Below are 72,089 nucleotides of genomic sequence, written 5' to 3'. Positions count from 1 at the left end.
CTAACCATTTTAATTAAAGGATGTATTTAAGGACTTTGCTAAACTTTCACACAGTGGAAAATGGAATAACTTATCTATAGCTACCTAACCAAATAATACAACCAGATTCACACACTGAACTAAGTCATAATGGTTTTGGTCTAGCATGCAATGTTGACAGGCAAATGTATTTTATTCAGTAAGCCATAGTAAGATAAACGTATGAATCCTATCATCCAGTTCAATGAAAATAGAAAGTTAATGTGGATCAAGAATCTATGGTTATAAATGAGACTGCTTATTAACCTTCTTCTGAAAGCCATATAAAATGTGAGAGGTCCCTGAATGAAGTTCTATTCCCTATCATTACATGGATGCATATCACGGGTGGGTTGCTCCCGGCATTACTGCTGGTTCGGTGCATGCAAAAAGAGGTGGGTGCATGCGCAAAATGTTTAAAAAGGAAAAGTTTAAATGTGTGCAATTACAATTGTTCTGCGCATGCGCAGAACCAAAATTCAACATGGCGGCTCCAGAGGAGAATCAGTTCGGGGGCGACCCAGGCTGCCAAACCACTACCGATTCAACAATAGATATGCTCAAATGCATTTGCCATTATCCCCTGCCAGCTGACATGTAGGAAATGTAATTTAATATATCTTGAGAGTATTAGCTTGGAGAGGAGTATCCAAAAGATCACCATTTAGGTTTATTATTCAGTTCATTGATATCCCAATTCTTCATCATCAGATTTAAAGGGGGAAATAGTGCTTCTTTTTAATAATGGTATATGACATGGTTTGGTGAATACAAATACATATTTTCAATAATACATTTTAATGGGTACCTTTCTCATTACATTTCTCCGGAACTTTCACTGGAACTTTCCACATTGATATTTTGATTTTCTCTGATAATACGATTTTCCATGTGTGAAAATAACATAGAAGATCAGGAATCAAAACAATATTGCTGTAAGCTCGTAGGAATGTATGCACCCTGTCCAATTTCCTTTGCAATCTGAGAGGAATATTTACGGTAAGTCACTGAGTTATATTTGATGCCCTTTAGTTTTTAATCAAAGTTTGCAAGGCTTCTGAAAAAGGAATTAATCTTGATGGTGAATAGTTGGGTTGGATTTTTCTTTCCAAACTGAAATGTAAGATGTGTGAATTTTAAAGATAAAATATTTTTATATTCATTAATAATGTGTGACTAAGTCAAACTATGACATGACTGTCATCTGCTCTATGCAACTTTGAAACATATAGTAATCTACACAGAACTGAAAACTAAAAACCTATATACCATGGAACCATTTCTGAAGTTTTACATAATTTGCACAAATATAGTTTACAAGATTATATTTTACAGGATTTGGGGGGGGGATGTATCTTTGGGACAACCATATGCTGGATGATTGAAAATCTCCATATCCAGCAAAACATAAATAAGAAGTTTTCATTAAGGAAAGCTTCTTATCCAGTATGCATATCTAACCTGAATTTCACAGGTGCAGATATATAGGATTTACTGCATTCAGACAATTATATGGAAAGTAGAGTTACTTTCAAAATATACTTTCGGTCCTTTAAACTGATTCAATAACTTGTCTTCTCCAATGATAGCATAACTTAATATCACCATGTGGGTAAAATGGAAAATAAAGGCTTTTGTTATAGGTGGCACAAAAAGAGGAACAAAGGACCTACAGCTTATATCTAAAGATCTCATTCATGTCTGATCATCTTAACTCCACTGTTGAGTGTAATCCTAAAGTTTTGGAAGAACCCTTAACAGCAGTACATGACAGAGTTCCAGGGCAGACATGAACTTGGCCAGTGGAGTATTGATTCCTGTGGTGACCCCAATATTTTGTTAAATATTTGTTTAAATCTTCAATTCATGGGATTAATTTAAAATGGCAAGCAGTGGAGAAGGAAGCAAGAGCCTCTCGGACTCTTAGTAACTGGGGCAGTTATCAATGTGGTCAAATGAGTAGCTCAGTGAGATTCTAGGCTGCTGCATAGAATTATAAGTAAATTGCCTGGGAAAAAAACAATGGTTGGGATGTTGCTATTGTACAAACTGGACCTTCAGGTTAGAAGTCTGAGCAGTGCAGGGTCTTTAATTAGACTAGATGACACTCAACATCCCAACATTGGCCTTGAGCAAATCTGATGAGAGTTGTAATCTGAAGGTACTAATTTGTGTGACCTGGGCATCTATGTTTAGTCTTATTTAAAAGAAAACTAGTTCAATGTAGTGGTTAACTGTGGCAACTTGAAGATGTGTGGACTTCAACTGGCCAGCAAGCAGAATTCTCAGAATTCTAGAAGTTGACGTCCACACATCCTAGCTGACAAAGTTGAGACAAGGTTGAGAAACACTGGGTTAAAGGTATGGGATGAAAAACTGGAGAAATGTAAATTCTAGTCCTGCCTTAGGCCCAGAAATGAGCTGCATGACTTTGAGCCAATTATTTTCTCTCGGGCATAGCCTAACCATTTGTAAAACATGTTGCTCAAAACCCTGCAGACACCTTGTCCATGAATAACAAAATAACAGAATAAGATAGTTGGAAGGGATGTTCGAGGTCTTCTAGTCCAACCCCCTGCTTAGGCAGGAAACCCTATACCAGAGTTTCTCAACCTTGGTGACTTTAAGTCTTCTGGACTTCAACTCACAGAATTTCCCAGCCAACTGTGCTGGCTGGGGGATTCTGGGAGTTGAAATCCACAGGACTTAAAGTCACCAAGGTTGAGAAATACTGCCCTATATCATTTCAGACAAATAGTTATCCAATCTCTTTTTTAAAATCTCCAATGTTGGAACACCCAACAACTTATGGAGGCAAGCTATTCCACTGGTTCTCGCTGTCAAGAAATGTCTCCTTAGTTCTAGGTCAGTTTTCTCCTTGATTAGTTTCCATCCATTCCTGTCCTGCCTTCGGGTGCTTTGGAGAACAGGTTGACTCCCTCTTCTTTGTGGCAATCCCTGAAATATCAGAACACTGCTATCATGTCACTCCTAGTCCTTCTTTTCATTAAACTTTACATAGTCAATTCTGGCAACTGTTCTTTATGCATTTTAGCCTCCAATCTCCTAATCATCTTTGATACTCTTGTCTGGACTCTTTCTATGGTCTCAACATCTTGTTTATATCGGGGCAACCAAAAACAGTTGCAGTATTCTAACTGTGGTCTTACCAAGGCATTATAAAGTAGCATTAACATTTCACATGATCTTGATTTCATCCCTCAGTGAAACCTAAGACTGTTGCTTATGTTTTTGGCAGCTGCAGCATACTGCTGGTTCATATTTAAGTGGTTGTCTACTAGGACTCCAAGATCCCTCTTGTAGTTACTATTATTGAGCCAGGTACCACCATTTGCATTTGGTTTTTTTTCTTGTATAAATATAGAACTTTACTTTTCTCACCATTGGATTCCATTTTGTTAGATAGTACCCAGTGTTCAAGTCGGTCAAGTCCCTTCTGTATCTTGAGCCTATTTTCTGGAGTGTTTATTATTCCTGCCAGCTTGGTGTCATCTGCAAATTTGATGAGTTCCCCTTCTATCCCCTCGTCTAAATCATTGATGAAGATATTGAAGAGCACTGGGACTAAGATTGTCAAGATTGACTCAAAAGGGTCCCATTTGAAAAAACAAAACATAATAGCCTGGACTTATAGTGTCATCTAAACCCCTTTTCGGCTGCAGACTCAATGAAATATTTTTTAATCAAATTATAAGTCAGTAAGAAATGAGTTTCTTGAGCCATGGATTTTGAAAACTTTGCACACACATGTTTATTTTTAACCAATATAAAGTATGTTTCCCCAGTATAGCTAACCTTTGACATTTCCCATGGAATGAACTAATATCATATTGTAGTTTTGGGTGAAAATCTATTGTTCCCCCAAACTATTTACTATTTGAATCATATTTCATACCTGTAATAATTGGAACTTGTCCATTCCTTTTCACTGGGTGTGGCACTGGGCCCTTTTAAAAACTTTTGTTTTAAGTCCAGTCCATTTATTCTAGGGGGCAGGGCTCAGCTCTGTTTCCAAGTCGAGGGTACCAGAATTGTCCAAAGATGCTTCCATGGTCATGTGGCCAGCATCACTATATCCCAAGTCTCACAGAACACTGTTACCTTCCCACTGAAGTGGTACCTATCTACTTCCATTTGCATGCATTTGAACTGCTAGGTTGGCAGGAGCTGGGACAAGAATGGGAGCTCACCTCATCATATGATCTTATGTCTTGAACTGCCAACCTTCCAGTCAACAAACCCAGCATCTTAACCACTAGACTATCATACCGTATCTCTTATCACTTTGCATACCTTCAATTAGGTTAGTGGTTTTTAAATGAAGCAATTTTAAGATGTATGGACTTCAACTCCCAAAACTCTCCACTCAACATGCTTTGAAGAGGAAGTCAAACTATTCCCCAAGGCACCTGAAGGTAGAACAAGAAGCAATGGGTGGAAACTAATCAAGGAGAAAAGCAACTTAGAACTGAGGAGAAATTTCCTGACAGTTAGAACAATTAATTAGTGGAACAGCTTGCCTCCAGAAGTTGTGAATGCCCCAATGCTGGAAGTCTAAAGAAGATGTTGGATAGCCATTTGTCTGGAAGGTTATAAGGTTTCCTGCGTAGGCAGGGGGTTGGACTAGAAGACCTCCAATGTCCCTTCCAACTCTGCTATTGTATTGTATTGTATTGAAGTCCACACATCTTAAAAATTACCAAGGTTGAAAAATACTGAACTCAATCCTACCACCCTTTCAAAAGGTTCTGAAGATCTGCCTATGCCCTTGAGTATTGGGCAAGACAGTTGATGAACCAACCCTTAGTTTTGTATTGTATATTTTTACGTCACTCCAAACACATTGTGAATGTTTTTAATTTCCTTTTAAATTGCTTCAATTTGTCTTTGTTTAATTCCAATTGTTAGCCAACTAAAGTCATATATCAAGTAGGGGGCTACATAATTTAAATACCAAATAAAGCAATAAAAATAATTAATGGAAGTCTTATGGTCAAAGCCAAAAATTCATGTTCCAAGGCACAGATCATTTTGCTGATTTGTATGCTTTTCATAATTTTTTTAGAAAACTATTGTGCGGATATTGCAATTATGCACAATAGAAATCTCTGCCAATGTTGAGGGGAGGGGGAGGCTTCTTCAATATTGCCAGGAACAGAAAAGTCACATTTAGATATGATAACAGCTTTAACCTGCTCCCCAGGTGAGTGACAGTGAAACCAGTTAATAGCTCAAAATTTTCTGGAGCTCAGCAGGCAGATTGGATAATCCCAATCTTACATCATATTTTCTAGCTATATACTTGTTCCTAAACTTATCAAAATACTTGTGGAGTTAACTTTATCATTATTAGAATAGCTTATTATTAGAATATAACTCAACATTTTTGTCTCAGAAATAATTGGGTTTATTTCCCTGGTAAGTAAGATTGAATCCTGAATTAGTTTAGACTGGACAGCCAAAGACCCAATCTCTCTGTAATACACATACACAAGATTTCAGATTGAGTTTGAAGTCCTGACCCTGCATTGTGTTGCTGAGATATAGTTAACAATGCTACTCACCCAAATGGTTGCGCAACCCGATATCTAGGAAGACCTGCAAAAACTATTTTTCTTCTTGCATTCACACTGTCATTGGACACATTCTGATCAGCAGACTAGTCAGCATGTTGTGGCTATTATTATCATTATCATTATTATCCTGAAACATCACACTTATCTTCTTGATGCTATTGTTGAGTTTATTGTTGAATTTCAGCAGCCATATTAGTTATGCCAATGTTTATATCTTATTTTGTATTTATGGAGAAGACTATTAATCCACAAGAAGAAAATGAAGTAAGGAACTGGACGTCAGAATTGGTGGTACCTTCTGCATGCTAGGAAAGGTGTTATGTCTTCACTGTCATGCTCACAATATTTACTGGTTACCTAAATCCCTTGTATGCACATAGCCATATATTTTGTGCTGGTGCCATAATTAGGCTTGTCTTAGAGGAAACCTCTGAAGTTCAGTGAGATCTAAGTAACTCTGTCAAATACTGTGGATATTAATGTCATGTTTAGAGCATACTAAATCTAAACTCTGATTATTATTATTATTATTATTATTATTATTATTTAATGTAAAACTGAAGTCTCAAAGGTGCTTTTTCAAGAGACAACTGGACTTTCTGGGTTTTCTTTGAAGACGTTTCTCTTCTCATCCAAGAAGCTTTTTCAGCTCTGAATGGATGGTGGAGAATGGAAGGATTTTTATTCCTTGCAGACAGCTGGTCATTTGCATCCTTTTAGAGGGTCATTGAAGCACTTGGAGGTTTATCTGTATCCTCAGGGTCCACTGAGGAGTGCTCCTGGTTCCTGTAGTCTGTAAGTTTTCCTCTGGGAATCCATTTGTATAGCCTTTTAGCTATACAATTTGGATGAACATCATTTGAATGGTGCAGGAGTAGGAATGGATTTCCAGAGGGAAAAAAATTGCAGACTACAGGCACCAGGACCACTACTCAGGTGACCCTGAGGATGCAGATAAACCTTCCAAGACCCCTAAAAGGATGCAAATGACCAGCTGTCTACAAGGAATAAAAAGTCTGCCATTCCTCACTATCCTGTCAGAGCTGAAGAAATTTCTTGGATGAGAAGCGAAACGTCTTCAAAAGAAAAAAAAACAGAGTTCAGTTGCCTCCTGAAAAAGCATCTTTGGGACAACCATGACTTGGATGACTGAGAATCCCCATAGATGTAAAACTGAAGTGTTCTGCACATTAAAGAACACCATCATACTATGCAGAAAATGCTAGTGGTATGCTGAGTTGTTGCAACCATTAACATTTTGGCCTTATGCAGCTTCACTTCATCACATTTACTTAAGAGTATGTCCCAATGTCTGTATTCCCATGATATGATTCAATAGGTTAATTAAAAGACCTAAAGGTTGCATTACCATGCAACATGTTAAGCTTGGTTAACTGAATTTTCTGAACCCAAGCATTGTGTTCATTGGAATATTATCCACCAGTTTCCTCAGGAGAAAAAATAGTATAAAAATAAAATTTAAAAAAATTCTAATTGACATTTAAGCAGAGCAGGACTGAGGTTGACTCATTCTTCCATCCTTCCAAGGTGTGTAAAATGAGGACCCAGTTTGTTGGGGGCAATATGCTGACTCTGCAAACCACTTAGAGAGGGCTATAAAGCACTATGAAGCAGTATATAAGTGCTATAGTGCTACAGCTATTTACCAGTTAATGGAATCTATTCAAGAGAAATATGCATAAGATTGCATTATGCCTTCCTAAATTGGAGAGCTCCAGTTTTCAAATTGAACACTTTTACAGAAATGTCAGATGTAATTTTCATGTATCTGCTAACTTTTCATTTCTGTTTTTGTTTCACATTTTAAAGCTGAACAGATTTTTCCCTTTCCTTAAAAAAAACCCCCAGATTATATGTACTGCTAGGGTATTTAACACAGAGAGACATATTGTGTTTTGACCAACCAAGGATTAATTTATATGCAATTCTTTTTAAAAAAAATATAAGCCACTAAAAATCAAATGAAGAAAGAAAAAAAGATCTAACCACTCTCCTAATGAACAACATCTGATGAAATGCTTTGAAAAAGAGAGAAAAACATCCTTTTGAAACATAGAACATTTTCAAGCACAGTCTTTCCAGAAGGCTGAAGAAAAAGCTTACTAGTTTAGGTAGATAGTATCATTTTACTAAGTAAATAAATAAGACATACCAAATTCTGCTACCGCAAACCAGACAGGAATTCATATTTGAAATGGGGCCAGTTTCATCTTTGAAGTAAATCCCATTGATTATATTGGGCTACTCTCTTAGGGACAAATGCCAAAGCAAGGTTCTGCAGTTTTGCTCCAAAAAAATAACTTCTGTGTCCTCACACACCACAGCTTTTACAAGACTATATACAGATCTGGCGATCCCTGCAGGGGATGGAGGCCTAAATTTGAAAGATAATTTGTTTTGCTAGCCTTAAACATTCATTTTCAGGGGGAAAGTCACAATAACTCAAGGGGTTTGGAGCCAGTCTTAAATGACTTCTTGGAAAAATGGAACATTCTACAGAATATTTTTCTCTCCATTCCCATTTTCTGCTATACACGATTCATTTCTAGTAGGAATTTCACTCAATCACAGAAAATTCTTTTTTCCCCCCCTTTTCATTCAAGACTGCCTACAAAGTCCCTGCCATTTTTCTGGCAAGACTTTTCAGAAAAGAGAGAAAGTGACTGGCTCAAAGTCACAGATCTTGGGGGCGGGTGGAGGGGGCGGACTAGAACTCACAGTATCCCAAATTGTAGCCTGATGCCTTAATCACTACACCAGACTAGCTTTCTCTGCAATTTAGCCCCAGCTTTACTTTTTTTAAAAACTAACTTATTGAAGCAGCTGATTTCAAGTTGGACTTAGCCCAATTTAGCCCTGGGATTCTCACCTAAAACACATAGACTTTCTTCCTTTGAACATATGCAGCTTGGAATAGAATAGAATAACAGAGTTGGAAGGCACCTTGGAGGTCTTCTAGTCCACCCCACTGCTTAGGCAGGGAACCCTACACCACTTCAGACAAATGGTTATCTCTTCTTAAAAACTTCCAGTGTTGGAGCATTCACAACTTCTGGAGGCAAGTTGTTCCACTGATTAATAGTTCTAACTGTTAGGAAATTTCTCCACAGTTCTAAGTTGCTTCTCTCCTTGATTAGTTTCCACCCATTGCTTCTTGTCCTGACCTCAAGGGCTTTGGAGAATAGTTTGACTCCCTCTTCTTTGTGGCAACCCCTGAGATATTGGAACACTGTTATCATGTCTCCCCTAGTCCTTCTTTTCATTAAACTAGACATACCCAGTTCCTGCAACCGTTCTTCATATGTTTTATCCTCCAGTCCCCTAATCATCTTTGTTGCTCTTCTCTGCACTCTTCCTAGGGTCTCAGCATGGGGGTGGGGGTGGTATTCTACCTAACCTTGTTAAATTGTTTCATTCTTGGTACAATTTTAAACAAATGTTTTTAATACTAATGCATAAAGCAGAGAAACCAAATATCATCTCAAAGGGGCATCACTGACAACTTGGCATGTGGATACCTGTTGCAAATTTATAGCTACTTTGTAAATATACACTATGCATGTTTAAATGAAATTGGGGTGATATTTTAAGTCTTAGGTGTAAGCAACTGAACACTTTGATGAAAATTGAACCATTAATCAATGGTTAACATTCTCTGGGGATGGCTTCCATAATAAATTGATGTATTAGAATAATTAGAATTAGCTAAATCTTTTTTTAAAAAAAAACTACATATAAGCAAATGTCTTTTCAAAGTTTGCTCACCTCCTTTGCCAAGTCTTGCACAAAAGATATAGACATTATGTAGGAAATATAATATGTTGATTAACTTTGCTCATCTCCCAGGACTATGTGGAAGAACAAAGAACTGATTTTATTTTATTTTATTCAATTAAGGAATTATAACAAACTCTGGCCTGATACTTATAGTTCTTTAATTGATTCTGCATGCATAAAAACTTAGAGAACATGTTGAAAGTCATTGGTTATTTATGCAAACATTACTGCATGCACCAACAATTATGGTATGTATTTTGAAGGTATACATTCAATAAATGTAAAGAATAAACCTTGATACACCTGTTTAGACCTTGTCATGCTTAAGAGCACTGCAGTGAAGCATCTTAATTGAAGTAAAAGAAAAATGTACAGCCACAAGAGACAGCTGTAAAAAACATTTCACATTCCAGAGCAGCACTGAGCAAATCCAAAGTCTTCGATATTAAAAACAGAAAAAAGGTACCATGACTGTTGCATTTCTATAAACTCAAGTTTATTATAACTGTAATAGGAAATGTTTTGATTTCATACTATAAAGCAAAAAGTATGTCTTATGATATTTTCACTATTCTGTGTTTCTGCCACAAATGAATTTAGAATGTCAAGAAAAATGTAGAGATTATTTTTTAGGTTCCCCTGACATTCCGTATCAGTCATTTGTGGGTATCAGGAACTCAAAAATTACAAACGGTGAGAGAAGAGAAAAAAATATCTCAAATTGTAATTCTATCTTTTCTCTATCTAGAAAAATCCAGTTATTTAAATTATTGGTGTTGTTCTGAACTAATGATTAAGAAAGGGGGAAAACATAATCAATTGATTACATCTTAAATTCATACACCTGATTTCTCTCTTCTCTAGTGGCAACTCATCTTTACAACTCTTAAGATAGCTTGATGAGTAGCAACTGAGTGGTGGAAGTGGAGTGATTAGATCCAGATTCCAATTCTTACTAAGCCACAAGGCTCACAATGAGGCCAATCACCATCTCTTAAGATAAAACTGGCTGGAAACCATAAATCTTCAGTAGCATGGATCATAGGCTATGAAAGAAATACTTAATAAATGGGTAGGTCTGTGCTAAACAATAAGAAAAAGTGGAGTTCTGCTTTTGAAAGTCTATGAAGGCCAATTGGATATTGGATGGTTTTCTTTTTACAAGTGGGTTTGTCTATTATATACAATATCCCTAATCAGCAAGATAAGCAGGAATATTGGACAGGATAGTCCAATATATCTAGAGTACTATTTTGAGAAAGATATGCTTCTATAATGTGGGGGGGGGGGGCTGTATGTCTATATCCATTTTACTTAGATCATTTGTCAATAGTAAATATATTATTTGACTGAGTGTTGCCCTGACATATTGTGAAAGCAATAAATATAAGAGAATCATTGTATGTGCCAAGCATCTGCATTTGAGAATTAAATATCTAATATCTCAGGGCATGCATGTTGCCTTCTTGCTACCTCTGGCCAGTGTATGCTTCAGCCACTTGCTGGCTTTGACCTACAGATGTGCCTCAAATGAAAGCTTCAACAAGTTATCTGCAATTCTAACTAAGTCTCCCTTGATATCACTGGAGGTTCTTAATCTGGCGGAGGAGCAATAATCTGGCTCAGAATAAGACACTATCTCCCCTCCTCACAAATGAGTTGCCTAATTTGTCTCCCTAGGGTGAAACGTCAGGTTGACAAACGTCAGTCAGCAGGTTGGTGGGAACAGGATTGTTCCCTCTGGTTCCCCATTATCTCCCTCCACTTTCTGCCAAGAGAAATACTGATGTCAGAAGGATTGCCATCCTGGGATTTTAAGGGCAAGAGACTTTAACTGGGAGGATGGTAGAGATTTTATAAGGAAAGGGAATAGTAAATCAAGTGAGGGGAAAAATAGAGTATGAATAAAAGTAAATGGTTGGTCATACATACTACATTATGCTCAACAGTAGAAAAGAAAGATTTTATATCTACTTCCTAGTGAGAATCAAGCCAATAAATAGTCCATGAAGATTCTCAATCATCCAAAAATTGTCCCAAAGGTGCTTTTTTCAAGAGGCAACTGGACTTTCTTATTTTTTTTCTTTGAAGACGTTTTACTTCTCATCCAAGAAGCTTCTTCAGTTCTGACTGGATGATGGCTAATGGAAGAATAAATCAGGATCAGGATATGGATATGGATAAATTATCCAGTCAGGGATGAAGTGGCTTCTTGGATGGGAAACGAAACATCTTCAAAGAAAAAACAAGAGAGTCCTGTTGCCTCCGGAAAAAGCACCTTTGGGACAATTAAACCATACAAAAATTGCCTTCATACATTTAACCAAGTACCATAAAAATAAGTTGCACTACTGCTTAACAAACTGTCAGTGGAAATGTAAGAAACTAATAAGTTCAAAGCTACCTTGGCTATTTGGAGAACTGCTTGTTTCTTTTCAATATTTTGCAATCTTTTCCCAAAGGGCTTTCAGGAGAAATTAAAATGCCACAAATGCCTTATTTTCTACAGCCTTGTGGTGGTATCTGATGGTAAATGAAGTCAGATTTGTGAGTGAGGGAAAAGCTCTATTCTCACACTCAAATGTGAATAGATCTTTGCAGCTCCACGCGACTTATGCCCCTTCTTAGCCTTCCAGGCTTTCTCAAAGCAGCGGCCAAGAGAATCCTTGGGCTTTGCACTTTGCACGTGGCTAGGCTGTTCCTGGGGAAATCACCTTTGGAGATGATGGAGATCAATGGCGAGCCTTGCCCCGGCGGCCGAGCTCAACGTCGTGCTTTCGTCTTGCAGGTGCCCGACTGTCCCCGGAACCCCTCACTCACCTGGGCCGGCAGGAAAGCTCGGCAGGAGAAACAGCGAGAACAGCGGAGGCTGGGAGGACAACTTTCCCGCGGTCTTGGTCCAGGTAAAGCGGGAGGGAATAGCGGAGCCGTCGGTTGGGAGCTCCGCTCAAGCACTCGCGCTACAGCCGCTACTCGGACTGAAAGGAGCCAGAGAGGAGAGCGCTGTCTTTAACCGAGAAGCTGGAAAGGAGAGGCGGGAAGGGGTGGGGGTGGGGGAAGGCTGACCCCTTCCTCTGTGGGGCTAAAGAGCGGGGCTGTCTCTGCGGGGAGCGGGGCTGCTCTGCCTCGGGCCCCACCCAGCTACCCACCTCCGCGGGCAGGATGGGTGGCGCCGCGCGCGCGGTCCCCCCACTCCACACTGCCAAGCACCAACCCCCTCTGCCACGAAGATCTCCTTGGACCCTGTCTCCGGAGGGGTGATGGTGATGGGCTTAGCTGGGCGCCTTTGAGACAAGGTCAAGGGCAAGAAGTCCTAATAGTAGGGTCTCTAGCAATGTGTCTGCGTCCCTGCACAATCGCTGACATCTGGAAGATAAGCGAAGTCCAACTTTAGTGCAAATGAAAATCGGGCACATCTCCTGAATGGACGAATGCAGAGTAACTCTCCTCTCCGTTTCTTCTGCACATTAAGCCTCCCTAGCTTTACAGCAAGCCAAACACAGGAGTGCTACAGTAGTGCAACTCCCAAGGTGCTTTTTCAAAAGGCAACTGGACTTTCTGATTTTTCTTTGAAGACGTGTTGCTTCTCATCCAAGAAGCTTCTTCAGTTCTGTCAGAAGGGAAAGGTCTTCAAGGAAAAACAAAGTCCAGTTGCTTTTTGAAAAAGCATCTCTGGGGACAACCATGACCTGGATGAATGAGAATCTTCACCGACATAACGTAGTGCAAACATTCAGAGATTTTCCTTAGAGACCGTTTTAAAGACTTTAAAGACAGTTTTAAAAACTTTGCACCAGTATTTTACTTTAAAATGTGCAAATGCGATCCATTTATTAAAATGTGGATGATACAGATTTATTTGGTGTTGTGGGTCATACAAGGAGACAACTGGAGCAATTGCAATTCCCTGTTGTCTAAGACTTCTGTAATGGGGCTAATTGTGAGTATCACACACCATAGTCTGATTAAAGAGCAATCAGAAGGGTAATCTCTGTGGAGAAATGCAATATGAATTGCATTCAGTACACTGCTTTTAACACAATAAAAATGTTTAAAAGAATGTTAATGTAAAAATCCAGATCCCTAGTAGCATCATTGCTAGAGAAATTAGATCTCTGACTCATATTTCCGTTGCTGCTGGAGAGATTTTTTTTTTCTCCAACTGGCACAAGAAAAAAATCGCCAACTCTTAATGCTTGCAAATCACATCCTTTCCATCATTCTCAGCCTAAGTTTAACATTTCTACTTAACCAATGAAGATGGAATCCTAAGTCTTATACCTCCATAAAGCTGAGGGAGACATTAGTCATTTTCGGGTATATAGAAGGAAGCTACAAAAAAGAAAGCTGAGAACTAATTTATCTGGCCACAGAAATTTGGACCGGAAACAATTATTGCTATCTAAAATTTGTTTAAGTCTAAGGAAAGCCTTTTTGACATACGATGTGTACAGCAATGGACCAGTCTTCCTATGAAGGTTGGAGATCCATTCATTCTGAAGTCCCAAAGGTGCTTTTTTCAAGAAGCAACTGGACTTTCTGGTTTTTCTTTGAAGATGTTTCACTTCTCATCCAAGAAGCTTCTTCAGCTTCAACTAATTGTTTTCAGGATGCTGAAATGAGTAAGAGTGGTCAAGCCACATTCTGAAAATAATGCTGCATCTGGAAGTTGCAGTTCTGGACATCATTTCATAACTGCACAATTATGCCCTAGTTTCTTCTACTACACTACTGCTAAAATCGTAGTGGTGTGACCATGCCTTCTTTCCCAAATAGAATTGTGATACTCTGCTCTCCTCTGCAGTCCCTTGTTGGAAGCCTGAAGAGAAATTGGTATCAAGAAAAGAGACGGGAAAACTGAAAGGCATGAAAGAACTCAGGAAGCATCATGTTGGTGGAGATGGCAAATGCTGGTAGAAAAATGGCTAAAATACAGTAGGTGTATGAGGAGTGATTACAGCAGTTTGCCATCTGATAAATGTGACCATGCCTACTGCCCTAAATATTGTGTAAATGCTGAGACTTCTTCTATAAAAGGGGTGTCACTCAATTTCATTGATGGCCGCATCAGGGTTGTGTGTGACTTCGGGGAATTGGGGTGGGTGTGGCCAGGATGGGTGCAGCCAGTTCAACATCACTTGTGTTGGGAGCGCCTGTGGTAGCCCAAGCACTCTGCCAATGGAAACAGGCTCCCAAGCTCCATTTTTGACTGCAGTGGCCTCCTTCACATGGCCCTTCCGAGCTCCATTTTTGCTGACAGAGGCATCACAGGCCAGTCCTTTGATGTTTCTAGGGTGGCCCCTCAGGCCAGATCTAAGCATCTTGTGGACCAGCTCCACAACAGCTCCTGAGCCTTGAGTATGACACCCCTGTTCTATTTCATGAGAATTCACTTTTTATCAGAATACACTTTTTGTATTGTCAAAACTGACTCCAAAAGATTACCTTGTCCTAGTCTACATAATCCAATTCTCCACTATGATGGGCTTTTACAATGGCCATTGTTAAGGTTCGGTTGTACTGTCTTTAAAGTTCCTAGCAATCCAGTTTCATTGGTGTGATGCTTTTGGTTGTCTTTAAATTTCAGTTATTGAACTAACAATAAACAGGAAAAAATCATGCATAGAAACATGAAGCGGCTGAGACTCAAATTTGCAAAATACACATGATTCCTAAAAATATAAACAATCATCTTGGAACACATTATTATTGTACCTCATCTTGGATGCATTTGAGTTGTCTGTACAGCAACTCAAATCACATTCCATTGCTGTCTGTCCTGATATGTTTAATTGCATAAAATGTTCTTGGCACACAAGAATTGTTCACCCTTTAATTTGCCTTGATTTTCTGTCTTCATGCTTGTGCAGAAGCAAGTGGTATTGAAGACTGGTCAACTGGAAATATCAATGATAAAACATGTTCATCAAATTTTGAGTTGGTATAATTGAAAATTTATTTACATTTTCCTAGATTTTTATGCATACTAACTATGGTAATGTCTGGAGAGAAATTGTTTTTCTCCTTTATTATTAGAAACATTAATAGTGATAGTATATACTAAAGAGAGGAGAAGAATGAGAGGGTTTATTCAAATGCATTAGAAGCATAACCAATAAGGCTATTATTTGCTGCCCAACAGATGTTAGATAGTTGAAGTTCTCAATTACTATTTTGTGCCTCTCTGAAAGATCTGCAATTTGATCTGGGAAAGCATATTGCACCTTTTTTCTTGGTTGAGCAGGTGATAATAGATACTAATAATGAAATTACTTTTATTTGTTCATCTACTTACATTCATGCAGATGCTTTCTACTTTATCCCCAAATTGATTCACTTGGGTTTCTGAATAAGCATGCGTACTTTTACGTATATAACACTTCCTCCCTATTGACTCTAGAAAAATTGTCTAGAATTTATAAAGGTACCGTACTTCAAATTTATGTTGCAAAGATGGACAACATAAAGGGACATTTTATCATGTCTGTGAACTTATACAAAAGCCAGACATTTTAGTGTTCAAATACACATAATGATACAAAGAAGTTTAAAGATTAAGTAACATTCAACTGAAACCAGGACTTTTCTCGCTGGGATTAGTGGACAGCCAATTGAAAAAAAAAACCATGAAAAATTATATTTAGATATGATTAGTGCTGTAACCCTAACTTTTTTTTAAATAAAGTTTTTTATTTTTCCATTTTCATAACATACAACCACATGTATACTATTACATAGCTAACATCGTATTGTATTATTAAATGTTTACATCAATTCGTCTTGCCATCAACTCCCAAAAACAATTATTGGCTCTTCTGCTCTCCATACACCATATTTGTACCTTATCCATCACTTTCTTCTCCCTCTCCCCCCTCGCTACCTCCTTTCTTCCCTCTGTCATCTTTCTTTTCTCTCTCTTCCTCTCTCCTTCTCCTTTCTCCTCTTTCCACTCCTTCTTTCTCTCCTCCTCTTCCCCCCTTCTCTCCTATCCCTCTCTTCTTCCCTTACCTCTCCCCTCTACTTCACACTCTTCATCTCATTTTACTTAGTGTATTTCAGCTTCTGAGTGAGCTCCTTTTTATGTTGATGGTATTTATAATTCCTTTTCAATACACATATTTAATTTTAGCATATATCTTCTTCCTTCTTTTTTTTAAAGAGATAAAACAAAGTATACATATAAAGTCATTATTCTTTTAAACACCACACCCTCAGCCACATTTTGGGCAAGATGTAGACCTGGTGTTGTAACCCTAATTTATAACTACAACTGGGACCAGAATTTCCATTACTCAATGAATGGTTGTAAGTTGGGAGTCCCTGTGAACTTTATTCCACTAGTTGGAATTTTTCCAACTATAGGGGGAGCGGTTGCTCAATTTTGTTTCAAGACCATTGAGCCAGCACTATCTGAAGACATTTCCATGGGCATGTGACTAGCATGACATCATTGAATGTTAATTCCTTCCCACCAAAGTGGTACCTATTTATCTACTTGCATTCACATGCTTTCAAATTGCTAGTTTGGCAGGAGCTGGGGCAAGGACAGGAGCTCCCCGCATCACATAGCCCTCAGGTCTCAAACCTGGGCTGCTGTCTTCCCAGCCAACAAGCCCACCAAGCTAACTATTGAGCCACTGCACTGCCCCTTGGTCTAAATTGAGGACTACCTATATTATATGGCCCAAGATGGAAAGACTCTGAAATACCCACATCAGCAGATTACTGTAGTTTGTACCGATAACAGAGATAACAAAAAATGGCAAAATTAACTTGTTTGATTGGACAAAGATTATAACTACATTTACTTTTTTCTACCGGTATTTCTTTTTCACTTTCTTGGTACTTTGCTTTATTCTGCTTTATTCTTCTTAAATATGAAATACTGTATGTACTATTGACTATCTTCCATAAAGGTCCAATCCAGAGCAAATTGACCCTCTCCAAGATGCTGTGCATAGATATCTTCAGCTCCCCTCTGATCAGACAGTGCTGATACTACATGCAAAAGTTGCTCAGAAATCATATGGGAATGAAAAAAGGTAGGAAACAATGTGAACTCCCTGTTAAAAATAGATTTCATTGGAAATTTCTGCAATAGTTTAGATAGCATAGGTCTACTTCTTTGCACATGAGTGCACACTATGTGAAGTACACTGTGGATCTCTTGATAGTCCATTGATTTCTATAAATGCCTGGTTTACCCAGATAGATGTCTTCTGGAAGGTGCTAAAATTCAATTTTCAAAAGCTTCACAAATAGTGATAGATACTGAGAGTCATTGCTTGACAATTTGGGAGCAGACACAATTCTAACTGGAACATTCCGGAACTATATCTTAGTACATAGATGTGTATGTCATTCATAATTTGGGTTTTTCTATATAGAGTCAATATTTTAATGGAGTGCAGAGAAGAGAAGCAAAGATGACTAGGGGACTGGAGGCTAAAACATATGAGGAACTGTTGCAGGAACTGGGTATGTCTAGTTTAATAAAAAGAAGGAGTAGGGGAGACATGATAGCAGTGTTCCAATATCTCAGGGGTTGCTACAAAGTAGAGGGAGTCAAACTATTCTCCAAAGTACCTGAGGGTAGGACAAGAAGCAATGGCTGGTAATTAATCAAGGAGAGAAGCAACCTAGAACTAAGGAGAAATTTTCGGACAGTTAGAACTATTAATCAGTGGAACAACGTGCCTCTGGAAGTTGTAAATGCTCCAACACAGAGGTTTTTAAGAAGATTGGATGACCATTTGTCTGAAATGGTTAGACAAATGATTTGTCTAGCCATTTCTTAGGGTTTCCTGCCTAAGCAGGGGGTTAGACTAGAAGATCTCCAAGGTCTCTTCCAACTATTCTATTCTATTATCATAGGATATCCCAATTACAATAGATTCTCAATATTGATCCAGTTTAGCTTATCATTTCAGTCAGTTATTTTTACTGCACTATGTGAACCAAGCTCCATAATATGCATTCTCAGTTTAAAGCTTAATAGCAATGCTTAATTTTGTAAAGCAGATTTTCTATAATTCATAAACAATTAATGATATATCGGAAACCTATAATGTTCACTACAATTTAGACCTATTTTTTTCAATTAGGTATTTTACTCTTTTTTTTCTTTTACCTTTCTCTCTTTCTCTCTCTGTTTATATTAGTTTTCCAAAACATTTACTTAAAACGGTTTGCCTATTCTGATTTATACTTTAGTATGCCCTTTCTCCCTCACCAATTAATTTCCTGATCACTCTCCTATCTAGGAAACTTACAAGGGAAGGGGAGGGGGGATTACACCACTAGCTGAGCTGCAATAACAGTAATATTGTATTTTCCCATTTGATATTTATTAGTTACCTAATGCTGATCCAATCCAGAATCCCATACTTTGGCCCTGAAGAGAACAAATAATTTCAAATCTCATTGACAGTTATCACTGCTTCTGTTCATGAATTTGGCACTTCCTTTTTTAAAGCAATGCTTTCTGATCTTTCTAAAAGCAACAGCAAGGAAGCCATGCTTCCTATTGAACTGAGGAAAGAAAAAAGCTTCCAGACAGAGGCAATTGTGCCATGGCAAGACAGGGATGATTTTTATTTAGAATTAAGGCTGTACATTGACAACCAGATGGAAAGCAGTATCTCAGCTTGAAGTTGTACACACGCACGCATGTTCTCCTCTTCTAGTTGGCAGATGTCCCATCACTACAAAATGGAAATGTTTCTCAAAGGTTCTGCATTATCCTAGATCCTTCTGGATTGCTTCCTAATTTCCTAATGGAAACCAAACTTTTTGCAACTGCTACTCATTCCTAAATAATTCATTACGGAGCTGCTGATAGCTGGTCTGAACCTGGCCAGATGCCTGTTCCCACTCTTGCAAATACTTCTTTCATGATGTGAATGAATTATCCAGACTCTGGATGAGTTTAATTTCCTTGTGGGAGGTTTGTCAGTTATCTACATCTAAAAACTGGGATTTCCCATGTTTTGGGGACAGTTTGGGTCAGAGGTGACCATGCCCTGAATACATTGACAGTGACTTTTTTCCTCACCTACTTTGTTTATCATTACTGATCTGGTCAGGTTGTCCTGTTTCCTGGGTCATCATATGTGAAGGGAAACCTAGAAGAGGATAGCTTCTATGCCAGAGATAGCTTGACATTCAACTTCTTTCAACCTGTTCGCCTCTTTTTCTCTGCAAAAGCTCCAGGATGTTCCAGAAAGGAGTATAGATTGTGGCAGCACACAGGCAGTAGGATTTGAATCAATTGTTCACATTTCTCCCTTGCAAGCAAGCCAAATCCTTAAACAATTACATACTGTCATCTATTTCCACAAATTGGCATGATTTGAAAGTTGTCTGGCTCTGACTCTATTGTCGCAATAGCACAGAAAATTGATTTGTTTCAGCTTTTTCCCATGAAAGAAATTAAGATTTACCTCTAACCTTGTTAAGTGAAGCTTGAAATAGTATGGAATAGTGTGAAATAGAATGGGCTCTATAATACTCTGCAATTAGTAACCTCAAAGATATTGTTGTTGCACAGAAATATGCAACTATTCATTATGGTTTTTTTCATTCTCATTGATTATCATCTTTATTGTTACTGATGTTTTATGCAGTACCAATGTGGTATGAATCTCAGCTATTCATTGTGACTTTTGTGAGAATCAAAAATATAGCCTATTGATCTGTTAGATTCAATAAGTCCTATGGATAATAGAAGACCCCAGAAGAAAGAGACATGAACAAAAGTTTTCAGCTAGGATGATTTCAAAATTTACCAGAAATACCACTCAAGAAAACATGTTTTCAAATCTTTGAATCTGTGGTGAGAGCTGGTTTAAGGTTTTGCCAGGGAATGTAATCTCTGTTCTTAATCTGTTGAGGATTCCATATTCCAGGCCAGAAAAAATCATAGGAATGAGATTTATTTTTACTTAGTTTTACCCCTGTATAAGTATCACCATCTTCAATAGAGCAGGGCTGATGAGTTCATAATCATGTTTACTTTGTACAGATGCCTGAAACTGGAAACATAAAAAAAGGAAAAGCAAATTTGTTTTACACAATAGAAAGTAATTGTGCTTAAAGAAACAAAGAATTTCTGAACACTGTTTATGATCAAAGAAGAAGCAAGATTTATGGGTTTAAATTATTTTTTTAGTGTCACTGTTTTTATTTACAATTATAATTGCAATCTATCCAATCCTAATGCTTTAAAAACATTTGCATTTATTCATTTTGTGTTGCTTCTATGTTCCTCCAGGATATATGCAAGGTTAATCTGAAAGCTTGTCTGACATGGGGTTAGGGTTAGACATGGCTTTGAACAAATCGACATTGAGTTATACAGTTTAACAGGTGATTAGGACCAGTCATTGGCAGGGTTTGTATATGGCACCATTTATTTTTGATTTGGTGCTTTGTGAATTCAGCCAATAACTCTTAGCCTAATCCTCTTGCCACCCCAGTAGCTGTAGTAGATTGCACCAGAAGGCAGAGATCAAGCTATTCTCCAAAGCACCTGAGGGCAGGACAAGAAGCAATGGGTGAAAACTAATCAAGGAGAGAAGCAATCTAGAAATAAAGAGAAATTTCCTGGCAGTTAGAACAATTAATCAGTGAAAAGGCTTGCCTCCAGAAGCTGTAAATGCTCCAACACTAGAAGTTTTTAAGAAGAGATTGGATAACCATTTGTCTGAAATAGTATAGGATTTTCTGCCTGAGCCATGGATTAGACTAGAAGACCTCCAAGATCCCTTCCAACTCTGCTATTCTGTTATGGTCATGAAGAAAATTTAGAATCAAAAATGGAAAAGAAATCTAGACATTTGCACCCTAATTCACAACATTTCTGAGGGAGATTATTACTATTAAACATACACATTGAACTAGCCAGCCACATATTAACCTGGTGTTTTGAATGAACCCAGCTCTATTTTTAGTTCACTACTTTCTATGTTGTGCAAATCCCCAAAATTAGTTTGAGTAAAACAAGTTACCCATGTCATAGACACAGTCATAGTTGCAATACTTTATTATTTGAAAAATGAACTATTTGAGATAGTCACAAAAGTTAAGAATACAAAAATTAAGCACAACCCATATGAATCCAGTCTCAAGGATATATACTATGTTACCTAAATGTTGAGAGAGGTCCTTTATCTGTTTTAATCCATAAGGTGAAAAACACTAATAGTATGAGAACATTTGTTTTCCAAAACAATTAAAAACAGCAATTGAAGCTTAATAAGATGACTTCTTTCAACAGATTGAACTTTCCAATTCTTACTAAATAATTTTTCAGGCCCAGAAGATATTTTAGTGAAATCAAGGAGCACTTTTAGAACCCCATATAAAATTATCAGGAAGACAAATGTTACCCTTTTCCTTTGCCACATCATAATTTTGAATTTATATAGCAATAGCAATAGCAGTTAGACTTATATACCGCTTCATAGGGCTTTCAACCCTCTCTAAGCGGTTTACAGAGTCAGCATATTGCCCCCAACAACAATCCGGGTCCTCATTTTACCCACCTCGGAAGGATGGAAGGCTGAGTCAGCCCTGAGCCGGTAAGATTTGAACAGCCGAACTACAGAACTGCAGTCAGCTGAAGTAGCCTGCAATGCTGCATTTAACCACTGCGCCACCTCAGCTCTTTATATATCATGCTAAACTATGGCATGATTTCCTGTGCACTACTCTGTGCACCTGCAAGCCTTCTGCATGTCATTTATAAAATAATAAATATTTTGAAATCTATTTCTCCAGAAAAATAGAAATTTAAAGAAACTATCCTAGTTTAACTATTTACTACACATAATTTTTTTTTTCTTATCAGATTCTTCTGCCCACCCCCATGTGTGTATCTCAGTGGACCAGGCTGGAAACAAAAGAAGGAAGAAATTAAAGGTATAATCCATTTTAGTTCACTCTTTCTTTCCCAAGAATTAGAATTATAGAAGTTTGGAAACTGTTTTTGCACACCTTCTATATTAGGATAAAAAAAATATTTGGCCTACTGTAACTGGACTGCAAAATCCAGGTACCCACCACAAAAATTACTGGGTGCACCTAGATGAGAATGATGATCCTGAATGCCAAGTCTATTATTCTAATATCCTAATAGAATTGAATATACGTATATTACTGTTCCAATAGAAGAAAATATATAGTATTGGAATCTTCTCTCTATCTAAGACTAGCAGATTGCATCCATGAACATCAACTAGCAATAAGAAGACACAATGATGTCTCACAATGAGTATTAATTGTGAACAAACTCAGCCATAGTTTCATCTATGGTAGAAACCTGTGAGCATCCTTTTTTCCCCTCCCATCCACCATTAATAGGCACATAGAGATAAACCATATTTACACACCATTCAAAAGAGATAACAAAAAACTAAGAAGAAAATAAAACAACAGATTAATATATCTAATGGGCTTCCCCCCTGCATTTTGTATTTTCATACATGATACTTTTATTTCTTGTTTTTGTAAAAGAGGATAGATAGGAACCGAGTTGTCGCAAAATGGAGCAGTGGTAGATCTTCAGACTTCAGCAGCCAGTTGATGCTCACTTCCACAAAAGACTGAGCATGCACCTGCTACTTGATTTGGCGTATCTCTGTCTTCAAATGCAACTCTTACCAGCTTGGTAAAAAACCCACTACAAAATAGCAAACAATGCAAAACTTGAAAAGTTCTTATAACTGCAATAAGTCACAGATTTGAAGTATTCAACATTTATCACCATCATTGTTGCTGGCACTGGGTTCCCCTGTCACTCATCAATATACTCTCGCACCATGCAACTTTGTTTACCATGTATAACCAGGAAGTCACAGCCACTCTTTTGCTTAATTTAAGGCTCTTCCGCCTTCTCCGAACAATCTTAGCCAAAGTGCTCCAAGGAAAAGCAAGAGGAGATGAGTTTCCCTTTAGGAAAAAGGTTGCTTTGGCTTCTGTTTCCACATTCACTTGTCATCTGTTAATTGCGCTGGGAATGAAGTATTCCTTTTTCAGCTTAACTGGTAGCCTGAAAGAAAAAAATGCCACAAAGCTTGCAGCAATTGGGTTATAGCTTGGCCTGCCATTACAGGAATTGTATCCAGACCACAGAGAATTTAGACTCATGATCTGCTGGCACAACAAGAGGGCAGAAGGAGGTTATTTCCCAGGCATATGCCAAACTCAGCTTTGGAAAAATGACCTGATTGCATTGCCAGACCACGCTGAGGAATAGGAGATTCCACACCCTCCTTTGAATTGGGCAGAGGTGATGTAATAGCTTAACTAGAAAAACAAATAAATTACTTTTAGAATTTCCTGAGCATATCAACAAGCATGTGGGAGGGAGGGAGCGAATAAGCACTACATGCTTATATACAGACTGCCCCATTCAGAGCCAGTTTGCTATGGAATGGGGTTTTGTGCCCTGTTAGTTAGACATCCAGTTGTACATTTAAGTTTAGCTCATGTGGAAAATAGGAGAATGTACTAGGTGGAGAATTTCAAAAACTTTACCAGCAACGCTATTTCTTGTCTTCTTTCATCAACAGAAGCTAATTGAAACTCAAGAAAAAGCATGCATGACACTTTCCCTTTTCACTTGATTCCTTTATAAGGCAAAGGATCTTGCAAATCTACTTGATGGGGGAAGATATATCAGTTTGACTTGCATAAACATGCAAAGCTCATGCTGTTAACATGCATGATTAATTCCCAGGGATGGGCTAAAATTACATGATAAACAACTAGTGATGGAATAGTACTTCTTTTGATTCACAGTTAAATAGAAACCGACTTAATATGAAGTTTCAAAAGGAATTCACAGAATACAGTTTTCCATAGTATTTTGAATTTTGTAATGCATTTCTCTAATAAAGCAAAAAACAAGGAATAAAAATATAATGCGTAAAAATACAAAATAGGGAAAGATTTTGTCTAGCTTTGTTTCTTGGTGGAAATCACTTTTGGACTTTTTGCTAGAAAGCAAAATAAATGTTATATTAATTTTGGCATTTGACAATTAGAATTGTTTTCATTTTTTGAAATGCTGTGCAATATTAATTTTATATCAAAAGATTAACATATTTTATATTTGTTTCAAAGAAAGTTGGAAACTATTCTTCTTACATTTCTTTTCTTCTTTCCTTGTTCCTTTGCATTGTCCCTTTCACTATTTTTCCTTCTTAATCCTTTTTCTTCTTTTTTATATTTTATATTATATTATATATATATATATATATATATATATATATATATATATATATATATATATATCAGAAGAAAAATAACCTTAATATATTAAACATAGTTGCATACATGATAGTAGATATTTTGCAAAAAAATAATGTGTATATTGGAACATTACACCATTTTTTGTGCTTAGGTATATAATTTTTTGTACAGTTTTTTTTTAAGAAAATATCTTTTAAAGTCTTATTCAGAAATCAGATAAAAATGTGTTTGAAAGAAATTGTGCATATAGCTGTATTGTGCATTTTATACCGGATGCTCTCGTGGAAATCTACATACAGTATGCAACTAAGATATGACTTAGATGAATAAAATTAAGAAATAGAAATGTGGTGAATCAAGGACAATTGTTCATCCTTAGAAGCATCCTACTACAGTCCACATTTTGGATAGAGGACCATTGGTTTGAAAGAGGGGTAAAAGAATCCCATCTATGTTAGACTTGAACACCTCTTCCTTAACAGAGAGGGAGGAATAATACACCAATTATCTCCAGTTTACAATGCAACCCTTACAGTGCTTCCAAGAAAATTCCACAGCCAATTGCACCAGAGGTGGGTTCCTACTGATTCGGCCCAGTTCAGCCAAACTGGTAGTGGTGTGCTGGCCTGGATCGCAAAACTGGCAGCAACTCATGCTGGCCACACTCATGAACTGGTTCCTCGGTCACCGCCACCACCGCCGCCATCTTTTTTTTTTAGTTCTGCACATGCGCAGAACAATTTCCATTGAACTGTGCATGTGTGCAGCATGCATCCAGCACGCACATGAGCCAACCGGCTGTAACGCTGGCTGAAACCCACCCCTGAATTGCACCCTGATTCAGGTCACCCTGAGGGCAAAGATAAGCTCTCAAGTGGCCTCAAGAGCTCTCAGGGAGAGTGCTAACAACCACATGACTGCAAAGAAATACAATCCTTCCATTCCCCACCCAGCATCCTGCCAGAACCTACCCTTCCATCTCCCCACCATCCAGTCATCAACTGTCAATACCTATCCTTCCATCCCACCGCCCCCCATCAGAACTGATGAAGCTTCTTGGATGCAAAGGGAAAAACAATCCAAAACAAGCCTTTTGAAGAAGAAGAAAAAAACACTTTGAGACAACTAAGACCTGGATGACCGAGAATCTGAAACAGACATTCAACCTATTAAAGCTAAATAGGGCTGTTTTATATCTAGCTCAGGTTTTGTTCCATATTGCAAGAAAGATGGAGTAGAAATGCAATTCTGTAACATAAATAGCGAGCAGGTATTACAGCATATATAGAAAAAAGAAATGCAGAGTTGTTTCAGCTTTCATTCCTTCTTTTTTCTAGACATGTGATGTGACATTTCTGTCTCCCTTTTTTTGTCTAGGCAAAGATGTAACAGGGTCCAGTTCCCAGATATGTGGGTATATAGGACTTGATAGCACGGGAAGTAGCCATGTAGAAATGCAGAAGCTAAACTTTGAAGAACAATTGGATTGCAAGGTAAGCTGGCTCATATATATATATACATGCATGCATGCATGCATGCATACATGCATACATACATACATACATACATACATACATACATACAGGTTTTGGTGTATTTGGGTCTTTTCCCGTGTAAGATTGAGAGTATCTTGGCGATGTTTCGACAAGATCCCACTCGTCATCTTCAGGCTGGTGTCTTCGGCCTCATGGCACGAGGCTGAAGACACCAGCCTGAAGATGACGAGTGGGACCTTGTCGAAACATCGCCAAGATATTCTCAATCTTACACGGGAAAAGACCCAAATACACCAAAACCTGCATACCTGTACCCGTGAAAATCTATGATATACTTACATACATACATACATACATACATACATACATACACACACACACACACACACACACACACACACACACACACACACACACACAGTAGCAATGATTAAACTGCAGGTAAGGGGCGGGGTGGCATTTTACAGACCAACCTGGCAGTTAGCAGCAGCTGCCAAACTCCTCTGAAGATCAGATGTGTTAAATGCATCTCAGAATGTAATGCACACTTTCTAAAAGAACCCCTGCCTTTGGGAACACTGATTATTTTTGGCATTTCAGCAAGTGCAGAACGGGAGCTAACCTTTCCCTCCTTATTATGGTTCTGATGAAAATTCTTTTGGACTGTGAAAAAAAAATTATCCCTTTAAGTGCCAATAATAAATACTTCTATTAATACAAAGAGCAGTTCAGGACAAGGATTTTGTTCACGACACTAAGACAGGAGGAAAATGAATTGTCCTGTTCCATACTTGCTTCAAAGAATTTTATTAATGCAATAAATGCAAGACATATTTATCGTCATGCCTAGTTTGGACTTTCCTTATTTATTCTCTTGTTTTTTTTTATTTAAACAGTCTTTATTATATACAGAAATATAATTTTTAAAATCCTAATGTATTATTAAAGTTAATATGATAAAGTATTAACTTTCAACATTCAAGAAATCTCAAAAGACATTAAAGTAAATTGCTCGTGTGAATTACCTAAATGTATCTAAGAAATGGATTTATAACTAGTGTCAAAAAGAAGTGTATAGCTGCTACATTTCCAAACAGAGGTTTCTGCATAATCAGGGCACTATTGCAAAGAAAGGTCTCTTTCCTTGTGATCATACAATGCACTTTCATGATAGTCAGCAAGCTAAAAATACTTCAAGAATAGGGAAGTTCTGATTCTACCCAGAAGTAACTAAATTCGGGTCCCTTAGTGAGCTAAAGTGTTAATTATTGGTTCTTGTTTAGTGACCACAATTGGACCCACAACTGCAAAGTGATGCAGTTTGTAAATGGAAAATCATATGATTGAGACTTCAGCCTTCCCTTTTCCCCTCTCCCCTGTCTTTGGCATGATCATCCTGGTGCTGGGATAATTAGCAAGAAAGGAATTTATGCTTGTATTTACATTCATTGGAGAGGAAGGGATTACAAGAGAGTAAGCAGGCATATAACGGGGAGTATACGTGGAAAGGAATGCCTTAGCTATTTGCCAAACAAGCTGCTTAGGAGGCAAACAAAAGTCTTTAGTGTGAAATGGATTAGAGTCTTGTCAATTTCAGGCAGCAACTGAAGCTGGGCTCTAAAGCAAAGCAACTCAGGAAGAAATCCCTTGTTTAGGCAATTGCTCTGGTCTCTTGGGGTGGGAGGAGAAAAAAATGAGTCAGGCACAGGATAAGAATAATGACTGTAATGACAAACGTGAAACTGAGTGATACTGTGAGGGTCATAAATGTGCATCTTGGTTGCAGTTATTTTTTTTAGCGTCATTGTAACTTTAAATGGTTGCTGCATAAGACTTCAGTAAATTCATCAAAGCCATTCAAACATCAGCCACTTCCTCAGAATCTTTCATAGCAATAGCATGTAGACTGCTTTACAGTGCTTTACAGCCCTCTCTAAACGGTGTATAGAGTCAGCTTATTGCCCCAACAATCAGGATCCTCATTTGACCCACCTCGGAAGGATGGAAGGCTGAGTCAACCTTGAGCCTGGTGAGATTTGAACATCCAAATTGCAGGCAGCCAGCAGGCAGCAGCAGTAGTAGTCTGCAGTACTGCACTCTAACCACTGTGCCATCATGGCTCTTAAAACCCTTAGCCCAATTACTCTTCTTCTGTACTATTTTCCTGAATGTGACAGCCATAAAAATGTAACTTTAGGGGCTTCAAAGAATCTCATCTCCCTTTGCTATGGCCTTTGATGTTGCTGGCAGTGGGAGGTCTGCCAGAGATTACCTTGCAAAGCCTGATCCTGATTGCTGCCAAGTAAAAGTGCCTTCTTTATTGGAAGATAACGAGGGAAAGAAAACACTAGAGTGGCCTCAAAGATCAAGAGTGAGGGGGATTCTTGGCATCTTTTTAATAGAACAAGAATGTCTGCAGCATTATCACAGCCCTGGAAGAATGCAGAGGCCTCCAAAGGGCCAGTGGAGGCACAGTAGCAACCTTTGTGCTTGCAATGTTTAACTCATTGTAAAAGCAAAGCCTATCAGAACAGAGAGAGCGCCAAGATGACTGGGAACGGTAAACCTAGGAGGCTCTTTGCAGCCAGAAAAGCAAATACGTATGAATATGCCTCTCCATATGGGTTTCTCTAACTGCTAAGTCAATAAAGCATCCACGAGACCCATATTTTGCATTTCACCTGTAATAACATCCCTAACCACCTCCCCCTTTAGATTAACCACAAAAGATTTGAATGGGGACTATTATAAACTTTAGTGGGAGCTACTTGATCCCACATTTCATTCTCGCTGATGACAAACTGAGCCTGTGTTGATATGAGACCCTCTAAAAGCTGTGCGACATGGAGTGAGATCTTTCAAACTTGCTCCTTTATATTTCTTGATTGTACACTTGTTCACAATATTTGGCAAGGAGGTTGCATAATTTGGACTTCAGTTACAGTTGAATTTTTTTTAATCTGATAAGAGTCTTGCTTAAGTCTTATTCTGCTTCTTATTCTTATTGACAACACTGTGGTCATGATTACATTAACCATTTAAACACATCACTTTATTCCAGTGATGGGATTCAGCCGGTTAGCAGCTATTCGGGAGAACTGGTTCTTAACTTTCTAAGCAGTCCGGAGAACCAGTTGTTGGAAGAAATCTTTTTTTTTCCCCACTTTACAGGGCTAATCCTGTAAGGAAAAATTCTGGTGTTGTTTCTAGCCTCATCTTTATTGCCCTGCTTACAGAAACTGCCTCTCCGGTTAGCCCTTATTACATTGTAACAGCTAACGCGAAACACCCATCAACGTGAGTTGGCCACAGACACATTGTCATATGACCACCTAACTATTCCTACCCAGCTGGTCATTATGGCAGAGAACCGGTTGTTAAATTATTTGAAACCCACTACTGCTTTATTCTTTACTAATGCTTTATAATGTTTTGTTCTGCTCCTTTTGTGCTTCAAAGCTTCCATATCAATCTTTCGGAATAGTATATTCAGTTAAATGTATCACTTTGCTTCAGTGGTGGGATTCAAAAAACTTTATTACCGGTTCTGTGGGCATGGTGTGGTTTTGTGGATGTGGCATGGCTTTGTGTGCATGACAAGGGAAGGATATTGAAAAATCCCCATTCCCTCCCCACCCCACTAGCCTGCTTTCCAGCTCCATCCTCCTGTTCAGGGCAACAAAAGAAGATCGGCTGGGAGGCTGGGAGGCAGCGTGGGCGGGGCCAGACTATTTGCCACTTCTCCAAACTATTCAAAATTTCTGCTACCTGTTCTCCAGAACCTGTCAGAACTGACTGAATACCACCTCTGCTTCGCTTACTCTGGACATTGGCTGCAGGAATTAGAAAGGTTAAAGTGCTGCTGGACTAGAAAATGGGGAACCAGAAGTTATTGCCATCTCTTAGGCATGACAATTGGCTGGAGAACATGGGTCAGACACTTTCTCTAAGCCCAACCGACCTCTCAGTGTTGTTGTTGTAGGGAAAACAAGAGGTGGGAACATTATGTACTCTATCTTAAGTAGCACAAACTAAAGCCAGACTAGCAGTAGTAAGTCACTGTGATTGACTGGTTGTTGTGATGATAGGTTATTTAAAGAATCCCTGCTAAGTCTTCCTGAAATAGAAATGATTATTAAGAAGATTAATAAATTAATCTTCTCCAATCTGGACACATGCAAGGTGTATTGAATTCTTCAGTGAACACGGCCATTCCTAAGAATTCTGGGACTTGAATTCACACTTATAGAGAGTGCAGAGGTTTTTTTTGGGGGGGGGGTGTCTGGTATAATTTAAGGGTCATTCTGATCATTTGAAGATTTCCATTTCTTTTCTTCCATTTCTACCTCCAATCAGCTAATTTTTGGAAACATTACAGAATGCTGTAAAACCTTTCTACCAGCCGTGTGAGTGGAAAGAGTGTAAATATCAAAGGCAACACTTTGCGTATATCATCTTTCTTCTGTGGGGATGAACCTTTGCAGAAAAAGGAAGCTGAAAAGCTCTGTATTTAGCCAAGGTCCTTATGAAATAAAATATCAATAGCTCTGCCACTTGAACAGATATTGCTCAATAATGCTCAAATATTTTATTTATTTATTTATTTATTGAGTTTATATAGCCATCTATTCACCCATGGCGACTCAAGGTGGCTTGCAGAATATAAAACCACATTTAAAACAATAAAACTAATAAAAAGGATCAAATAAATTAATATAGGATAATAAAATCACCCGTATCCCCTGCTCCAGCAACAGCAGCTCACACAAGCCTCTGTCCCACTCTGAGTTCCCCAGGCTCACTGGCAGAATGGGCTCTTTAGCGCCTTCTGGAAGAATACCAGAGTGGGGGCTGTTTTAATCTCTGGTGGAATGATGTTCCAGAGAGAGGGAGCCACCACAGAGAAGGCCCTTCTTCTGGGTCCCACCCGAGAACTTCCTAGTGTTATTTACTCCAATGCCTCCAGTTATTTGTCTCCCCCAGTGAATTGGTGCTATTGTCAGCCATTCAAAATAGACCAGACCAGGAAACCAGAGCCAAGCAGGCCAATACCGTTTTAATATAGCAATGACAATAGCACTTAGATTTATACATCACTTCATAGGGCTCTCTCTAAGTGGTTTACAGAAATAGCATATTGCCTCCAACAGTCTTGGTCCAATTTCGGAAGAATGAAAGGCTGAGTCAGCCTTGAGCAGGTCAGGATCGAACTCCTGGCAGTGGGCAGAGCTAGCATGCAGTATTGCATTCTAACCATTGCACCACTATGGCTCAGATAATATATTCTTGAAAGTCTGAATGGCCTTCTCCCTCCCTCTCTTTATCGTCATGAGAACTATGTCTTATCTGATATATTTTCTCAGGTTATAATTCTTCCCTGGACTCAGGTGTCTTTCATCTGATGACTAGCAGCTCTTCTTCCTGCTCCTCAAGGAATTGCCCAGGTTATTATGCCTAAACCTCAGATCTCAAGCCCTCCTTCTGCTTCATGACAATGAATGTCCTCTACTCCTTTAATGTAGAAATTCAGCTGCGCCAAAGCACTCTACATCTCAGACTCTGACAAAAGGAAACACTTCCGGCTAGCCCTGAAGCTGTTCTTCAGCAACGGGCAGGAGATTGGCACATTCCACAGCAAACTGATCAAAGTGATCTCCAAGCCCTCACAGAAAAAGCAGTCCCTGAAGAACACAGACCGTAAGTCTTTCCATGAAGAGAAGTTGCTGAAAGTCCTTTGGGGTGGCCTTGTTGCCAGGAGAGGTGGTGGATTGGAATATATTAAAGAAGGTGCAAGCGTATTAAGACAGGCTAGTGTCTAGGACATAGTTGCTTTGCTTTGACATTTCAGGGAATAAAATCAGATAGCCGGAGATGGAAAAGTTCTCTTTCTGAGCCTTCGGAGAGATGCTGTCACTTAAAACAATGATGGGGTGGTACGTGGTGCTTAGACAGGGGTGGGCTTCAACAAATTTAGCAAGGGGTTCTCTGCCCAGTTGCTGGTTAGGCGTGACCATGGTGGGCGTGGCATAGTCAGCCTCCTGCACCATGGGAGGGGCGTTTTGCCCTCCCCGGGCTCCAGAGTTTTTCTTCGAGCCTCTGGGAGGGCAAAAACAGCCTCCCCAGGCTCTGGAGGCCCTTTGGAGGCCAGAAACAGGTCCATTTCTGGCCTTCCCAAACTTCCAGTAGGCCCGTTTTTCACCCTCCCTGAGCCTCCATGCACACCCTGTACTTATCTGCATCCAAAACTGGCTGCGTCGGGACCCCTGGGAGGGGAGGGGAGGCATGGGTGTGGCCAGTCAGAAATGGGATTTGGAGGTTCTCTGAACTGCACACAATCTTAGATAGAGGTTCTGCCAAACCCCTGCAGACACCCAGCAGCCCACCCTTGGGCTTAGGTAGCTTCTTACATTAAAGCAGATAACAAAGAGCAGAAGAACTGCAGGCCAAGTGAAGGTCTGACCAGCTAGAGGTGCAAAGCTAGAGTCATAACGACATCATCTTTATCAATTCACATCCATGTAGAGCAATCCTACCTGGGTTGTTCAGTTTAACCCATTTGTATCTATGTGCCTAGGACTACAATATCAATATGTTTCCATCTATAAGACACCCCCATGTATAAGACGTCCCCATGTTTCATGTAGCTTCTTGTAGTAAGCACACTACCAGCCATCATGTGCAGAAGCCATCTTGTTAGAGTGAGTAGTACAACAAGCACAGGAAATGCATCACAGGAACAATAGAGATGAAACCTAGAGTGGCAATGTGATACAGGAAACAACCAGTAGTGGGATTCAAAAAAAAAATTGCTACTTATTTTGTGGGCTTGGTTTGGTGGGCATGGCATGGCATGGCTTGGTGGGCATGGCAGGGGAAGGATACTGTAAAATCTGCATTCTGTCCCCACTCCAGGGGAAGGCTCCTGCAAAATCTGCATTCCTACCCAATCAGCTGGGACTCAGGAGGCAGAGAATAGATGGGGGCGGGGCCAGTCAGAGATGGTATGTACCAGTTCACCAAACTACTCAAAATTTCTACTACTGGTTCTCCAGAAGTGGTCAGAACTGCTGAATACCACCTCTGGAAACAACTACAATAGAGAGGAATGATAGAGCTCCATATAAAATAGATGCTCATCTGGCATGTGAAGCCTTCTCCTCTCAGTCTCCTGTATATAAGTCAAGTAAATATTTTAAAGAAAAAAGTAGCGTCATATACATACGGCAATAAAAATCTAAATATACATGTAAAAACTCCAAACTTGTTTCTTTCTTTCTCTCCCTCTCTCTCCCATTTGCAATTTCCTAGTGTGCATTTTATCTGGGTCAAAGGTCTCTCTCTTCAACCGCCTGCGCTCGCAAACTGTCAGCACCCGCTACCTTTTTGTCGAGGACGATGCCTTCACCGCAAGTGCCCGGCAGTGGGCAGCCTTCACACTTCATCTAGGTGAGGCTGGTTTAGGCTAAGCAGAGGTTTAATCATTCATGCTGGAGCCTAATTGCAAATCTGTTTACCCAATTGCTTAATGACCTTGAGTGGCTGAAGACTATCAAAATGGAGACAGGCTGAATAAACTTTTGATACTGAAATGAAAGAATACATTATGATTCTATGAGAGTAGGCTTTAACCTCCAATAAGCTTTGGAGACAGGTGATTTAGCATATCACATTCTCTTTTTTTTTCCTTTAATTTCCTTTGTTTTAACAAATTTTAGACTGTGTTTGTTAAAAAGCTATACCGTGTACGGGCTCTGGGAAGTCGGGGGGAGGGAAGGGAGGTGGAGTCTTAGGGGGGAGGGGGGAGGGGGGAAATATAGTACATGTTAGATTTTAAAATAACACAATTGCACTTGTATACTGTTGCTCTTTAACTCTAGTGTTAAAATAAGACAAGCTGAATATATTGATAGATAGCAGAGATACACCGAAGGGAGGAGTAGAGGGAAAGAAGAAAGAGGGGTAGAGAGGGTGAGAGAAAGGATTGGAGGGAGGGTGAGAAGGAAGGGAGGGAGTGTATTGGGAGAGAGGAGTGATAGAGGGGGAAGGGAAGTAGGATAGAGGGGAACGTTGGAGGGAAGAACGAAAGTTGGAGGGGGGTGAAAGAAAGGGTGTATGGTGGGTCGAAGTGGTGTATTGGGTTTGTATTTTGGGGGGTATTGTTGACAAGAGGGTGGGCTGTGTTTATTGTTCAATGTTATATGCCCCGGTTATGCACAGTATATATGTGATTCTACGAAATGAAATGAAATAAAACATATTTACAACAATTAAAAAAAATGGAGACAGGCTGAATAAACTTTTGATACTGAAATGAAAGAATACATTATGATTCTATGAGAGTAGGCTTTAACCTCCAATAAGCTTTGGAGACAGGGGATTTAGCATATCACATTAACATCTGAAATAGATGTCAGTTTTCTAAAAGGAATGGATGTAACATTCTTACCAATACTAGGAATAGGGACATATGTCAGGTTTCCAAGCGATGAAACCCATTCAGAAAAGAAACATGCAAAGTTCATCTTCCAAAACAAATTTCTTTTTTATTTAGGTAGACATCAAATTGGCAAAGTCTGTTGTAATTCTGGATTTGACACAAACCGGAATTACACCAAATAATATTGTAATTTAGAAATATCCCACAAAAGTCACATTCTCCAATAAACACTCAGTCAACATTGCCCAGTGTCACCACCTTCCAATCTCAGCAGGAGAAGCCTCTGTTCCCACGGGAGAGAAGGTCACCTAGCCAAAACAATCCTCATTATCTATTAACTCTCCTCCCACCTTAAGAATGTGACAACCCCGAAAAAAACCTCTTACACAGTAAAGAGAAAGAAAAGGAATAAATGAGTATAATAGAAAGCTAAATAAAATGGCTACACATATGTCAAATTCGGGCTCGACAACATATATAAGGGAAGTCAAGAGATGTCACCACATGGTCATAGGTGCCATCTTGCCTTTTTTGCTCTCCCTGGCAGATGTCCTTTATTGTGAAGTTGCTCTTCCATTTCTGGAGATGTGATTATCTTATTGTTTAAATAACCTTTCCAGAGAAGACAATCATCAGGATGGAGTATGCTGGCTGGGAATTCTGGGATTTATATTCCAATACATAAGGAGGGTATTGCTTTCAGAAAGCAATGTTTGTTAGCAGCTTGATGGCCAGTTGATATTTTTTAATATAAGAATTTATTGTTAGATAATATGTAGATCGTTATGGGATGCCCTCAAATTCAGAAAATTTGGTACACAATGCACCTAAGCCTGGCAACATTTGGTCCACTAACTTGTTTCTCAATTGCCATGTCTGTCCTTTGGTAACCGTTTACAAAGAAATTAATGGGAAATTTTAATCCATGTTTCCCACAATGCCTCTGTGTCCTGCAAAAATTCCACTGGCCCACAAAGGTTAGAGATTCCAAGCTAGGAGAAGGAGAAAAGGAAGAACTAGAAGGAAGAAAGGAAGAACTTCCCGCTCCAACACTGGATGTTTTTAAGAAGACATTGGACAACCCTTTTTCTGAAATGGTATAGGGTTTCCTGCCTGAACAGAGTATTGGACTAGAAGACCTCTAAAGTCCGTTCCAACTCTGCTATTTTTTATTCTGTTAAGAAGGGATGGTGTATATATGTGCATCAATGTTTCAATTCATACTTTGTCTTAAAGCATAATTTGGTTTATTTGGGTTCAATGTACTGAATTATACCATTATATTGGTGGATTACAGAGATGTGGTGGCTCAGTGGTTAGGATGCTGAGCTTGTCTATCAGAAAGGCCAGCAGTTCGAATCCCTAGTGCTGCGGAGTGAGCTCTTGTTACTTGTCCCAGCTTCTGCCAACCTAGCAGTTCGAAAGCATGTAAAAAATGCAAGCAGAAAAAATAGGAACCATCTTTCGTGGGAAGGTAACAGCATTCCGTGCACCTTCAGCATTTAGTCATGCCGACTACACAGAGGTGGGTTCCTACCAGTTCGCACCTATTCAGTAGAACCGGTTCGTCAAATCTACCGAACCAGTTAAAAGAGGTTCCACCAGTGGACCCGGAAAGCAGGCCACACCTACAGAAGAGTTTCCAAAAAATTTTGAAACCCACCACTGGTGGGTGTGTAATGTCCCACAGTTATCTACGCATTAATAAAGATCTAGTAATATTTCCTTATATATTTTAGGGACCTTTCCTTACATAATTGGTGTTTTCTTTCATACTTTTGGATTTCTAATTTCTGTTTCTGTTAGTTGGCAATTGCTAAAACCAATCCCATGTGAAAAAGTATTCAAAGCCTTCTTGATTTAATTGTCAATTTATTTATTCCTGCACATTGTAATATTTATTCATTTACATATCTCTGTTTTTCCACTGTTGTGCAAACACAATTCCAGCAGCTGCTAACATGTGTAAAATTAAATATATATTATACTCCCTTTCAAATAGCCAACAAAATATTTCTGGTTTTAATTCTATATCTTGCTTTACGATTGCTTCTAACCACTAACTTCTGAATAGCTACTTGGACCGACCTAAGTACTAATTCATAATTTCATATCCGGTCACATGGGCGGCAAGCCACTCCCATCCGGTCACATGGGTGGCAAGCCACTCCCACAAAGGAGGCCACACCCACAGAGTAGGTTCCAACAATTTTTGAAACCCACCACTGCGACCACATGACCACAGAGACATCTTCGGACAACGCTGGCTGTTCAGCTTTGAAACGGAGATGAGCACTGCCCCCTAGTTAGGAACGACTAGCACATATGTGCAAAGGGAACCTTTACCTTTACCTATTGGTGGATAAAATTAAAAGCATACTGAAAGCTTTTTTATTGTCTAGTTTATTTGCAAATACACCAATGGAGCACAAGTAGGGCCCTCCTGCAAGGCAGATGATTTGTGACTTCATATCAGGTAATGGGAGAGGGAAGCTCTTTGGCCCAAGATGCTTTCATCCATTCCTTTGCAACTTGTTTTCTTGTCCTTCTTAGCTTCTCCTCTTACTTCCTACTGTCTCTCAGTGAACATTTGCTGTTATTCAGCAATCAGTGGCACAGATAGAGTAATGATTATGGAACTAAAATCACATTATACAAGTACAATTTTTAAAACCCACCTTGTCATTCAATACAGTGCTGTGGTTAAGTCAAGTTCCTGCTCGTTGTCATAATCTTTTAGTCTTTCTCTCCCTTTTGTTTTTCTCTCCTTTTCTTTTGTTATGTAGATGAGTTCTGTTCTCAATCCCAGGGTGAGTTTCCACTGCGGGAAGCCTACATTCGGTATGGTTCCAGAGTTCGGCTTATCTGTACAACTACTGGGCTAGCACTGCCTCCTCTGGTAAGGTTTTAATAATAACTTGGAAGAAAAAAGCACTGCAGAAGTAACATTTTGGAATAGCCTATAACTTTACAATAGTATCTTGGTGCTTGCACTGATCATCTTCTCTCTTCAGCCTATACCTACACAAAATTTATATAGTGACTACATAAAACAGAGATATTCATCAGTTGTAATATTAGAAGATTGCTGCAGACTAATAGAGAAGCAGAAGTACTCACAACAAATGTAAAAAGGTGTGGTTGTGCAATTGTAGCTCCCTTTGTATGGGCATCATCCATGTGACAAACATAAAAATGGATGAGCTTCCTTCTTGACTTTTTGGGATTTTCTTCACAGACACTGACAGACACAGAGAAAGAGAAGAGACTATATAAATGACATTTATATCTCCCGTCAACACGTTTCTGATATCACTGGCAACATTTATTATATTCTTGACAATTGACATATCTGCTAAGCATTCCATTTATTCTCACACATGCTGTACTTCCATCATATACTGTTATCACATTCAAGCCTCTTACCTTCAACTCCATATTCATCCAACATTCCCTAGTATTTCATATTTGCTAACAATAAAGATTTTAGATTTTGTTGTATGCCGCACAGAGTCATTTGCTCATGAGATGAGCAGCTCTATAAATTAAATTTTAAAAAACCCAGGCTGTTTTTGCTTGCCATATCCTTTTTTTAATGAATACATTTTCTAACCTTCATACTTCTCCCTTGACCTGCTGAAAAGCAAAAATCTGTTCCACAAACATTTGGTTGGTGTAAAATTGCATTATATCTTTCCAAATTTTCCTTTTTTGATGTGGGGACCTCTTTCAGTCAGAGTTGAGAAGACCTCTGGAGGGACTGGAATGCTCCATATCCATTCTAGTCCTCCTTGACCTCAAAGTGGCTTTAAGTGCTATTGATCATAATCTCCTTCTTGACAAACATAAGAGTATGGAAGTGTTGGGAGTCTGGGAATGTACAGTGATTCTTCTTCCTCTGGATTCAGTTCCTACTGGTGTTGTGGGGAAGGGGCCCACCTCTAAGTCCCTAAAGAGTTCCATAGGGCTCACCTGTGTTCCTATTCTTATTTAACGTCTACATGAGGTTGTTGGGTGGAGTCATCCAATGGCACATATTTAGGTATCATCAATATATTGTTATACAATAATTGTTGACAATAATTGTCAAATGCAATTGGTTGATGAGTGATATCATCAAGATGCTTGCTCAGCATCTCATGGAAAGGACAGGCTCAGGCTCAATTTGGCAAGACTGAGTGGGTATGGTTTTGGGAACCTCCCACAGCTAGTGCATAGTTTTTTGGGTGGAGGACTCTTGGTTGTAAGTTCCCATTCAAAGATTAAATAGTAGTCGGCGTTGGAGTGCTTTGCATCAGTCCCGAGTACAATCCTTGGACTTTGCATAGGTTGCCATTTTTCTTCCTATTCTATCCTCTGAAGCACAGTTTTAAAAATCTGAACTGCAAATGTCAAATGGTTTTATATTCTCTTTTGAGCTTTTGTTATGTCTATTTATCCTTGAGATCATTCGCAAAGTTGCTAAGCAATTGGTAATGTTGGATGTGGATGAACCAGTTTCCCAGTTGCATAAATGTGCATTCCAGTTTCATGGGAGTGATAGGATGTACCTCTGCCTCTCAACAGAGAAAGTTATCCAGTATCAGGTAATGTGAATGCGGTTGTCTTCCAGTAACCAACCTAAGTGTATTGCAGGTAGCCACAAAGTTTGAAGTTGTTCAAGTTGTTTGAGTATAAACAAAGATGTTCCTGCTTGTAGTTAGATGAAGAAATCAAATCAACTAATGAGAAGTAAAAGCAAATGTGAGCAAATAAGTCTCTCCTCCCCATTCTCCTTAATCTTCGAGAACAAACAAATATCTTGAGTTGGTAAAACTTCTGGGAGTGCACAGACTCCAAAAATGTTTAGACCTTTAGAAAACTATTGTTCGATACCTGTGAAATTTACCTGCTATCCATAAAGGGTCAAGAGAATGGCCATGATGAACACTGTCACTCTTCCCTTCATGTGTTCAGTATATGAAGAAGACTATCTGAATAGACCATCCTGACGCTACTGCCCTTTTCCCCATAAAAATTGGGACTTGTGAGGAGGAAAAGTGCATGATTGTATATCACTATATTAATTGGACACAACTGGAGAATTACAGGTGGCTATTTTCATTACCCCCTGAGCACACTGAAGTAATTGCCAAAGCTTGACCAAGATTTATCTCAATTGGATATGATTACAGTTTCCCATGGCCATAATCAAGGCCGCTTCAGCAACAGAGAAACGGGAAAATTAATTTTAAAAAAAATACTTTGCTCTTTTTTGTTGCAAGTAAAAATACTGAAATGGAAAGTTGAAAGTTTATGTGACCTCTATAATTCCATTGTTTTAACCATTCAAGCATTTCATTATTTCACTAACATCATTCTATCAAACATTAGTAGAAAATGGCAACTACCATACCAATCAGGCTTTAGGCTTGCCCAACCTGCCATTCACAATAATTGGACTAGAGGATCTCTAGCTAGCATGGAAATTTGTATGGTCAGTGCAATGAGTGCTGTCTTGGTTGGCTTAGTTCAGTGATTTTCAAACTTTGCAATTTTAACTCCCAGAATTCCAAGTGGGCATGCTGAAGTCTATACATCTTAAAGTTGCCAAGTTTGAAAAGGATTGCCTTAATTCCATTCCTTAGCTCTAAGTAGAAAGAATTTTCTTATAAAGTAAGACAGGCGGGCTCCATTTCTATTGCATTTTAATCAAGAATTTGCTGGCTTTTATTATATTATTACTTTGGATTGTTTAAAATAAATCTATCTACCAGTATCTATCTCTCTGCTTTGTATTTGTGATGATTTTGTAGAATAATTGCATTTCAGTAGGCAGAAAAGTGATTTATAGTCACATTGATGAATATATTCAAAGTTGATATTTATTGCTATGCAGGCATCTCCCTGTCCCAAAGAAATAAACCGAGAATTGCTCAATGACAGTTCCTGTTGGACCATCATTGGGACAGAAGCTGTGGAATACTCATTCAGCCTCAACCCAACCAGCATCCAGAATCCAGTGGGTCCTGTCCCTCTTATAACAACTTTGGAGGTACATAGAGGTGTTTTTTTCATGCCTTGTTGCTTTGTGCAAAAAATCAGGGGACAAAACATTGGCTATTTCATCTTAATAACTTTATCCCCAGTCGTAACAACAAAAACTGAAGATTCATTTAGTCTTCCTCTCCTTGAAATGGCAATAAAAGATTGTGCAGAGTATATTAAATTATTCTTTACTTCTACAATCATCTCTACAAACAGTTGTTTAGATAAAACATTCCATTTTCACTGAATCAGAGACTGGCAATTTGTATGAATTAATTAATATAGAATGTACAAGACTAATGTGGAGCTCATTGGGAACAGAAAGCAGCAACTGAAGTGTGGCTGCAGAAAGATATGTTTATTGATGAGACTAAAATGAAAAATTACATTGGTGCCTTGTGTTCTTCCATATCTTGGAAGCATTCCGATGGGAGGCATAAGAGTAAGCATAACCTGAGGGGGTTTTTATGTTCTCTTAATGCAGTTTGGAAACTAAATTATATGAACCATACCAAAATCTTTTGTTTTCCCATTTAAATTATTTATTTACTACTGTGACTTCTATAAGCATCAGTACATTTTACCCCTCCAAGCATGGCTCAGATATATCAGAAAACTGGGAAACCACATTTCTCCAGGTATTCAACATTCAGCCCTAGATTTAATTTGATAGTGTTTATGGCAACAGGTGTTACAGTTTATAGACTTTCGTGCAAAGCCAAAAACATTCAGGTCAAAATATGAGTATCCTTGTTTTAAAGTCCATAGAGGTGCAAAATGTATTTTATACATTTTTTTTATTTTATTTAGTTTGTCAAACATGTACAAGATAACAGGTATAAGTATGAACATGGACATGAACAAGGGAAATGAGTACAAATAAATGGGGACAATAGGACAGGAATGGAAAGCACACTGGTGCACTTATGCATGCCCCCTTTATGGACCTCTTAGGAATCGGATGAGGTCCACAGTAGACAGTTTAAGGTTGAAGCTGTGGGGGGTTTGAGGATGTAACAACGGAGTCAGGTAGAGCATTCCGGGTGTTGACCATTCTGTTGCTGAAGTCGTATTTTCTGCAATCGAGCTTGGAGCGGTTTACCTTGAGTTTGTATCTATTGTTTGCCCAAGTATTATTGAGGTTAAAAATGAAGTAGTCGTTGACAGGTAGGACATTGTAGCAGACAATTTTGTGTACCATGCTTAGGTTCAATCGCAGATGACGCAGTTCCAGATTGTCAAAATTAATTAATTAAAATAAAATTAATTGTCAAAAGTAGGACAAAGTGCTGGGAGGAAAGGCTATATTGTACCTTCATGATCAGATGGACAATCCTATGCTTGGGTTTGTTTTTCACAGCTGACCGGTGGAGGGGATGTGGCCATGCTGGAAGTCCAAGGCAACTATTTCCATGCAAACATGAAAATTTGGTTTGGAGATGTGGAAGCAGAGACTATGTACAGGTAAAGCAGACACAGACTGTCCTGAACCCGCAGCATGATCAGTTGGGCAAGGCTCACAGCCACTATTCGTTGCACAACCTCCAAAAGCATCTCTTCCAGAGAAATCAGGATTGAGTGAAATGGATTGGTGCAATATTGGTTGCTGTGTTTAGTAATTCGATTTTTTTTTTTACTTATACCGGTAGTAGAAGGCAGCACTTTCTAAAATATCGAGTTCCTGACAAAGAAAAGTGAGATAACTAAATCACACAGCAGCAGCAATGTAATTGTATGGTTTCTTCTGTGAAAAGAAGACAAACACTCCCTTTCTGATAAGTTTGGAAACAGGGTCCCCAAATCTCCAATTTTTATTTCATGTTTATAATGTCAGGCATCTTGTGGCTGATACTAGATCTATCACATGGGTAGGGATTTAAGTAAGTTTATTGCAAAAACTATAAAAGCTACAAAGGAAAATTCAATTCACTGCAAACTAGAAAACCCAAGCCTTCTTTCTAGTAAAAACATTTCAACAATATGCCTCTTTCTCTTGGCTATACAATACAGCCAGCTCAAGGTCTCTTACTTCTGATGGAAGAGAGGTTAATGGAAAACTACTATAATGAATAAGTTTAGGTTCAGATTGTTTGCTTCTGACTTTGTCCGCACTAGTTCTCGTAGATAGTGTATTTTGCTAGAAAATCAAGATGAAGTGTATAAAGGCATCTCATTTTCATCCACAAGACAACACTGCATGATAGATTAGCCCCCAGGTGTCAAACTCACGGCGTCATGTTGTCATCACATGTCGTATTGCGACTTTTTCCCCCTTTGCTAAACCAGGGTTGGCATGGCCAGTGTGTGACATATCTGGCCTGCGGGATTTCCCCTTTGTTAAACCAGGGTTAGCCTGAAAGATAAAGATTGGAGAGTTCATGGCTGAATGTGGACAATCAGAATGTGGCTGTTTGAGTCTAACAGACTTAGCATCCGTGAATGCATGAGTGGGCTGCTACGAATTCACCCAGGTTCAGGAGAACCCATAGCTAACATTATGGCCAGTTCAAAGAACCTCCAAATCCCACCCCTGGCTGTTCTACTGTTCTAATTTAGCTGCTTGAAAAATCTAGTGAGCCTATCCTGTGAGGAGAGCGGGGAGGAGAAAAAGCACATATTGTAGATATGTACCGTATTTTTCGGAGTATAAGACACACCAGAGTATAAGACACACCAAGGTTTTGAAGAGGCAAATTTTAAAAAAAGGTTTTGCACTCTGCAGACCTCCCCCAAATGGCTCATTTTTGCAAAAATGGGCCCTTTTTTCAAAACAAAAAGGGCAGGAATAGCTTTTAAGAGGCTTATAGAGTGCTCCTGGGGCAAAATTGAGCAAAAAACGGCCTGTTTTTCGCTTATTTCTGCCCTCCCCAGCCCCCAGGAAAGCTCCCACTTTGAAAGCTTCCTAAAGACTCTGCACGGCCATTTTGGTGAATGAGGAGGGGTTTGGGGAGGCAAAAAAGTGTATAAGACGCACCCAGATTTTCAGCCTCTTTTTTGAGGGGAAAAGGTGCATCTTATACTCCGAAAAATACATATATATATAAATATATGTATGTGTTTTTTTATTTGTGCTGATAAATAAAAACACAAATATAACAAAGGCAACAGTAAAAATATTGGGTTTCTGTCGTGATGGACTCTTGTGACGAGCCGATTGACAGATGATGGAAGCAGTTAGCTTCCTCCCATAATTGGGGCTTACCAGGGGTTGTAAAAATCTAATAAATATATGTATTTATATATAAATATGTGTATATAAATATGTGTGCATGCACACACCCAAACCCATAAATAAATTTCTTTTTTTGTTTTGTTTTTGTTTAGGAATTCCAAGTCATTAGTGTGTGTTGTTCCTGATATCTCTGCATTCAGGCCTGATTGGAGATGGTTGCGATACCCAATCACTGTCCCCCTTCTGCTACTAAGGAACGATGGTCCGATTTATTCCAGTATATTCAGCTTCACATATACACCAGAACAGGGTTTTCTGTGTGGCCAACCCCTCCTGCCAGAAATGGTACAGGATTCTGACACCTTGCTCAATACCATCCATCAAGAATTCACTAAGACAAATTATCACCTTTTCATGCAAAGTTAGAACTGGAACTGTATGGTCACCATTGTTTGGCTAAAGCAGAAATTGTGGCAAATACATGGCTTTTCTAAAATTATGGAATGTGGTTTTTCTAAAATAGGATCATATGAACATTTTATTTTTAAATCGTGCTCTGTAAACATATTAAAGCATAAAGCTCTGTGTTTCAACACAAGAAGGCCGGGAATTACTTAATAGCAATGCATTGCTTTAGTAGGGAACAAGATTGCTGTTTTAGCCGATATTCCCTATATGGCATCTTAAAGAATATGATTCTCAGTAGAATATACTATTAATATATATTATATAATTCTGCGATTATTTAATATAATTGTAACTCCATCAATGTAGACAGAGAAACTCATGTTGCATATTTATCAAGTATCTACTAAAACGCAGCAACAGCGAGAAATTCTAGTGCTCATGTTGCAGTGATAGTTTTAATGTAAATGTGACAGTTGGTAAAAGGGCATATTCAGGCATTTGCAAGGCTGGAGATAAAAAATATCAGAACTGCTGTCATAATTGCTTTTTTAAAAACTTCTTTATTTTATTTGCTTTTGTGGTTTTATTTATTGGAGATTCAAAAAAGAATATTTGTTGGGGAGTTGTATGAGAAAACCTCCAAGGTCCCTTCCAACTCTCTTATTCCAACAAGAGACATGGTGGCGCAATGGTCTGAATGTAGTATCGCAGGCTAATTCGCCAACTTCCAGGAGTTCGATTCTGACCGACTCAAGCTTTCCATCTTTCTGAGGTCAGTAAAATGAGGACCCAGATTGTTGGGGACCATATACTGACTGTGTGAACCGCTTAGAGAATGCTGTGATCTGCTTAGAGAATGCTGTAAAGCACTATAAAGTGGCATATGTCTAAGTGTTATTGCTATTCTGATAGTCTGTTGGGCAGTTGAAGGGAATTGTAGTTAGACCAGTTTCTGCTGTACAGAAATGAATATTCCTCTTCACCTCTCTTTGGTTTTCAGAGCACTTCTAAACCAATGAAAGTCAAATGAATATGTGAAGTGGTTATATGGTTACATAAATAAGATGAAACAAATCATATCAAACAAATCTCATTTTTAAAAGAGAACATCCCCCATTTATGTACTTTCAAGAAGATACACAATTGTCCGTGGGAGGAATATCTTTAGATGTTTTTTGCTTCAAACAAAAGCCTACCCCACCCAGAGGTGGGATTCAGCTGGTTCGGGCAAACCAGTAGCTCCGACGATCAGCTGAAAGCGAACTGGTTCTCTCCAATGATCAGGTGGGCCCACCCACCCACCCCTGCACTATACTGACCTATATTTCCTTTGTTTGAAGCCCAGCTGATAGGCACGGCAGAGCGGATTGCCGCACCTCAGCTGTTTTACTCACCAGGGCTGAAGTAGAAGGTAAGTTTTTGAGCTGTTTTCAAATGCTCTGCAAGTGCACAGAGCACACGCTCAATGAACCAGTTGTTACACCATTTGAACACCACTGCCCCCACCCAAACCATCCGGTTGATATTTAACAGTCATTGCAGAGGTGGGTTCCTAGTGGTTTGGACTGGTTTGGCCAAGTAAGAAGTAACTCAGCCTGCCACACTCCTAAATCAGTGCTATTGGTGGCGCTGTAGGTGCCGCCATCTCGGTTTTTGCTTTTGTGCATGCACGCATAGCGCGCATTGAGTGTACGCTCCCAAAGCGCACCCGAAGTGTGTCCATGAGTGAACCGGCAGTAGCAGAAGCCGGAACCCACCCCTGAGTCACTGAGACACCAGCTCCTCACTTTAATAGCTGAGAATGAACCTCCAGGAATCTCTACTGTAGAACCACTTTCCCATAGGCGTCAAATATCTGAAACACAACATTTTATAAAAGGTGGCATTTTCCCAGAGAAATAGATCGCTCTTTGGGATTGTTGCTTCAAAGAGCTGCCATCACACGCTTAAGTTCTCCAACTTCAGTTGTCAAAATGGGCAAGCTGTCTCCTGTTCTTAACTAACATCAATATTTAACTAATCCTAGTTTTAAGGAAGTAATAATGTCTGAAAGTGCAGGAAAATAGCATGCTAGTGGGCCTTTTTTAAGTGTTCAGGAATTTTAAAAAAGATTTATACCCCCTTTTAGATTGAGCTGTGAGTCCAATTGCCAATTAATTTTAAACAAGCAATGCAATCCTGAAAGCTATCGGAGGAGAGAGAGAGAAGGCAGTAAAGTTTGACATTTTCTTGCAAGAGGCAATAGAAAAGGAGGAGGGCAGATTAAACAATATTCCATTCATTGGCCCACCTAAAGAAAGCCCTTCATTGAACCACCACTATGCGGTCTCCTTCATATATAAATGTGTGCACAGTTCTTTATTAATAAGTTTTTAGCAAGTTTCAAAGGATTTGGGGAAGCCTATGCAATGTCCCATACACAACGTTGGCTTGAAGGTTTATTCTGAATGATGAATACAGCACCAAAGGGGGAATCCAACATTCTAAGAAGTGTTGTTTTAGCATCCAGTGCCAACTTAGAAGAGAACCTGTTGCCAAAACTGTACTGACTTTTCTAACTGTGATGAACTCTTGAAAGCTTATAAAAGAGATGGGTGGAACAGACCGCAGGCTAATGACTGTCAGTTTCCTAAGAGAGCCAAGTGAGCCATGCCAACAAGAAGCCTATTTTATTTTTATGGCCATTTGAAATCCTGTGGTTGATGTGCTTCAGATTAGCACAGCAATCATTTAATGCCAGTAGTTTCTAAGTCTGGGCTCTCATCCATATCGCTTTATGTTAACTCGGGTACTTCTACAGTATCAAAGATTCAGTTCATTTATTCATTAAGAATGCTAATCTCATTAACAGGTGACCCACCTTTGACACACCAAAGTACTTCTAGCCATCACAGATTACTGTTGCAGCCCAGTTCAGCGCCCTACCAATTCTAACTACACCTTTGCAAGCCAAGGTGTACTTTATTTTCATATACAGTATTGTGTTATTATTCATTCCCAAGTCTAGAGCACTAAACCTACATCTCTCTATGTTATCCTCACAACAATCTTATAAATACCATTGAGAGTCAGGAGTGTCACACTACAGTATTGCCATTTTAATATGTTAAGCTAACATTATCCAAATACAATGAGACTGCCACATCCAGAATTCCCATGTATGAAGAAATCCAGTGATTCTACCATATCTGGATGACACCTGATTAGAAAAATTATCTCTGAGTGCAAATAATTTGGTCTTCTGCCATGTGAGTTTCATTGGTTATGCCTTTCAAATGTTTGAAAGCAAAATGAATGTATTGTATACTTGTTTACATAAATAAGTGCCAATTGTAATTTCCACCAAATTATGAGCCTTTGCCAGAGCTGGTGCACTATCATGTCAATCACTGTCAGAAAGGAGAAACCTGTGCCATGAATTGTCATTATGTGGAGGGCATTAAGTTGACAAAAATTAAACTGCATTGTGGCTTACTGTACTATGTGAATCAGCTATAGTTTGATCATAATTTCTCTGGCTTATATGTTTGTGTTTTGTTTTCCTTGATGCATCCCTCAAAAAATGTAATGTACATTCAGAAAGGCATCTAGAATTTCTCTTGGATAAATGATGTGTAATATAAAAGATAAGATATTGGAAATGGATATTTAGAGGTATTATACAGAGAGCCCCTTGGCTACTTTGAAAATGTTTTATTTTCTTTTACATTGTTTTATGGATTCAACCAATTGCCTGTTATCAAACAAACGTTGACTTGGTAAATCATGGCTCTATGTGATGTGCAAACTAGACATTGATGGAGTTGTGTTGACCTTCAAATCTATCACACAATCTGGCCCTCATAATGCTTTCATTTGAATATCAGAGCCAATCTGGTCTAGTTGTTAAGGCACCAGGCTAGAAAACAGGAGAGTGTGAGTTCTAGTGCCACTTAGCCATGAAAGCCAACTGGATAACTTTGGGCTGGTTATTCTCTTTCAGTCACTTTCTCTTTCAAAGTATTGTTGTTGTGGGAAAATAGGGGGGGGGAAGGGTGTTAGATATGTTTGCTATCTTGAGTTACATGTAAAATAATAAAGATAGAAAATAAATAAATAAATAAATAAATAAATAGTTGTTCTTCATTACATTACATTGTGAACAGAGGTTTGCAAAAGTCTGAACTATCTTCATATACATCCTCATCCATATCAAACTAAAAGTGGTTTGAGTGCAAAACAGCTATTACACATTTGAAGCAGATTACTCTGATAATTTTTGAAACATTTTGACTTTGAAACAGTTATTTCTAGCATGACTTGATTCTAAAATGACAGTCTGTTTCAAGCTCAGAATAGCTATTTCGTACTCCAAAAACAAATGTTTCAAACTTGAAGAATCAGCTACCCCCAGAGATCCTGCCCATACCCACGCTCATGGCCTTCAGGAAAGCTGTAAAAACCTGGCTGTTCCAGCAGGCCTGGGGCTGTTGACCTCACTGTTGAGGTCCAGCCCCGAGTAGAATGAATGTATGTGGTGTTGTGATTTTAAACTGTTTTTTTTTCCTCTTTTTTGTAAGCCGCCCGGAGTCCTTCGGGATTGGGCGGCATATAAATTTTATAAATAAATAAAATAAATAAATAAGAAGGGCTTTCTGAATTTGATGTTATTTACATTCAAAATATTTTGTATATTATTGGTCCCAAGCATTTAAAATCAATTATAATGTACCCTACATACATTTTTGTACTTCTGATAGTGCCTTTTACAAGAGGCAGTCTTAGTCCTTGCAAGGCCATATTTGATTCCACCTTACAAAATATTTGTGGGATGGTTATTTAAGTAAGTTATCTTTTCTCCTATCTTCACATTATATTGTTGGGGGGGGTAGGAACAACTGGGGGCAGATCCAACTTTCTGGCTTGCCTATTACAATTAAGGGATACTCATTACTTCCTGAGTGGGGAGACCTCCTCCTCTCCCCTCCCCAGACATTGAAAATGCACACCATACTTGTGTTAGTCAATTCCAATACAAAACTACAAAGACCTGAACCATCTTAGCTCCTTCAGAGCTTATGGCCTCTGCCATATATAACACTCTGTTCTAGTAGCAACTCAAGCTCAAAGTAACTATGATAATTAATACAACCCTCCCCTCCAAAGACTGGGTTTTCCCTTGTGCTATCATTTTGTTCTGCATGGTTAAGTTCTCTACTGATTAGCAGTTACTGGGTTTTTTAAAAAAATGATATTAATCCAATGATGACCCATAGTCAATGAACTATTCTCAACTCAAGATCTTCATTCAAGTCATTTATCTCCCAGAGGGCACTCTTTTGATTTCTAACCAGGCTGGGTGAAACATCCCATTATTTTATGAATGCATTTTTCTTTTTAATGATATTGTCTACTATTTAATTATTCACTCAATTTTAACACTCGTTACATGTTCAAAAGCAAACCCTCTGACAAAATTCAACAAAGGATCTGAAGCTATGTCTAAGCCCCTGAAGACTCCTGCATAATTGCAAGTCAATGGAAGTTAACCTGTAAGCATAGTTTCTTCTAATCTTCTGCCCTTCAGAAATACTGGGCTATAACATGCTGGCTATGGAAAATGGGACCTGTACTCTCACAGATCTGGAGAGCATTAAACTAAGACACCCTGGGATTACTTAAGATCTTAACTAGTCTTCCTTTCCCTCCTTCCTTCCAATTATTCCTTCCTGAATACTTTCATTGATTAGTGCTATAATCCACCCACAATGTTTAGGAAATCATGGATAAAATTATAATTAGTCTAAGGAATTTTGACACACTAAACATAATTCTTGAAAGAAAGCATCTCCCGCAGTTTGGCAGGATATTTCCTGGAAACTTTTCCCTCTTCTACATGATAAATTCCATTTTTAGCAGATGCAAAACTGCAAACAAAAAGTCCATTCTGTTGCTTGGCTCTCAATGCCAAAGTGATCTTCTGGTTTGTTCAGGGACAAATACATTGCAGAGTAAAATACTCCAGAGGATGTTGATGGGTGGAGAGCCCCTTGGGCATTGTCCATGAATAGTGCAATATATAGACTTGGCCTGATATTGAGACACATAAAAAGTAATTTATTGCCCTATTTTAAGGAAAAGGACAGAGATGGATGGAGTAGAAGGGCAATGGATAAATGGATTTAGATTAATTGAAATGTCTTTGAATATTAGTAGCTCGGTTGGTAGTTATGTTGTTGGTTTGAGCTCCGAGCTTGGTGATTTTGCACACATTTTGCACACATTTCATCCCCATTTGAGGAGATATCTTCAGTGCACTCTCCTCGAATGGGGACAAAACAGATTTAGATCAAGTCTATTTCCTCTTTATGGTGGATATATTGGCAGAGACCTGCAGTATAGTTGGATTTCTGTGCAAGAAAATTATGTAGGCACATCATGCAAGAAAACCCACAGGGTCTACCATTTGTCTTTCTACAATACAGTCTATGAGGAATAGCAGTGAACTATAACAGGATAAAATGACATATGAATGGGGAATCTGCAGCCATTGGACTGCAGATATAAATGGCTTCCGAGGTCAAAAATTGCAGCAATGGATTCACTGCCCGGTTGCTGGGTGGACGTGGCCATGGTGGGCATGGCCTGGTCAGCCTCCTACACCATGGGGGGGCATTTTTGCCCTCCCCAAGCTCTGGAGGCTTTCCTCCAGCCTCTGGGAGGACAAAAACAGCTTCCCCTCGCCCCCAGAGGCTCTTCGGAGGCCGGAAACAGGCCCATTTCTGGACTACCAGAACTTCCAGTAGGCCCATTTTTTTGCCCTCCCCAGGCTCTGGAGGCTTTTTTAGAGCCCCCGGGAGGGTAAAAACTGCTCCCCCTGAGCTCCCAAGGCCCTCCAGAGGCTAAAAACAGGCCCGTTTCCAGATTTCCGGAACCTATGGTAGGCCCATTTCCCCCACTCCACACGCCTCTGTGAGGGTCCTGCATTTACCTGGCATGATGAATGGGCTGTGTGGAGACTCCTGAGAGGGGAGGGGCGAGGTGGGAGGGGTGGGGAGAGAGGAGCAGGCATGGCCAACTAGGGGTGGCATTTGAGGGTTCGCTGAACTGGGCAGAATCCTAGCTAGAGGATCACCCAAACCCATCCGAACCCCCAGCAGCCCACCCCTGGTGGCTTCCCATAAGATGCCCTTTCTTTGATTATTTTGCTCTGCATTCCTATTAACTGAGGTTTGGCTCATGGGCAAAAGGTGTAGTGCTTTGTTCACGTTGGCACAGATTTTCCTGAATGCACTTTCTAGAATAGTTACATAGCACAAGATGAACATTTTCCTCTTTAAAGAGGCGTTTAGCAAAGGCTGCAGTAACTGAAATTTTTATTCCTTTTTTTTTCTTATTGTCTTTCTTTTTTTAATCATCATTATCTCTGTACCCATGCAGGATTTTGATGCTATTTATCTAACTTTATGATCTTGAATTATGTCTTATGCACCTGTATTTATGTTCCTAAGTTGAAGAAAAGAAGCAAAAATACCAAAGACAAACTATTGATCATACATGGCCAACAATTCATATTACATTTTTAAAAATAACAAATATTATTTTAACCTCATTTAAGGACTGCCCTGGGAAAGTGGCAGCACAGAAAGGAAGGAGTTGGCCCTCGGTGTGGACCTTTTCTTTATAAATGATAGGCAACTCTTCTATGGCCAGTGGTTATATACTTTTCAATGTGTTTTGGTGGTGATGGTTCAACATTTCCATAATATTTCCAGAAGCCATCAAATATTGATATATTTGTATTTATAGTTCAAAACTATAAAAGTTTCTTCAAGCAATTGACTCTAATGCTGTGGTCAGCTAAAATCAATATTTACTGATGAGGAACGTAGATGCTGTGGGAAAATTAGGTTCAAAGAATGCTTCCGGACTAAGGATAACTGGTTGAGATCAATGTGATAAGCAAGAATAGCAAAATATTCAATAAATATATCCTTCTTTTTCTCTTTCTTTTCCAGTCATCACCTTAGATAAAATATAATTGCTGATAAAATATAATTGCTGATATATCAGATTTAATATTAGCGTGGTGAAATGTTTCTGAAGCAGCTTTTGATAGAGAGCTTTATTGGCATACCATGCTCCATAAAATAGATTAATTATAGCCTGCTTACCTGTACTGTTTGCTGCATGAGGTTCACCAACAGCAAAGCATGTTTATAAAATAGTTAAATTCTCATTTATGGATCCAGATGTATTAGAAATTCAGAAGAAAATTTCCCCCTGTCAACTGAGGACAAGTTGCTTTACTGAATGGTGTTTTGTGTCCACTTGTGTGAGCATCTACATATAATAACCTAACCCCTGACTATGTTCAAATTGCCCTGATAATGCGGCTTACAACTTAGCATTTCTTTCCAGTTCTTTCCAAATCATTTGGGTGGCACTTTCAGCCAGGGTTAGATTTGCTGGGAAGATATGTTTTTGGAGTAATTGATTTGAAAATATTGGAGTCAGTGAGGCTCCATGATGGCCACAAAAAAAATGTTACACCATTCTCCCCCTCTATACTGTTCTAACCCATGGAATTCCTAATTCCATTAGGTGAAAGATAATACATCTGGAGAGCAAACAGTTGGTGGTAACTGAAATGTACATACTTAGTCAGCAATGTTGGGGAGTTTTAATCCATGGGAAAACATCAACCATGGGCACAGATGTAATTGTAAGAAACTGTAACCACACCCATACATGGGTCTACATGTCAAGAAAAGAAATTAGGAGTACAATTCTTGCCCTTAATATAAATGGGTGAGAAAGGCTATTTTAGGTGAGAGATTACCAAAGTTAAATATGTAATCTAGTTAAATCTATGACCAGCCCAGAAGTGGTGTTCAGCAGGTTCTGACCAGTTCTGGAGAACTGGTAGAGGAAATTTTGAGTAGTTCAAAGAATCAGTAAATACCACCTCTGATTGGCCCCGCCCCCGTCTATTCTCTGCCTCCTGAGTCCCAGCTGATCAGGAGGGAATGGGGATTTTGCAGTAACCTTCCCCTGCCACACCCACCAAGCCACACCCATAGAACCGGTAGTAAAAAAATTTGAATCTCACCACTGGACCAGCCCTATTGTTAAAGCAAGCCTTAAATGCATTGTTCAAAGGGAATGCAATATTGTCCCAAGAAGAATCCTGTTCATTTGATTATGCATAGGAATGAAAACAATTGTCTTTTTTCCACACACCTATGTTAGAGTTTGACTTTTCCTGCTCTGGTTGATATACCACGTTAAGTTTTGCCTTGGTTTCACAACCTGGTCCATCTGGAAGGATTGAGAACAATTCCAGAGACTGATGATTGCGCCTCAGAAAATGAAAGTGTAGAATTCCTTTCCATTAAAAAAGATGAGATCCCAATGCATATAGATTTGCTTCATCCAAAGTTTCTGAAAGTCCATGTTGCCAGTTAACAAAATATAGAATGGACACCTGCTTTATAGGTTACGCGCAAGAATCCAATATTATAGTTTCTGGCATGGCTGTTATTAAAATACCATCCAAGTATTGCTAGATTCCATTATACGCTGACTGATCACAGCAGTTGCAATCCAAAATATTTTGAAGATAACATTTAATTTTTTTTAGCTAGAGATTGCATCAGTTTGAATTCTGAAATGCTTTTGATTCTCCTTGGAAAGTATTAAGCCAGTAAAATGTTTCAGAATATGCCTTTTCAATTTTTATCAGTGAATTATCAGTGAAAAGGAATGTGCAGCCAAATTGTGATGCTTCTAATTGGATGGATGAAGGCCACATTTAAGTACGGTACATTTTGTAGTTCGTGCAGAAGGAGGTGGCATTTTGCCGCATAGCTTAAGGGACTGACATAACCAATATTTTTTCATTGATTTCAAAACTGTTGGAAAGGATGTTTAGGGAGACAAAGCTTAATGGATTAAGCAAATGTGCTGCAATTTAAATCATATGTGTAAATCGGCATCTTTTTTGCATTGGAAAGTATCTCAAGTGGATCACCCAATCCTACCTGTCTCATGGCAAAATGAATTTAATTCTTCTGTCAATCGGTGAGGAATGCTAGTAAGCATTATAAGTCCTGATCTTTCATCGGATATTATTTTTCATCAACAAAAATGAATTGATTTTATCCTTCCTTGCCTTTCTCTAGTTGCTTCTCCAAAAAAGAGGATAAGCACCACCAGCAGAAAAATGTGAAGGTTTATTGGCAAAATCAGTTTCCAGTACAGAGATTTCTCATTTGATATCTTTGGTTAAATTAAAAATCTTCTTGGTCACAACCAATATTCTGGGTTAACAGATCTCAACTTGGGCTGGAATGGAAAGTAATAAAAAAGATGCCAACAAAGCAGAATCTCTCCCTCTCATTTGCAATATGCATTTTATTTTGCTTTTAGCATTTGCTTGGAGAGAAACAATAATGTACTTCTCTGGCATATCATTAAGAAACAAATGCTAAGGCTGATTAATGCAAAGAAAATGTTGGGGTTTGACTAACAGTGGGTGCAACAACCACGGACTAACCATGGATTTCTCAAGAAGCCAACTTTTCATTGCGGCATTATTTATTTAGATTAACATTCCACGGTGTTTCTACATCTTAGCATGGAGAACAATATCTGATTGTTTCATCCTTAGCTGTTCTGGTTTTAAAATAGTGTTTTCCATCTTTCACCAAATTAACTTTGGCGTATGAAGTATCTATTAGCTCATTCAAAATCATACTGTCAAGGGATGGCATCCACCAAAGTCTTATTAACTGACTCAGACTAAGACTTATTAACCCTCTGCAAAGGTGGTATTCAGCAGGTTCTGACCAGTTCTGAGAACCAGTAGTGGAAATTTTGAGTAGTTCAGAAAACCAGTAAATACCACCTCTGACTGGCCCCACTCCCATGGGACTGCCTCCCCAGTCCCAGCTGATCAGGAGGAAATGAGGATTTTGCAGTAACCTTCTCCTGGAGTGGGGCGGTAATGGAGACCACCAAGCCACACACACCAAACCACACCTACCAAGCCACAGCCACCAAGCCACACCACACCCACCAAGCCACATCCACAGAACTGGTAGTAAAAAAAATTGAATCCCACCACTGACCCCCTCCTCCATTCACTAGGCATTACAAGTGGTCATTTGGGCTTAGGTCACCAGTAAAGCTATGGCTTAAGGGAGGCAACTGCCCACATAATACCTGATTCAAACTTTGCAAACTGCCATCAAAGCACTGTGTCAATTCCTTCGATTCACAACTATGGTAGTCTTCTAGAAGACAATGACATTTATTATTAAAACTAATGTTCGTAGACCTGTATGTTTTAAAAGGAGAGGGTATTGTCAAGTGATTTAAAATAGGCTAAAACCTCCATCCCAGGTACCCACTCCCTCCATCCAAGCCCACCCTGTACTTGAAAACAATCAGGCATGACTTTTCCAGCCAGTTCTTAATGTTGAATGGGAAGGGAAACAAAGCTAGAAGAATCTACCAATTGCTGGCCATAAATTCTCACAGTGAAGCTGTGGACAAGAAGTGGGCAAGGCCAGTTGTTACTGAAGCTGATTTGAGTTTAGCCATCAAGGCAGTGAAAATAGTTTTATGATAACTCAAGATTGGAGGGACACACATTAATGCAGCTGTAATGGTATGTGGGAATGACCTTGGGAGACAGAAAGAAGAGTACAAAGCAGACAACCAGCATGTAAAAGATATCCCAATCCACAGGAGGGGGCATGGGAAAGGTTTCAGAAATGACCCTCCCTAATTTTCCAGAGAGTGAAAGGAAAGGAGGGGAGAAATACTTTCAGATACTTTTAGTCTTGCAAGATTCTGTTAATGTAATCTTACAATAAAGAGAAAGTTAATACTCATGGATAAACTTCTTGCCTGGGCTACCTTTTATGGCTCACAGCAACCATAAAATGTTTCCTCCAGTAACTTTTCTGCTCTTGGAACTAAAGTTGCAGTACCCACACTTTCCACTCTATTGTCCATCTGGCTGAGTTTTATAATCTAACTAGCAAATAACCTGGCGTTGCTTGGGTATTTATTTATAGAGGAAAAATGTCTGGACCAAACGTAATTACTAATGTTGGAATTTCCCCCTTAGAGGAAGCCCCCTTGTGGAGTACTTTGAAGCCATTACCATGGCAACTCTACTGTGCTGTACAGTAGAAGCCATCTAAAGGCACAACAGGCTGCATCTTAACAGAACACACATCCCCAAGGGGTGCTAGGAGTGTCTTACCCCACAGTATTTTTCTCCAGAGAGTAAGTCATCTGTGTACCAAGTTTGGTTGAGCGTTCCAGAGCTATGCTGGAACACACACACACACACACACACACAAACACACACACAAACACACACACACACACACACACACATTATAACTGTGCTGTACCAATAAGAAACTATTTTAAGAAATACGGGTTAAGGCAGGGCCAGATATCCTTTCGCTATTAGCCTAAGACTATCTTATCAGTCCTCTGTACTCTTATTAAATAAAACATTGCTCCCCTTCCATTCTTTTCCAATTGCCAGGTCCAAACTTTATTTCTTCTTTGTAAGTATATTGATAAATGAAAATGTACATGAAGATATCTTATCAAATAAATAATTATTATCCTTATAGCAAGAACATATTCTGCCCTGTCTTATTTTGGAACCTTTTTTCAGATCCTTATAGTTACTATACATGTGTCGGTTGACAGGTATTCCTATTCAATGTATTTTTACAGTTTTAGAATGTATATATTTAGTGCCTCTGATGAACACTTTATTTTAAATGCTTGTGTTGTTTGTAATTGCTGTCAAGTGGATTTCTTGGGGAAGACTATCTTGCATATCAGTTTTATTACCAGGGCTCCAATGACTCTAATTTAATATTTATTGTTGCTGACCTATCTCGACCTTTTTTCATATACTCGTATAGCTTACAGCAGAATTTGATTTACTTTCTGGTTGTACAAATAGCTTTTTAAAGATGCAAATCAATAAAACAATTCATGTTAAATATTTTGGATGCAGCCCACTTAAAATTAAGTACTTTTGTCCTCCTTTATTTCAACAAACTAGTTTTATAGCCTGTGTGTTACTCAAGCTCCTTATGTCCATTTATTATGCAGATGTGTCCCCTTCCATTAAATGAAGCCAGCATCTACATGACAACGTTACAATTGAAATAAATACATTTCCAAATGCTCTATTGGATTGATATTACGCCTGGAAATCCTAGGGTTGGGGTTAGGGCCAAGGTCTAAAGTCACATCGTTGACAATCTTCAGGTGCTTCAGATCCCAGGGGAACCTAGCAGAAACAACCACACCATTTGGCAACTGCAAAGGTTTTTTCTATCAAACATGTTGCCATCATTTTTCATAGTATCAAGGAGAGAAATGAAAGGAATGTCTACTGTTTGCTTAATTTCTCTGATAAAAATGTGACTGAATGCCTACATGCCAAATAGTGTGTGATATAGCCAACCATACAAACTGCAAGCAAACCAGTAAGGAGCTTCGGGAATCTCACTTCCTACCCAATATGTTGCCATTATCATATGATTTTTATCCATCTGTGTCCACAGAAAACTAATGTAGAAGAATTAGTTCTTATTAACTGTCCAATTAATAATACTGGTGCAGGAATCTTCCAGCAAAATCAAGGAGCCTGCCACCCCAACTAATTTTAAGATGCTTGGAGAAATTAATATGGAGAAATGTTACTGGACATATTTAGATTCACAACTGTAAAATTATGATAAGCCCCAAAGAAAATTGATATATTCTCAGATTTTGCACTGGCTTATATGTAGGAATATCTATCTTGCATTGCTCAAATTTTGCTCACTCATTTTATCAAGTTCTGATATGCTCATATATGCGTGTCTTATGTATCATAACAATTCTTAATTATAAAATCCAATTAAAATGATAAGTATGGTCATGTAAATCCTACCGGTAAAAGCAAACACCCAAACTATGATCAGTAGGAATTAATAAACAGTCAACATTCCTATCACCTCCCCTCTATCACCTCAAAAAATGATGACTTTGCTTTCTTTTAGAATACCAGGAGGAGGGGAGCCATTCTAAGCTAGGATGGAAGATACTGTATTTTTGGAGTATAAGACACACCAGAGTATAAGTAGAAGACGCACCAAGATTTTGAAGTGGTAAATTAAAAAAAAAAGTTTTTGTACTCTGCAGACTTCTCAAAAAATGGGCCCGTTTTTTGTCAAAAAAAGGAGGGACATGCATAGCCTTTAGGAGGTTTTTAGAGTGCTCCTGGGGGCTGGGGGGGTGCAAAAATGAGCAAAAGTTCCCAGCCCCCAGGAGCACTCTGGAAGCCTCCTAAAGGCTATGCACGGACATTTTTGCAAAGGGGCAGGGTTTCGAGAGGCCAAAAATGCTGTATTCAGTGTTTAAGATACATATTTTCACCCACTTTTTTGAGGGAAAAAGGTGCTTCTTATACTCCAAAAAATACAATAATTCTAGAAGGATAGGGTGACCATGGAAAAAGTTTCCCTGTGTTCTGCCTTCCAGAAAACCTTCCGACTCACAGGATAGGTCATTTCTACTGAGAGGGCATAATTCTGTAAAAACAGAGGCCTTTAAGCCAGCTCTTTAAATTGCACTTGGAAGCCTACTACCAACCAAAACAGCTCCTATGTCAGGCCTGGAAGCCATTTTGGGCATTGGATCTTCAGGCCTGCCTGTTCCAGCGGTGGGGCCATGGCTGGGGGTGTTACTTGGAACCCTGACATCCTATAAGTTAGGTATAATTATGTTAAAGCAGTCAAACAGCCACAAGAGGACCAGTTGCCGGTACTCTTTAAAGTAAAATGAATTCTAGCAATTGAATTCTGAGATAATGAGTGTATGACGACGTCTCCAGAACAGAAATGGCAAACGCTCAGAAATGGTAATGGCACTTTTGGCCACTGCTGTCCCAACAGGAGCTATGAACCTAGAAGACCTCACACACACACCCCATCCCAGACCACCTTTCTCTACAACAGTGCAACCCAATAAAGAACTACTGTAAATAAGGAGTTATATGAACTGGGTGCTTCCTTGATAATCAACCACTGTTTTGCTGGGATTGGATCTGAGTCTGTTCTGTCCACCAGATGCCTGGCCAGGACCACCACAGCATCTCCTGCAAAGTCCAAGGTTAAAGTATACAATTGAGTGCCGCTGACACATGGAAGATCCTCACCCCAAACTGATAGATTATCTCTCCTAGAAGGTTTAACTATGTGTAAAATAAGGTAGAGGAGAGAGCCACGTGACTAAGAATTTCATTCATGACAGGTACTAGCAGAATGAGAAGGGCCTCATTCCCTGCATTCAAGTCCCACCACAGAAGATTCATGAGAGCAACAACTGTCATTTTTATCTTAGTTTGAACCTACACTGAAGGAAATCTACTCTTCCAAGATCTGGTGTAGATTAATTGCAAGCATTTCCCCAAAATCCTCTGAGAAAGAAATTGTCCAATGCCAAGGAATGGTTCCTTCAGAGGGGCTGCATCACCCCCTCCTTCAATTACAACCCACTCCCTGAAAGAAGCTTCTATGTACTTCACTCTCTATCAACTTGAACAATCTAGGAACATTAAAAATTCAATCCACAAGTGGTTGAGCTCATATTACTGATGATCATCAGAATCCCAGATGATATCATAAGCCGCCTCGGTCACCTTAATGAATTCTGTCAGTCCTGGGTCCAGCTTCAAGCAATTATGAACTATTTCGTCCTCAAAGTGATTTTCAAGTAGTCACTGCATTCTTTGTGGTTGGTCTGGAATATTTCATGATAGAAACAGTGATTTGACCAGATATCAATTACTTAAACATAATTCCAAAAGAAACTATACTGTGAAATGACCCATTTTTAACAACTTATAGATTTGATTTTTTTGTTGTTGCAAGAGATTCTTAAAAAGAAGGAAGGAATCCAAACAGCCCTCCCGGGGGGGGGGGGGAACCTGTTCAGATTTTAAATCAAGATTTCAACAAGCAGCAAAGTTACATTTTTACAGAACTGCTTCAATTATTGCATGCTACTTCTATAGAAATTAACGTTATTAGACACAACGTGCATAGAAGCAGATTCCAATTTCAGTTCCAAAGGCTGTTCAGCATTTGTTACATAAACAGTTGCTGACCTCTAGCGTTCAGTCATCTCTTCTTCATCAATCAAGCTCCAGACAAGAGAAAATCAAGATGAAGCATTATTTTAAAACAGAGCACTTCATAAAATAATAAAATAGAGCATGCATGTATGGTGAAGGTAGTTCAGGAATCCTTAAGATATTTCTGCAAGAGTTTGCTAGAGTTTGCAAGGAATTGCTAGAACAATTATCCATAAATAATTCTTTTTCCTAAAACATCCACTCTTAGGAAAGGTAGTGTTGTTTTTAACCCAATCCAACACTTAGAGATTGGAAATCAGTTCTTTTTCTCTCCCTTACCAATTTGCCTATCATTTCACTTTATTCTCTTTCACAGCCATGAAGAATCTCTGATTTCAGCTGATCCAAACCATGGACTTAACCAATACATTCACACATCTTTAGATTCATTTCTTTTACCAATTTTTTTTCATATTTAGAACATAGAATAACACAGTTGGAAGAGGCTTTAGAGGTCTTCCAGTCCAAGCCCCTGCTTAAGCAGAAAACCCTACACCACTTCAGACAAATGGTTATCCAATCTCTTTTTTAAAAATTCCAATGTTGGAGCATTTACAACTTCTGGAGGCAAGTTGTTCCACTGATTAATTGTTCTATACTTATACTTCAGTAAGCTGAGATGTTGGTAGTTTTGTTGACAGCTCCTTCTTGTGCATAGATGGTGCCATGAATAACCTGTGGCTCTTGAAACACTGCTCTGCTACAATATGGCTGTGGCTCAGCAGCATATACAATACAATAGCAGAGTTGGAAGGGACCTTGGAGGTCTTCTAGTCCACCCCCCTGCCTAGGCAGGAAACCCTATACCGTTTCAGACAAATGGCTAACCAACATCTTCTTAAAGACTTCCAGTGTTGGGACATTCACAACTTCTGGAGGCAAGCTGTTCCATTGATTAGTTGTTCTAACTGTCAGGAAATTTCTCCTTAGTTCTAAATTGCTTCTCTCCTTGATTAGTTTCCACTTGTTCTGCCCTCAGGTGCTTTGGAGAATAGTTTGACTCCCTCTTCTTTGTGGCAACACCTGAGATATTGGAACACTGCTATCATGTCTCCCCTAGTCCTTCTTTTCATTCAACTAGACACACCCAGTTCCTGCAACCGTTCTTCATGGGGAGCCATGGTTTCCCCACCCTTGATCTTTCCTGTCCTAAGTGAGCCTCTGAGCTAAAGGTTAAGAAATGTGAATTTGTGGAATTGGCAAAGCTAACTACAGATAGTCCTTGATTTGCAACAGTTCATTTACTGACTGTTCAAAGTTACAATGACATTGAAAAAAACTGACTTACTTTTCACACTTATGACAGTTGCAGCCTCCCCACGGTTACATGATCAAAATTCAGACAGTTGGCAACTGACTCATATTTATGACAGTTCCAATGGCCCGCGGTGATGTGATCATCTTTGCGACCCTTGACAAGCAAAGTCAATGGGGAAGCCAGATTCACTTCACAACCATGTTACTAATTTAATAACTGCAGTAATTCATTTAACAAGTATGGCAAGAAAGGCCATAAAATAGTTCAAAACTAATTTATCAACTGTCTCACTTAACAACAGAAATTCTGGGCTTAATTGTGGTCATAGGTTGAGGACTACCAGTAGTTTGGTCAGGAAAAAAAATGTTAAAGATTTCTTTTTTTTTGAAAGGCTAGAAACTTTATAGGAACTTTTTGTTGAAAGAAGAAAAGAATGAATGGAAGATATACAGAACCGGAGATAAAAAGGGTTAAATATAGAGGGGGGGAAGTACAATGGCAACTATTCAATAGAAAGAAGAACAGAAATCAAAATCTAAATTCTTTCCTTTTTTCATTTCTTTTTGTTCTACTTTATTTTTAATTTAATTTTTATATTTTTATTATATTCATAAATAAGAAGAGAGGGAGGATGGGAGGGAGGGAGGAAAAAGAAAGAAAGAAAGAGAAAGAAAGCTCCAACCTAACTCATAAGCTATTCTCTCTTTTTCTAAAATACACTTTTAAGACTTCTTTTTTTGAAGGCAAAGCTCAGAATTTATTTCAACTTCCAAAACTCACTTTTAGCATATTTAAAATTAGACTAACCTAGTCACGGATTATATACAGAGGACTTCTCTTTCTCCCGTTCTCCCAGCTGGAATAAGTGGCGTGGGTGTTTTAAAGGGAGCCATTAACAGCTCTCCTTTTAGAAAGCCTTAATTCCTTCGGTGTTAGTCAGGAGTGTGTTTTATGCTCTCTCGGGGTTTTAGGGTGTACTTGCTGTTAATACTTTCATTCAGCTACCTGGCCGAGTGGTGACAATAAATATGCCTGCAGAGTCAACACAGGTGAAGAGGCAGAGAAAGAGAGAGAGAGAGAGAGAGAGACTGGTGCCACTTTTGCTACCCAGAGGCCATCTTTAGCTCTTTTAACAGCACCGCTGACCTAAGCCACAAAGGTGCCACCTTTGCTATAATGTGTGCTGTCTGCTAAGGCGGCAAAGGGCAGTTCTGAGCAATTGCCAGCACCCTGCCCAGCCAAATATCTGCCAACATATTGCAGCCATCAGATTCAACATTATACAAACTTCAAAGCTGTGGGAACAGCGTCTGCCAGGAAAGTTCGTTGGCTGGTTAAAAACGGGTGGGCCAATCAAAAGATGATTTGCCATTGCAGCCCTCTAATGGCTCCTGTGATGTGAACATGCTATCCCCATGGTGAGCCGAGGGTTTAACCAATCCCAAGTTGAGCACTATGGTTCAATTTATTCCAACCATCTGCTTTTAACTGTCTACAATGGAATCTAGGAGGCCACAGAAACCAAAAATGTGAAATGGACTGTGTTTCTCCATCACTCCATCAAAAGCTCTTATGGAAAAAAAACCTCTCTACCTTGAATGGCCCCACTTGCATTTCATAACACTGGGAGATGTCTTCAAGAGAAATCTGTGCCATGAAACAGTCGCCCTTCTGAGCAGTTGGAAAGAATGTGGTCAGGAGATGCTTCCGGCTTTGGAAAAATTCCTAAAGTTCAAGTGAACTGCTGGACACATAAACAAGGGAATCATAGAACGGGAAGGTTTATTTACTCTTGTGTCAAGCTCTCTGCTCAAGTGCAGAAATCCGAATTAAACCTGACAGACAACTGTCTTGTCTCTGCACAGACACATTCAATGGAACGGAACCCACCGCCTCCCTATGCAATTGGCTCCCTCGTCAAATTCAGACTGAGCGTTGTCTGGAGAAGAGAAACTGAAGTGCAACCTCTCACCAGAAGGTTCTTCCTATTGGCTGACTTTTAACATTTGCAAGCAAGCCAGAATTGCTCTCTTTGGATTAAAAACTATTGTGGCTTTCCATTGTTTCTATGTTGAAATGACTGCTTGCGTATTCAGTCTTTTTGTTTTGAGTATTTCTGCTTTTAATTAGGTGCGCAACATTTTCCAGCTGAGGATTGCACTTGGCTTTTAAGAAGGATGCCTGGGGCATATTGTAAAAAGCAGGCAAACTAGGGCAAAAGTACATTGGATTTCACTTCACTTACATTTAATTAAAATTAAATTAATTAAATAGAGTTAAGATTAATGTACTTAGTCATATTCAACTTTGGGAGGATTCTGGGAGTTGCATATGGCCCCAGGGTTTTAAATTGCACTAGGCCACCATGTATGGTTGCAAACATCAAGTTCACCAGAAGATGGCACAAAAAGTTGGAGTTCTCTAAATCTCTGCTGTTATCTGGGGTGATCTACAATTCTGGCTACCTAGCTGTAATTGTCTACATCTTTCTAATTGAAGAAACTTTGCTCAATTTTAATGTTAGGTAAGCTGGTGATTTTATTTCAAACCCCATCAGGTGTGAAATTATGTGCACCTAATGTCACTTTTTGAAAACGTAAGAGTCCTTCATTCCAGGGGTGGGTTCCGGCAGAGACTACTTATTTATTTATTTTAAAGGCAGGAATATTAATTAAATGAATAAGTGCTGTTTAAAATTAGTTTCCCTTAAAATCAGGTAGCTAGGTTATATTATGTATGTGGTGATATGGGAAGCACACAAATTAAATAATAAATAATAATAAGTTGACCTCTGTCTGCATATATCAGTAATTTCCACATGTGCAGAAATAGACAAATTCATCTATAAATATTTTCTCTCTCTCTCTCTCTCTCTCTCTCTCTCTCTCTCTCTCACACACACACACACACACACACACACACACACACACAGGGTGTTGAATTCAAGACCAGCCCAGGGATGTTTAGATCTGGCCTGTGGAGCCAACAGTGAAGGAGTGGCCCACAGTGCCTCTGCCAGCAAAAATGGAACTCGCAGCCTTCCTGAGCTCCGTTTTCACTGGCAGAGGGATGCAGGAGGCCATCACAGCTGAAAATGGAACTCGGGGGCCCATTTTCGCTAACAGTAATTGGGCCACCACAGGCGCCCCAGACACGAGTGACGTTGAGCTGGCCATACTCACCCTGTCCACTCCCACCTCAGCCCCCTCTGAGGTGAAACACAACCCTGATGCAGCCCTCAATGAAATCCAGTTTGATACCCCGTCTTATGACATCAAAAAGCAAAAGAAGAAGAAACACGAAGTGGAAAGGAGGAAGCCAGGGGAAAAGGGATAACTGCCATGAGAATCTGAAAGGGTGGAACAGAGCTGGATGAAGAGCAGATAAGAGGAAATGTTAACTGCTTTTTCTGTATATTTGTATCTTGTTTCCTTATTCAGTATTGTCTGGCTCTAAAAAGTATTTAGTGGGACAGTACTTTTGCTTTTACAGTATTTTAACGGAAAGCATTTGGAACACATAAAAATGACTGTCATATCGCTTAGCTATGGCCCATAGTTTCGGAACAAGCCTGGAATGTGGCTGATAATATCTGTTATGAAAACACAACTCTCCCAAACTGAAATGAAACTATTTGCAATCATTTGCCTATCACCCAGACTTGTCTATCTGGTGCTCTTAAAATAAATTAGAATTTCAGTTCTCAGAATCCCCAACACTTAACCATACTGACTAGGAATTCTAGTTAGCATAGTGTAAGCACAATCTGAAGGTGCCTTGCAGTGGAAAATTGGCATAGTTTAATTTTCTTGATTATGTTCTTGTTGTCTGTTCTGGATTGCTATTATAATTAGCCTGGCAGTGTCCCTTGACAATGAATGTTTCACTCTTTCAATTTGGCATTTCTGAATAACTTAATTTTACCCACAAGCTGCTTTAGTGTAATTAGCTCTGAGTGAGATATGAGCTGGAAAAACAATCTTAATACACATGGAAATCCTGCAAATGAAGCTGAATGCATTTGGAGAATTATTCACTTCTTCATCGTCTTAAGAAATACATAGTCTACATACAATAGTGGCCAAAATTGTGGAAACCTTTTGGGAAAAGTGTATTTTTGAGGTTTGATGGCTAATAACACCACTTATTTAAAGTAGTACCATAACATTATGGGCCCTCCGGAGCACCATACTGGAACGGTACCTGGTGCTCCCAGCAGGCACCGGTACACCCATACTGGGGCATACCGGTCCTATCCCACCACTGGCCCTATCCCACCACTGGCCCTATCCCAAGCAATAGCAATAGCAATAGCAGTTAGACTTATATACTGCTTCATAGGGCTTTCAGCCCTCTCTAAGCGGTTTACAGAGTCAGCATATCGCCCCCACAGTCTGGGTCCTCATTTTACCCACCTCGGAAGGATGAAAGGCTGAGTCAACTCTAAGCCGGTGAGATTTGAAACGCTGAACTGCAGATAGCAGTCAGCTGAAGTGGCCTGCAGTACTGCCCTCTACCCACTGCGCCACCTCGGCTCATAAGGCTTGCTTAACAAATGTTGCAAAATCTTTATGTATTTTGGAACCATTTTAGTCATTGGAATATATTATATATCCTTGGAATAAAAGATGGATTTTGAAACAGGTTATTGCCTAACTGCACCAAGCTTAAAGTATTGCCACTATAGAGGAATTGTTAGACTGTTCAGTGAATCATTTACATCATCTCTGTATACATACAAACATTTATTTACCTATTCAATTTTTAAGACTGCCCGATCACAATACAATTCCAGAAAGCTTATAAAGGGAGTTAAAACTGAGTATAATAATAAAGAAGAATAAAAAAATGTGAAACATACAGGAAATATAATGCCAGTGGTAGGATTCAAATAATTTAGCAACCGGTTCTCTGCCCTAATGATTTCTTCCAACATCAAGCTGCTCAGAAAGTTAACAACCGGTTCTCCTGAAGTGGTGCGAACTGGCTGAATCCCACCACTGGATCTCTCTATAAACAGTATTAGAGCCGGCGATTTGGATGTTAAGAGATCGTTCAGTGGATACATCTTTTAGCTGAATAAATTCAGAGATGAAATCTGTGAAATAAGCAAAGTTGCAATAGGCAATTCGCCAAGCTAATACAGTTATATCTACCTGAGCATCTATTTGCAATCTCATTTACTAGCTGGAAGAAGATCATGACTCACAGTGCTTCAGATATAAATTAGCCCTAATTTGACTATATTTAACTTGACCGGTTAACCACAAACCTGTCTCCTGCCTTGATATGTGATATAGCTGGAATGAAAAACTCTTTCTTCATCAAAGATAAACTTACAAGTTGAGCTTAGAAGCAACCAGAAGCTTTTCCTGTTGCATTGGCCTAGTTACATAGGGTTGTACAAGTAGTCCTGAAGTTATGACTGGCCACTTAGCAACTGATTGAAGTTATGATGAATCTTCCTTAAGGCTAATTATGACCCAATTTCCAACAGTCAGGACAACCTCACAGTCACGTGACTTAACTGGGCATTCGGCAACACAGCCATACTTGTGAACTTTGGGCAACATCCTGCATTCAAGTGACTGCATTGTACAACAGTTTTGCTACAACCTGGCACTTACTTCTGGTTTTTAGCAAACTCATACCCTTGGTGAACCATTGGTCCACTTAACAACCGTTGTCGGGCCTGGAAGCCATCTTTTGCATTGGGCCTTCAGGCCTGCCACATTCAATGCTGTGTGAAAATGGTGGTGGTGGGGGTATTATATGGAGAATGGGAGATATATAGTCATAATAACATTCCTTTCTCCAAGAGTCAATGACATTCTGCCCTGCACCCGGAGGGGGTGTGATTGGGAGGCATCTCCAGTTGAGACAGTGCTTTGATTGGGCCATGTGATGGATATGTAGGTGCTGGGCAGGGGCTTGGACTTTCTTTTGGGTGGGGAAAACCTGGAAGCTTTCAGATTCAGGTTTTCCCAGATGTGCCCAATATGACATCTTTAATAAAATGGAACTTTAAGGAACTTGAAACCTTGGAGTCTTCTTTCATTGGGGGTGTTACTTGGAATCCTGACAACCATTGTATTTGCTTAACAACCACTGCAAAAAAAAAGATTATAAAATTGGGTATGTCACATCTGACCCATTTTACAACTATTGTGGCTTATGACCATGATGCGTAGGGTCCATTGTGGTCATCTATTGAGGATTACCTGTATAGAAGTTATAATTCAGTACACTTGGGATACCCTATGTTGGGAGTGTGCATAATTGTATATTGGCATAGTTGAGAAAATGAATACAATTGTATTAGAGGTATCATTTCACGCATTGCCTTTCAGGTGAATATAGGCAAGTATATCTCTTGGCTCCGAGAGATAATAGAAGCTTTCAGTCCAGCATTGTCCCTTTTTTCTTAGATACACAAAGACCCATATTGGTTTTCCTGTAATTTACTATTGCACATGTCAGAGCTACACAGAAATCTCAAACAAAGCTCAGGAAGCCTCCAAAGAATAACTTTTTAAAAAGTTTACAAGATCCTCCAATTTCATAATTTGAATCTTAAAATGGCATAATCACTCAAAATGGCATGGATAGTCAACTGAAATCTCTTAAGATTTTGTTGTTCTTGACTCTATGCACAAAATACCAGAATCCAAACACAAGATCTGATAGATTTTCATGCAAGAGCCTTGAAAGCTTCTGAGATTCTGCATATTACTTAATTAAAACATTAATTACCAGTTTAAATAATGCATGTTGAGATTGTGTCAGTACTTGTTGCCATCCCTGCTTTATTCTTGGCAAAGTTTTTCAGAAGTATATTGCTATTTCCTTCCTCTTAGTTCTAGCAGGACTAGAACTCACTGGTTTCTAGCCTAATGCCTTCATCACTTCATCAAACTGGCTTCACTTGATTGATTTAATATGAACCAAAACTGAGAATCTACTTCCTTATCCAAGAGATCAAGAATCAATTCCCCTCTCCCCAACTACCATATTTTTCAGACTATAAGACACTCCAGACTATAAGACACACCAAGCTTTTGGGGAGGAAAACAAGAAAAAAAATCTGCCTCCCAGCATCCATCCAGTATTCATCTGGCCCGTTGACCGTGGCCCATTTGCCGTAGTCTGTTTACATCACTGCGGCTGATTCATGGTGGCATTTTTGCCGTGGCCCATTCACCGTAGCCTGTTCACCACCACCACCACCACCACCGCGGCCCGTTCGCCACGGTTCATTTGCACCACAGCCACCCGTTTGCCACATACCATTTGCCACTGTGGCCCGACAGCTGGTTGGTGCTGCAACAACCCCCTCCCCCCACTGCAATTTTCACTGTATAAGATGCACAAACATTTCCACCCACTTTTTTAGGTGGGGGGGGAGACTGCGTCTTATACTCCGAAAAATATGGTAAACTTTGCTGGATTTTTTTCCATCCAGAAGAACGTAAATTGCTGAGTTTCAATTAAAAACCACCCTGGAAAAAGAAAGTAAATCATTTCCAAGCCAATCCTTATATTTCATCCTTTTTGAAGGCCAGTCTCTGTTTCAGATCTATGGTTGGTTTTGTTTGTTTGTTTGTTTGCTTGCTTTGTCTTTTTTGTGTTCTGCTGTGATGCAGCAATGCTGCTAACAACTTTATTCTAGTAACCTTTAACCACCATTGCTCCAGAATGCAAAATCAAAATTCATTTATGTAACGATTGCATATGTCCATAATTACACACGCACGTGCCTCCTTGCCAGTGCAGTAATATATTTACCCATAAATCACTCGCTCTGTGTGTGCGTGTATATCGGTGGCAATGCTTACAACAGTCATTGGCTGAGCTAGTCTGACATTACATCATGTTTGTTAACTTTCCAACTGTTTGGGGAACTGTTGACCTTCTGCAGTTTATTTTCTAGATAAGAAAGGAAAACTGATTCTTTGGCTTGGGGCGTGATCATACACAGCCTTAGGGAAAGGCTTGGTTGTGAGAGAAGCTGAAGCTTGTGAAGAAACTAAAGTAAAAGAATGGTGAATAAAGTAAAGACCTTGGAGAAGAATAGGAGAAACTTAAGAATTTATTGTTTACAACTGATTATTTTGTTGCACTCAGTGGTTCTGTATGATTCCAAAATGAACTTTTATTCAATTCATTGAGATATTTCATGGTCCTGAAAGTTGTTATATTATGATATAACTTATGTTCTTTCCTTTAACAAGGGAAAAAGAAGCTTAACAGGATTTTTTTTTTAAAGTATTAGATCTTCCCATACTAGGCATATCAGGCAGCCAAGGATCTCCAGTATTTTTTCATTCCCATATGATGTTTAAAATCTTTAAGTCAACATTGTTTCACCATGTATTTCAAGGGCATCCTCTTGGTCTTTTGGCATCAAGAGGGTCCATCTCATTGTCAACCTCTCCCTGCAAAAATCATAACCGCTTTGGAAACAGCAAGAAGAATCTTAAGAAATTTAACAGGAATGTTGATTTATATTTACTTTCAAACAAAAACAAACAAGGGGATTTTATTTTTGCAAGCAATTGTCTTAATACCATGATGGCAAACCCATGGCATACATGTGAGAGGTGGCACACAGAGCCCTCTCTGTGGGCATGTGCACTGTCATCAGCTGCTCTTCTGCTTTCTGGTGCACATATGTACATCAGCCAGTTGGTCTCTGCACATGCTGGAGCACCAGAAACCTGAAGACCAACTGGCCAGTGCGCATGTGCATGGCGGCCACTTGGTCTTTGAGTTTCCAGGGCTCCGGCATGTGCTGGCCAATGCACATTCATGCACTGGAAACCTGAACACCAGATGGCTAGTGCATGCATGCTCACCAGTCAGCTGGTCTTTGAGTTTCCAGGGCTCTGGCACATGTGCACACACGTGCACATGTGTTCCAATTTGGGCACTTGGTGCCAAAAAGGTTCAGCATCACTGTCTTAATATAATCAACCTTAACAGAAGAATGGTTACATTTTCAGTGAATGTACTGCTTATTTTACTCCATGCTTTCAAGAGCCAGTTAGGTTTCTGCAGATGGGTTTACAGCATGCTACAGGTATGAGCAGGAGCAATTTTAAATGAGTCAGCAATCATTTTTGCAGAAAGGAAAGCCAAGCCTGCAGGGATCAAACACCATGTCTCCATGTCAGAATCAGAACAGAATGTCATTTCATGTTTGCCAGTTTGCTTACATAGCGCCATCAATATGCATGGCTCTTTATGCTGCTTTACAAAGAGCCATGTATTTTGTAAATAAGCCACATAAGAAAGGCGCCCTCGATGTAGGTGTAGGTGATTCTACAAAGTGTAAATTGTGATTTTTAGCTACATGGAAGTCCACGGAGATAAGGGAGAGATTCAGTATAGACCTGGAAAAAATATGTGTCAATACATTTATCTGCATTTAGACTTTCTTTCTATTATGAGAGAAATATTTTCATACTTGGGTACTTTCATTTCATATATACACAAATATGTTTTTTTTTCCCCTTCAGCAGACTACATTCCATACATTTTATTTAAAAAGGTAAAGGTTTCCCCTGCCAAGTTGTATCCAACTCTAGGGAGCTAGAGTTTCCTAACTGGGGGAGCCAATGTTATCCAAAGCTGTGATCATGTGGCCGTCATGACTTTACACTGAGCTGCATAGGACGCCTTCTGGTGGGAACCTTCCCACCAAGGCGGTACCTACTAATCTACTCGCATTTGCATGCTTTTGAACTGCTAAGTTGGCAGGAGTTGGGGCAAGAATAATGACAGGGTTTTAATAAGCTGCTTTGAATAATCCCCACCTGCCCATCACTATTCTTTCCACCTCATTTTGGAAGTTTTAAAATCAAAGTTTCATTTCCTTTTCCTGAGCAAAATCAGTAAGCAAACTTTTGTTGCATACATAGTATAATACTATATGTAAAACTGGATTCCTTTTGGAGAACATGGTGATGTAGCAAATAAGATAGACCAGGGGTGTCAAACTCAATTTCAGCCTAGCCTAGCAAGGAGGAGCTAAGCTCAATTTAAAGACGTTATTAATTTTCTACTTTCTCTTTAAGTATATTTTAAACTGTTTTTGTTAAAGATTTATACCTTGTATTGGTTCTGGGAACTCAGGGGGGGAAGGTTGGGGGGGTTGGGGGGGAGGGGGAGAGGGAGTGGAGTTTACTAGGTTGGAGAAGGGGTGTTGGATTTTAAGGTATTATGATTGTACATGTATACTGCTATTTTTTCTTTTTTATGTATATTGAAATGGAATTATAAATACCATCAACACAAAAGGGAGTTTGCTCAGAAGCTGAAATACACCAAGTGAATTAGAGGAAGAGTGGGAAGCAGAGGAGAGAAGAAAGATAGGAAGAAAGGGACAGGAGAGAGGGTGAGGGGGGAAGATGAGGT

The 72,089-nt window shown here is 39.2% G+C and overlaps 1 protein-coding gene across 1 annotated transcript; it reads left to right on the top strand.

Moving 5' to 3' along the window:
- Nucleotides 1-12,138: 12,138 nt before the first annotated feature.
- RBPJL (recombination signal binding protein for immunoglobulin kappa J region like) lies at nucleotides 12,139-44,226 on the top strand. Its single transcript, XM_032218599.1, has 12 exons — nucleotides 12,139-12,316; nucleotides 14,218-14,326; nucleotides 17,330-17,455; nucleotides 22,264-22,334; nucleotides 26,046-26,161; nucleotides 31,687-31,861; nucleotides 33,473-33,610; nucleotides 37,388-37,500; nucleotides 39,047-39,187; nucleotides 40,480-40,635; nucleotides 41,989-42,092; nucleotides 43,953-44,226. Exons 1-12 carry the CDS (start codon nucleotides 12,139-12,141, stop codon nucleotides 44,224-44,226), a joined length of 1,701 nt encoding a protein of 566 aa, XP_032074490.1.
- The last annotated feature ends 27,863 nt before the right edge of the window (nucleotides 44,227-72,089 follow it).

The sequence above is a fragment of the Thamnophis elegans genome, chromosome 5 (genome assembly GCF_009769535.1).
Source record: "Thamnophis elegans isolate rThaEle1 chromosome 5, rThaEle1.pri, whole genome shotgun sequence".
Taxonomy (NCBI): domain Eukaryota; kingdom Metazoa; phylum Chordata; class Lepidosauria; order Squamata; family Colubridae; genus Thamnophis; species Thamnophis elegans.
The sequence above is the reverse complement of the archived record's forward strand: the minus strand, read 5'-3'. Positions and strand labels throughout refer to the sequence as shown.

Excerpts from the sequence above, each read along its gene's own strand:
- RBPJL (XM_032218599.1), top strand. The coding sequence starts at position 12,139 with ATGGAGATCAATGGCGAGCCTTGCCCCGGCGGCCGAGCTCAACGTCGT. Across the intron at positions 22,335-26,045 it reads AAAGAAGGAAGAAATTAAAG|GCAAAGATGTAACAGGGTCC; the intron begins GTATAATCCATT and ends TTTTTTGTCTAG. Across the intron at positions 42,093-43,952 it reads GAAGCAGAGACTATGTACAG|GAATTCCAAGTCATTAGTGT; the intron begins GTAAAGCAGACA and ends GTTTTTGTTTAG.